The sequence below is a fragment of the Chenopodium album genome, chromosome 8 (assembly GCF_948465745.1).
Source record: "Chenopodium album chromosome 8, dcCheAlbu1.1, whole genome shotgun sequence".
In the NCBI taxonomy this organism is placed as follows: domain Eukaryota; kingdom Viridiplantae; phylum Streptophyta; class Magnoliopsida; order Caryophyllales; family Amaranthaceae; genus Chenopodium; species Chenopodium album.
Genome location: NC_137841.1, coordinates 41,608,219 through 41,680,307, shown reverse-complemented (window position 1 = coordinate 41,680,307; position 72,089 = coordinate 41,608,219). Strand labels below are relative to the sequence as shown.

Genomic DNA, 72,089 nt, shown 5'->3' with positions numbered 1-72,089 from the left:
CGATAAATGCTATTCTCAAAAAACAGGGACACTTTCCTGGAATGACTCTAGGAAAGAAAAAGGAGATAGCAAAACAAATGGAATTACCTAGCCTCCCTAAGTTAGATACTTTAGGACTTGTTTTCGAACCGACTCTAGAAGATCTAAAGCGAGCCTAGGAAAAGTCTAAGGCGCGTAGGAACGCTCGCACCCAAAAGAAAGCGATCACAATGGACCAATATCCTCTTACTCTCAATGGACAGTTCATAAGGGAAGAAGAGGACTATCCATGCTACAAATTTCTCGATCCCTTTGTTGTAAACGACATAAGGCAACCGGGGTTTGAAATCTTTCTGGATTGCTACTTTCTAGATAAGATCCCAACTCCTATCCACAAGGAGAAAGCACCCCCATGCTTTGACTTTAATGTCATGGGACTCCTCTTTGGGCGCGAGAAGGATGAGTCAAAGTATATAGAGGACAAATCCTCGCTCATTCAAATGGTACTACAAAGCAAGAATTTTGACCCTTCGATGCTTGTTACTCCAGCAGAGGGTTTAGTGCAAGGATGGCGCATGACGGTCAAGGTGACTACTCCGAGTGGAAGAAAAATCTCAATAACGACAGGACAAGGACCAATGTTTGAAGAGTCGTCATAGTCTTTCCCTGTAGAGTCTTCCAAGTCCTTAGATGTAGCACCCCCAATCTCTAATTCTTCAATTTTAGCATCTACTCCTAGGATAGTTAGCAATCAAGTCCCTGAGGACATTTCTTTATTCGATGTAATGATTTCCGAATTTAATAACATGTCTTCATCCTCTTACTCCTCGTGTTATACCTTAACCAAAGATGACGAGCATTGCTTAACTAACAATGAAAATGACAAAGAAATTATTAAAGCAATGGAAACACTTAAAAAGAAAAAACCAATAATTGAGGATACTGAAACGGTTGATATCTCTAACGATTCAACCATTAGAAGAGAATTTAAAATCGGACTAACGCTAAATAAAGAAAAAAGAACCGATTTAATTAATCTACTTAAAGAATTTATCGATTCATTTGATTGGTCATATGAAGATATGCCAGGCATTAATAGAGAAATAGCTCAACACACTATATCACTAATTCCAGGAATGAAACCTGTAAAACAGAAGTTGCGTCGAATGAAACCCGACGTAGCTTTTAAAATAAAAGAAGAAGTTCGAAAGCAAATAACTGCAGGTTTTATCAGGGTATCTAAATACCCCGAATAGGTAGAAAATGTGGTCCAAGTTCCAAAGAAGGATGGAAGGGTAAGAATGTCAGTCGACTATCGAGATTTAAATATGGCAAGTCCAAAGGACGACTTCCCTTTACCACACATCGAAATCTTAGTAGATAATACACCAAATCATGCGCTTCTCTTATTCATGGATGGATACGCAGGGTACAACCAGATTCTCATGGTGGAAGAAGACATGGAGAAAACGACATTCATAACACCTTGGGGTACTTACTGTTACACGGTAATGTCATTCGGGTTGAAAAACACGTGTACTACTTACCAACGAGCAGCAACTGCCCTACTCCATGATATGATGCACAAAGAGGTCGAAGTATATGTGGACGATATGACTGTGAAATCAAAAGATCTCCCAGGACATCAAGTAGCTTTAAGAAATTCTTCGAAAGGCTAAGAAAATACAACATGAGGTTGAATCCATCCAAGTGTGCTTTTGGAGTCACCTCAAGCAAGCTCTTGGGATAGGTCATAATCTCTAGAGGAGTAGCGATAGACCCAACCAAGATCAAGGTGATTATGTCGATGCCACAGCCCAAAACCGAGAAACAAATTTGAGGATTTATTGGCCGGTTGCAATATATAAGTAGGTTCATATCAAAGCTAAAAACGATATGTGAACCAATATTCAAGAAACTCAAAAAGAATGTGCTAGTAATATGGGACGATGAGTGTCAAAAAGCATTTGAAAAGATCAAAGCCTATCTCGCAAATCCTCCCGTATTAGCACCAGCACTTCTAGGGATTCCTTTTATGTTATACTTAACGATCACCAAGGAGACAATGGGGGCTATTCTTGCACAAGAAGTAGAAGGAAAAGAAAATGCAATCTACTATCTAAGCAAGAAAATGCTCGAGTATGAAGTACATTACACACCTCTTGAGAAATTGTGCCTCGCATTAGTATGGGCCACAACCAAGCTAAGACATTACATGCTCGTGCATACGGTCTTTGTAGTTTCTTGAATGGATCCACTTAAGTATTTATTCGAAAAGTCTACACTCAATGGGCGCATATCAAGGTGGATACTCAACTTAGCCCAATTCGATGTAAGATTCATGCCTTAAAAGGCTATCAAAGGATCTGTGGTCTCGGACTTTCTAGCGGATTTCCCTATAGAAGATTCGACGCCAGTACATGACAACGAATTTCCAGATGAAGACTTGATGGTCACAGAAGATGATACTTGGACTTTATATTTTGACGGAGCCTCAAACCAAAAAGGATGTGACGTTGGAGTACTTTTAGTATCACCTAAAGAAGAGCATGCTCCAATCTCGATAAAGTTATATTTCGACGTTACTAACAACGCTACTGAATACGAAGCATGCGTGGTAGGCCTCAAAAAAGCTTTTGCATTGAGAGTGAAGAAATTGCGAACATTTGGAGACTCTTCCTTGATCATCAACCAAATTTCCAAAAGATGGAATGTAAGGAGTGAAAGTTTAGCCCCTTACCAAACCTATCTAGAGACTCTCACCAACCAGTTAGAAAAGGTATAATAACCTATCTACCTAGAGAGGAAAACCAATTTACTGATGCCTTGGCAAAACTAGCTTTAATGGTTAGGATTCCCACGGAAATCGAGCAAATGCCGCTAACCATAGAAAAAAGGCATAAACCAGCCTACATTCAAGTCATAGAAGATGATGAAGTGGTCCAAGAAGAAGAAGAAGAACCATGGTATCCAGATATACTCGATTATGTCACAAAAGGATAATATCCTCCTCATGCTGAAAAAGAGCAAAACGAGCATTAAGACTATTGGCTTCCCAATATGTACTCATAGACAACGAGTTACACAAAAGGGTACCTAAGGGTCGAGCTATCTTATGTGTAGGAAAAAAGGAAGCCCAAAGAGCTATGAGAATAGTACACGAAGGCATTTGTGGAACTCATGTTAATTGCAAAATGCGAGTCCAAAAGATAATGTGAGAAGGATATTATTGGACTACTATGAATAGGGATTGTCATCAATATGTAAAAAGATGCCCTAAATGTCAAATATACGTTAACTTACAACATGTTCCTCCATCTCTACTCTACACCTATACTTCACTATGGTCATTCTCTACATGGGGAATTGATATTATTGGTAACCTGGGACAGGAGGTCACGAATACATTCTAGTAGCAATCAATTACTTCACAAAGTGGGTTGAGGCACAATCATATGTTAAACTCATTGCGAAACATGTAGCACTCTTTATCGAAAGGAATATTATTTGTCGATATGGAGTCCCACACGAAATGATAAGTGACAATGGAACTCACTTTCAAGCAGAATGTGAAGAATTGTTACAAAAATATGGTATTCAACACCATCACTCTTCCCCTTATAGACCTCAAGCAAATGAAGCATTTGAGGCGGCTAACAAAAATTTAAAGACTATTATCAAGAAAATGACATAAAATTACAAGGATTGGCCTGACAAAATCCATTTCGCACTTTGGGGTTATCGCACGTCAATTCGCACATCAACAGGAAATACACCATTCTCCTTGATTTATGGAATGGATGTCGTACAACCTGTAGAACTAGAGATACCGTCTCTACGCATTGCATTAGAAAGCAAACTCGATGAAGTCGAATGGACTAAGGCAAGATATGAAGAGCTAGTTCTACTCGATGAAAAACGACTAGAAGCTCTACATCACGCTCAATGCTATCAAACTCGTATGGCTAGGCACTTTAATAAGAAGGTCAAGACAAGAAACATCAAAGTAGGAGACTTGGTGTTAAAAGAATTAAGGAAAAATGTTTTGGATCCAAGAGGAAAATTTAGGCCTAATTGGTCCGGACCATATATCGTCAAAACCATTCTGTCAGGAGGTGCAGAAAAACTAACTGATATGGATGGCAATGATTTCTCAAACATGACAAACCTTGATCAACTTAAAAAGTACTACCCTTAATTACCTGAGTAGGACACTCAAGAGAGATACGTTTGGCCTGATTCCTTAGGAAAGGATACGTAGGCAACCCTTTACAGGGTGCAGCCACTTTAATTTTTGCAAACCTCGCATCCCAGCATCAATAACAATTCAACACAGTGACAGCACCACAGAAAGAAGTCTGTCGCCGAACGACAGACTGCAGCGCAAGGCGACAGAGCCTGTCCCCCGGCGACAGACGCAAAATAGCGGCACCGATTTTCTGGTAATATCTGGGAAAATTTCGATGTATTTCGGAAAATTTTCGACTTCCGTAATTGAGAAAATTTCTGGAAAATAATTTATGTTTTTTTCATTGCTTTAATAAATTAAATTTAAAAGTTGATTTAATTAAAAAGCTGAAATTGCATTAATAAAATAAAGTAAAAAAATTACATTATTGATGGAATTTAAATAAAAGCTTAATAAAATAAATTTACTTAAAATTTAAACTAGTCTAATAAATTGGAAGTTATGCAATAACTCAGTCCTTCTTCTCTTTCTTTGCCCTCTTCCAATTTTTATCTGCATCCTCTTCATCGTCCATGACTTGAGCTAGTAGGCATCCTTTAGAAGACCTACATTCAATTTTAGAGTAAATGGTTTCTCCCTTAGCTAGGACTCCATGTTTCTTTTTTACCCAAACCTTCTTTTCTAAAGTGTCAGCTTTTCTTTTCCCTTTACCCTTAGTAGTGTCTTTCTTTTTAGGCATCACAGGTGTTTTAAATTCAACTTTTTCACCCAAGCGTTCTTTAACAAGAATCACTTTGTCACCTAGACGGTTCTTCACATTGGTTGTACTCTGATTTTTCTTCATGTCCTTTATAGGCTTATTAAGAAGCCAATTCTTCACATCATTGGGCAAGGAAGGAGGAACCTTTTGGGTAATCACTTCCCATAAAGGCCTACCACACCAATATGTGTCAAACTTCTCTACATCTTGTGAAACAGGGAATTCATAGGGACGACGGAGATCCGCAGAAAGAATTGTTGGAAGTAGCCCGTACTGCCTTTTTACCCTGCAGGGATAATAAAAAGTCATCTTGGTTAAGCTTAGAAAACGGCAGAAGGGTTGCTTGTTGACACCAACCATCTTCTCAATTTTCCACCATGGGACAACCCACTTGATAACAAAGTTGCAAGAGGCAAAAAATTTACTCCACTCATGGCGACCCATCTTAGAGAAATGCTTCTTTCGCCTCACAAAGCAATTAGGAGTGTATTTTTTAATGTTGTCAGGAGGACTAATTAATTCTAGTCTCTCCATTAGTCATATCTACAAAAATAATTTCAATGCAAATAACTAGTATTACTATACAAAAATATATGTTTTTGAATTCCGTAATTAAAAATATTATTTTTCAACCTATAATAAAATTAAAGAGCCCCGGAAAGGTGCTTTTGGATTTTTCTTTAATTCATCTAGACTGAGCATAGTCTCTCCAGCAATTAATGGCATTGGATTCCTTCCAAATTCAATTTGATCCAAGACAATTAATATGATTGCTTGACCCTCATTAGTTCTACCACTAGTGATAAGATATTGGTTAAGCATACAAAAGAGAAAAGCCCTTCTTCTATAAACATGAAAAGACTCAGAATACGGTCTATCAAAGTAGTGGCGTGCAAATTCTTTTAGATTAACCACGCTACCATCTACAATATTTGTTAGATCTCTGTCTTTTAAATTAAAGAAGCGCTCAAAATCTTTATAATAATACTCATTCACTCTAGGAATTACCGCAAGATCTAATGAACGGAAGCCTAGGATGGCACCAAATTCTTTCGGTAAAGGGCTAATTTAATCACAACCTAGTCTAAAGCAATGTGTATCTGTATCCCAATGTTCTAAGGAAGTATGAATGAAATCTATGTCAAGATCTACCCCTTAACACCATAAATAACTCCCATGTGAAAAAAGTCGAGTTCTTTTCTCTCTTTAGCAGTCAAAGACCGACACCATTCACGAGTAAAATCGCTAAAATTCTTAGTGACTAAAGACATGATTATTTGTTGAGAAGCTAAGATTATAATTAATCTGATCGAATTATACAAAAAATCGGCAGATTAGGGGGCTATTTATGTGCAAAATTGATGCAGTTCAACTCCTGAAAGGATTCGGAGGCAGCGCACTACAGCGCCAGACGACAAGCCAGTCGCCTGGCGACAGAAGCAGCGCTCGGCGACCGCGTGATGCGTGTGGCGACAAGCGGCGTTGCGATGCCACCTCAGCGTGCTATGCAAACCGCGTTTTTCTACCTATGGCTCGAATTCGTACAATGACTTTACAATTTTTCCTTTTATTCAATTACCCCTTACATATTAATTTAATATATTTTCCTTCCTTTTTTTGGATTTATTCAAGCTTAATTAAATTTAGGTTTGTTTTAAGTCCGATTTATTTTTTATTTTTTCTTTTCGGGGGAGAAAGTCGGATACCCTCCATTAGTAATAAAAATGACGGAAATTTTTGCGCAAAATTAATTACAAATTTTGCACACACATATATGCACATAGAATGAAAAATAAATGCATGCAAAGATAAAACAGATAATAGTTTGTATATACAAATATGTCTAATAAATGAGTCAGTCGGCAAAGTCCTACAAAAGTCAAAATAAAATAAACACAGGAACAACTACGCTGCTGGAGGGCGCAGATGATGAGGGATGTTCATCATGTCGAAGAACATCGCAGACCGAGGAGTATGCTCCTCACCATCCCCGAATTTGCCAGGAGTTGGAAACCTCAACTCAGGACTAGTCCACCCAAGCTCACCCAGATGATGAATCAGCAAAGTTTTAGGCTGCGGAGGCTGCTGCGACGACGAGACAACCTTGTACGTCCCACCACCAGTCCGTGAACCCTTAGAGGAAGAACCCGAGTCCTCCACTACCTCGGTCCGAGCAGCGTCAGATCAGCCACCTCGGCCACCGGAAGTAGTGCGGCAACGCCTCGAGCTAGGCCTAGACGGCTCCCTCCTAGCCTCGGGTCTCGTCCGAGTACGTGAAGGGTTAGGTTGTCCCTGAAAAATTAAATCAAGTCAGATACAAAGGAAACAGAAAAGTAAACAATGCAGAATGAAGAGGAAAAAAGATACCTCCTAAGCAACGTCATCATGACGACAAGAAGCCACGTTCCTCATCCTAACCAGCTAACTTCGGAAGGCGTCTATGCACCTTGCCATCGCCGTCACCACCTCGCGCGAGAACTGTCAGAAAACAAAGTCAGTAACAGTGAATAGACGCTAGACAAGTATGAACAAATAGCAAGCAAGTAACTCACTCGAGTCTGGTGACAAGGGATGGATCGTTCTACAAAGCACTAATCCTCATAAGCTGGGGGGATCATCTCCTCAACGGGGTCGTATGTCCCCTGATAGTTGATGGACATCCGAGGAGGAATGAACTCAGCAAGCTCAGCCTAGCAAAAAAGCAAACCTAAGTGAAAAAACACCACTTGGGGGCTACCTAGAAAAGAACTAAAAGACAAAAAGCATATTGTCGCCTCCTCAGTCAAAATAGGGGCCGGAGCTAGCAATGGCAGCAAATCCTCCTTGTAACACCGTCCTGAGTTACCATGAGATCGCCAAGGAGTACCAGCAGGTGTAGACACCCATTTGTGTCTCCCCAAAACCAAACCCAATTATGAGTACCTTTCGCGTCAAATCATAATCGAGTGAAGTGAAAGTGTGGAAAGTCTAGTGTTGCGGTTAGTTTTAATTCTTTTCTTCTCCCTCTATTTTTAAAAACCTATTTTAAGAAAACATCCAATCCAATTTGGTTTGGTCCATGTAAAGGGCCCAATAATAGTGTAGTTGGGTCGGGTTTAAAAAGAGCTCTCCAACGATATATTATAAGCCCAATTTCGATGAATAATGAGGAAGTTATGGCCAAATTATTAAACTGGGCCCGGTTTGATCTTTATATGCGGCCCAATGATCTAGAGGAGGGCCTATTATGATTTATCATTCCTAATGCGATTAGGATTGATTATAATCTTCAAGAATCTTCTAGAAGGTTCTTTTCATTCCTAATGTGATTAGCATTGATAAATTGACTTTAATTGACTTTTTAGAGTTTTAATTGGAATAAAAGAAGTGTTTTTAAGGAAAATACAGTTTTACCCTCTCGTACGTTTAAATTTTATCAAAATAAGAAAATGCGTGGAAAAACTGATTGCAGCATCTAGCAACAGGCCTGGCGTCTGGCGCTGCGCTTGGCGTCTGTCGATACGCGCAGCGTCTGGCGACAGGCGCGTGTTTGGCGGTGCAGTTGTGTTTTATTCTTTTCGAAACTCTGATTCGTTTTTTATCATATCCGGCTGATTTTCTCTATAAATAGCCTCCTAAAATTCTATTTTCAATCATCAATAATTATCAACTCTTATCATCATCAATTTCCATCAACAACTATCAATTCTTCTCACCAACTCTCATCAAGAAATTCTTTTTTACTCTCTCTTTTCTGAACTAGCTTTTACATGCAAAATTCCGCATTCACAAGATCTAGACACACCTAGCCAAGTTCGAAGTTGCCTTCGCCCTAGACGTGAAAGGTTTTAATTTCTAAGGGTTTGGTCCTACTTTCTTTCTTAATATGCATGTTAGTATCATGTTAGGGCTAAAGCTTTGATCTTTAATGTTTAGTGACATGCTAGGGTTTGTTATTAATCTTGTTAGTATCATGCCTAGGATCTTCCTATTAATATTATGCTTTAACATGATCATGATTAATTTTATTATTATTATTATTATTATTATTATTATTATTATTATTATTATTATTATTATTATTATTATTATTATTATTATTATTATTATTATTATTATTATTATTATTGTGTTGCTTGATGATTATATTTATTGTTATTGCTTGATCACGCCTTTTATGCATGTTTAAAGGGATTTTGTACTTGTAATCACGCTTAATATGATAATTAATAATCTTGTTTTGGGTTAATATGATTATAATTCAAGTGATCGCCAATAATAGTTTTGTTGTGCATTAATATTCAACTAACATAGATTAAACAGGTTTTGGGTAAACCTATTGATTGTATGTTAGTCCGAAAGCGCACATGAATACGAGAAGAATAAAGTAGAGGCCTATTATTAGGGCAGGTTTTTTCTCTTTTAGATTGGATTTGTACCTTCATCCCCGAACACCAGTCATGGTTCCAAACCTATTGGAGTTAACGATCTCCTGGATCGTTAAGGGGTGTAACCTTCACCCTGTGAATGGTTTACAAGTTCCTAAAACTTGTTGGCGACTCTTTTACTCTAGCTTCCTTCCTTTTGGACGCCACCATGCTTAAGTGTATGATCATAGTGGGGTTCAAGTTTAGGGTAATGCTTGAAATATCCCCTACAGCAGGCGACCTCTCTGCCAAGTTGATCAGCATCGCATCATGGAACATGTGGCGAGGCGGAGGAGTAGGGATGACGAAGATCTCCAAAGAGTGCTGAATAGCGATTCTCTCACCAAGGTACACCGCCGCCTCATACGTCCCTTGAAAGTAGCGATGTACTACGCAGCCAGCGCAGGAATAACCAGACCGGCCCATGGCCGATATACCACGTCAGGCTCCTAAAAAATACGTTTGTAAGACAAAGCAATATCAAAAGGCAATACAAAGACGATAATTGTTCAAATGGAACATACCGAGAGAATCAGCTCTCGGACAAGGGCAGTGGCCGCCCGATCATTGATGCGAGCTCCCCAACAGGCGCCAATAGGGAGCTCGCGAGGAGATGGTCTCGCCAGCGCAAGCGACGAAAAGTGCTTGTAGAACCAGATCTACAAAGATAGAAGAAAATCAGCAAATGCCGCTAACTTTTAAAGAGATAAAGTATACCTCTACGACTCTCCAGAAGCTAGAGAGTGCGATGTTTCCTGTGAAAGCTCTGTGGTGTAGGCGTCTCTCGAAGTGCGCCTACGTTAAAGCATGTGTGAATATGCTTGGCACTCATAGGAAGTGGGAATTGACATATACGATTAGGGACAAGGAAAGTAGGGAGCCGCCAACAAGTTTTTATGAAACTTGTAAACCGTTCACGGATTAGAAAAGGCAACAACAACGAAGGCAACAACGATTGACCCATGAAGGTTACACCCCATTCATAATCCATGAGATTACTAACTCCATATGGTTCGGAACCACGAAAGGAGGATCGGGGATGATGGTACGAAGTCAGTCAGTCATGAGATTACTCGATTCTTATAGTGAAAAATGATTCCTGCGATCTCAAAGGCATACAAACAAAATATTCAATTCGCTCCAAACTATTATTAAGTTAAATTGGTTGAATATTAATGCAACATATAATTCTAAAATATTGTGATCACTTTATTAAACAATAAGATTAAAAAGGATCCTAAATCGGTTGTCCAAATTATCTTATTAGGCATGATTTTCAATTACATATTCCCTTTAACATGCAATATGGTGATCAATAAATATAATAAAATAAACATTAATATTAGAAGCAATTTAACAATAATAGCGTTAGTTAAATCGAATAATAAATAAACCTAATCATGATACTAGCAATATAAAAGTAATTAAATTAATTAATTACTCACATTTCGCGCGTTCCTTTAAATTGCTACATCATGAATAAATTGTTAGTAACTTTAATAAAAAAAATATAAATTAAATAGAAATTAAATTAAATTAAATTAAAAGTAGAGGTTATTTGGTCCAAACCCTCAGTTAAGTGTACCTTTCACGCCTTGGTTTAAGGACGGAACCTTAGGTTTAGTATAGACTCCTTGGAGTGCTTAGGGGAAGAATGATGTAATTAGGAAAATAGGTTTGAGGCTTAGAATATGAGAGAAAGAGAAGAGAATAATTTTTGGTGTAAAAGAGAGAAAAAAAGAAGGATTTGATGCCCCGATTTGTAGAAATGAGGGTCCTATTTATAGGGAAAATGAGCAGAGGAAACACACGGAACCCTAAAAAGATAAAAAAAACCCTAAAAAATAACACTGCGACACGGTAGAGAACACCGTGACACGTTGCCAGGCACCGTCAGATGGGGGAAAATCCCGTGACGCGGTGGACAACTGGAGTGACGCGGGAAATATTTGACCTACGGGAAGTAAAAACGCGTGAAGAGTTTACGCGAAAAAAGACACGTGACACGGCACACGTACCGTGACATGGAAGCGTCCACCGTGGCACGATACAGTACACCGTGTCACGGTATGGGAAAACGCGGAAATTACACGGAAAAAGCACCGTGACACGGTGAGGAATACCGTGTAACGACAGCAGGTACCGTGTCACGGCAACAGGTACCGTGCCACGGTGGAATTTGATGCGAAAAAGCTTCAATAATGGCACCGTGACAAAATGTACAATATCGTGTCACGGCACCAGGCACCGTCAGACGGAGGAAGGCACCGTCAGACGGGGCACACTCCCGTTACACGGTGCTTTTGCACTGTGCGTGGTGATTCAAGTTTTTTACCCGTTTTTAAAATCATCATAACTTTTGATCCGTAACTCGAAATAAGGCATATAATATATCATTGAAAATATTATCAAGTCTACTTTCCAACCAAATTGAAATCCGGTCAAAATAATTTGTATATTTTATGATATGGCCGTTTTAGTGGAAGGGCGTCGGTTTTGTGCCGAGTTTAGTGTTTTACTCATATCTTTTTCGTTATAGCTCGGAATTGGGCTTATGATATATGGTTGGAAAGCTTATTTCAAAGCCTACAAAAAAAAAATAATTGGATCAAATTATATAGCCATAAAATATTTTTTCTCGGTTTTGCGATGTGGACACGAAAAGTGAAAAATAGGTTATGGTTTAGGGAAATGAGCTAGAAATTGGATTGGTTCATGAAATATATTGGATAGAACATGGATTTTAACACTCTAAAGATTAAATACTCAACCCGGCCAATAATGGCGGTGAAAGATGTTCATCATCGGGTTTGGTTTTGGGGAGACATTTTTAGGTGTCTACATGTGGCGATAGGAATCTCGCAAGCCTTGCAAGAAATCAGCATAGGCCAAACTGGCTGTAACACTCCGATTTACTAACCATTAATAAATAAGAATTAAAGGAAAAATGAACAACCTTTGAATAAAATAGCTGAAGCATACATTTAAATCAGAGATATTACCACCACACTCGACAACTTGTCAAGTGTTAAGGCTTACAAAATCCCAATAATTACAACCCAATAAACTAGGTGAGCTATTTATACAACTTTATAAACTTGTTATAGCAAACTAATCGAAACACTTGAGCTCCTTTAGCTACAACTACATGATCAACCTGTTTAGACAAACTTGACTGCTCACTATTAAGGACAAATTCCAAAATAGATCGTCGCAGGGCCACCATAAGAAAAAGACATGGCCGCAAACACAAGTAGAAAAACAAAATAACACACATGTCAGCAAAAGCTGAGTAATCACCACATATCATAATATAGAGTATAATTGAATGATAGACAATACTAGCTCAATTAAACAATGTAGTTCGAAACTACATTACACATTGTACTCTAAAAATTAACCTTTATCAACTCAACCTCAAATAATAATACGAACTTTTACTCAATTAACTCATATAACCCATAAGTGTGCCATGCTCTTTGTTTTATACCTAGCCTTGGACATGGGTAATTAGAATAAAACCAACAAGTATAAAAACTTGAATACTCCCAATAACCAGAAAACACCTTGAACCAGACCACATGGTCTGTCGCGAGGCGACAACCTGACATTCGGCACCGTAGGCGATTTTTCCACACGCTTTCTATTTTTTGATAAAATTAAGTCGTAAAAGTCCGTACGAGGGGTAAAATCGTAATTTCATTTAAAACACTTCTTTTATTCCAAATAAAACTCATAAAACTTAATTATCAATCCTAATCACATTAGGATTCAAAAGAACCTTCCAAAAGATTCTAGAAGACTATAATCAATCCTAATTGCATTATATGAGAATTAAGGTTTTCTTTTTTCTTTTAAAAAAGAATTAAGGTTATGCCCTGTTCACTGATAATTTCAGTTCGGTAAAAATCAATGATTTTATAGAAAAAACATAATAGAGAATCAGTAATAACAATTCAATTCGACAAAAATTATTTTAGTTCATTAAAAATAATTCAAGTTCATTACAAATAAGGAAATATTGTAAGAAACCTCCTTTTATATATATATATATATATACATATATATATATATATATATATATGTATGTATGTTCGACTCCAGTGTTGACTACATTAGCTTCACCCTTGAAATCGCCAATTTGTTTTAATATGAAACCTCATTGGGCTTGTTTTTGGACAAACTATCTCCTCCTCTTCCTCGTTCGGAGTGACTAGACTCATTTCGTAGTTTTCAAAATTTAATTTAACATGGTATCAACGCTCGGGTTGCGAGTCTCTTCTAAATTTAGTAGGTACTTAATCGGATTTCTAAGTACTTTAATAAGCGAGGGGGGTTGTTGAAACCCATTGTAAACCTGCCTGTGAGCGTTTTATATTGAAGATTGAGGAGAGATATAGTTTCACATTATAAAATAAATCCTCAAAACCACCAAAACCATTTCCTTGAAACCCCAGCCATCCACACCACCACCTAGCCGCCACTAGAACCACCTCTGAGCCACTGACACCACCACCCATCAATCTAGCTGCTATCACCACCTACCAAAATCACTTTAAATCCACCCGAAAAATCCCCTTTCTTTCTTCTTTCCCCCTTTTTTTTATCCCTCTTCGATTAGACTTTCTCACTCCTCTAGTCTTCCTAGCAACCTTGAATTTCATGAATTGAAAGGGAAAACTCCATTGCTTTGCTCGAATTGGGGCAATATAATGATATGAACAACCTCAATTAATCTAGCTAGTTTTGAGGTAGGTAAGTTGTTAAAATAAATAAAATTGATTTATTGTTGTTAATTTTATAAGATTTATATTTACCATATATCTAGGGTTTTCGATTTGGGAAAAAAAGTAGGAGGGGAGAAAACTACTACATATCCTCTTCTTTCCTCTATTGGTTTTTAGGGGAGGGTACACTATTTCTGGGTGGATTTGGGTGGGACGTGGGTGAGGAAGGTAGTTTTAGTGGCAGATAGTTGGTGGTGTCGACTACTAGGGTTGGCTAGGCTATGGTTTTGGTGTTTTTGTAGAGGGTTGAACACGTGAATCTCTTATGAGGGTCAACGTCGAAAAAAAGGGTCAATGCTCTGAAACTAGCCTAAGGTGTTACAGAGTACCTTGCACAAAAAAAAAAAAAAAAAAAAAAAAAAAAAAACATGGTAAACAAGTACTCTCTCTGTTTTTAAATACTTGCTCTACTTTTCTTTTGCGTTTGTGTTATATACTTGCTCCATTTTCTAATTTGGAAACCTTTTACAATAATTAATCCATTTCTCTCAACTGGTGGACTCAAAAAAAATTATATTTTATTAATTACAAATTCTCTGTTCTCTAATTCTTTTAAGTACTTTTGTTAATTACAATTTTTAATTCTTTCACCTATCCCACTATTTTCATATTTTATTACTTTATAAAATTTCTCCTAAAACTCAATATATATTGAAATGAAGCAAATATTTAAAAATGGAGGGAGTAATAATATACTCCGTACAAGAGTATGAAAAAACCAATAGAGAACGGAAGGAGTAGCGCTTAGGGTCTGTTCTCTTCCGTTGAAATTCAATTCAGTTCAGTTTAGTTCAGATCAGTTCAGTTCAGTTCAGCTCAGTTCAGTTCAGTTCAGTTCAGTTCAGCTCAGCTCTTAATTTACGTCTAATGATATTGCTAATGATATAAAGCCAAATTTCATTCTTTTAAGCTCTTATTACAACGACGACGACGACGACGACAACAACAACAACAATAATAAGAATAATAATAATATTAACAATAATAATAATAATAATCAATAAATAATAATAATAATCAATAAATAATAATAATAATAATCATCAATAAATAATAATAATAATAATAATAATAATAATATTATTATTATTATTATTAATATGTACATTTGTATATACACATATGTATAGTAATAAATAATCAATAAATAATCAAAGATCACTAATCCGTAGTTAAAAATCACTAATTAATAAGTTCAGTTCAGGTCAGTTCAGATCAGTTCAGTTCAGCTCAGTTCAGTTCAGTTCACTTGAATTCAATCAATCGAAACAGACCCTTATTCGAGCTCACTCCATTTAAAAAATGTGGGGATATTACTAGTAACTTGTAGTACTATAGACGTCTGACAAACTTACAGCTTGCAATTTACTGTCATCCCTTATATCTTCCCACCTCTTCCTTTATACCTTATGTTGTCACTTGGATTCATCCATCACTCCACACACTTAACACTCTTAACTTCACTTTCTCCCAACTCCTTTGGAGTTGCCTTTGTTTTCTTCTACTGTTACTCTTTCTCTTTTTAGCTAAAATTATGGGAACTTCAAACCATGCTTATTGTTTCCTCCTCATCTCCCTCCTTGTAATTGCTACCTCAGTATGTCATTTTCTCTCTTATTCTCTCTTTATTTAGTGTTTGTATGTTCGTTTGATTTTTTTTTTTGCCTTTTTTTTTTTTTGGTGTATCTACTATTATGTAGTTACAAGAATCTAACTCCTAGATTATTGTCTTTTTGTTAGTTTAGTATGGAGTATACTTTAACCAAAAAAAAAAAAAAAAAGAAGTATGGAGCATTCTTCCTCGGTTCCTCCACTCTTTTTTATCACCGTGGTTAAAAAACATTCACATGTTTGGATTTATTGCCGCCTCCTTTTTTTTTTTTTTTTTTTTTTTTTTGCGTATATATGTAGTTACAAGAATCTAACTCCTAGATTATTGTCTTTTTTTGTTAGTTTAGTATGGAGTATACTTTAACCAAAAAAAAATAGAAGTATGGAGTATTCTTCCTCCACTCTTTTTTATCACCGTGGTTTAAACACATTTAGTCAATTACAAAGTATCTTTTGTGATTTATAAACTCCGATTAACATTGTCAGGTGAGATTTTGGTAAAATAGTCTTGACATACTCCATATATACTACTGACTCCGTTAATTGTTATGTGTAACTTTGGGGTATTATTTGTGAGATATAAAATATTCCAAAGTTGCACATAAATATTCGATGGAGGTACTATATTACAGTATTATAATGGTATAAATGTGCATTAACAAGTCTGAAATTGCAGTTGTTGTAATAAAAACGAACCGAAGTAGTGAAAAATAACTAAATAAGTTAGATCTACAAATTATCGTGGCCATTTTCATGTATAGTAGGTAGAAATAAATCAAAACTAAATGTTGCTTATTAGCATTTTTTTTTTTTTAGAAATGTGAGTTTAAGCTTTGATTAAGTGAAGTTAATCGGGGAATTAATTTGATAGAACCAAGTCGGTGATTTAAGTAGGAACATCGTCAAGCCAAACCTCGTTACAATAACTTTTTATTTATTGCTCATTAAACTAGTCGGTGAGCAACATTCCCTGATATAAGATGATAGTGCATCATCAAACTTTGTTGTGTCCTCCAAATATTACAACACATGTAAAGTCTTGGTGACATTTGGCTTAATTTTTATCAATTACTAATTGCTTATAGAGTTGTAGTTAGTTTAATTAATCAAATGAAACTTAAGACAACTTTATAAAGTACTAACATAGTAGACTAGTTAATACTTGTGTCACGAATGTAATAATAGGCTGATAAAAAAAAAAAAGAGAATGATGGTAAATAATCAAGTAATTATCGTTATGTACTTCACATGTTATCAAAAACAGAGCTTTTTCAGTGTAGCAGACCATATGGTGTGGCAGGGGTTACTTGTATTATGGGTTACTTGTTTCTGGAGTTACTTATAGCCTTGTAGGTGTTATTTGAATTATGGGGTTACTTGTATTTTGGGTTACTTGTAGAGGGTTAAGTAACACCTACAAGTGATCTGAGACCAAACCTCGTACCAAACCAGTAACACCTTACAAGTAACCCCTAACTAAAACCAGTAACACCCATACAAGTAATTCCATAATACAAGTAACACCTACAAGTAAACTAGTAATACTCGTACAAGTAACCCCAGAATACAAGTAACACCTACAAGTAACCCCTGTCAAAACCAGTAATACCCATATAAGTAACCACATAATACAAGTAACACCTACAAATAAACCCTGACAAAACCAGTAACATCATACAAGTAACCCCTGCCGCACCATGTGGCCAGCCGCATACAAAAATTTGTGTATCAAAAATTGAAAGTAACTTGTGTGTGCAATTATTCCATTTTCCTTTTGTATGAATGTATCTATAAGCTATGACTCTACTTATGTAAAGTACATTACTCCGTATTACATACTTTGTATATTCACTTTTTACTTTTTAGTTGCCTTATCTACAATTCATTAAGAATTCCTCAAGGGAGGAGGACCTTATCACCTTATGGTTATTTTTGTAGTTGTGCCTTTTATTCTGTCGAAGTAAAGTTTTACGAGTATTCTCATTACAAGACACAAAAAGTTAGAAAAATGGTACTTCATTGTAAGTTGACTTAGATTATGATTTAAATTATGAGACACGGTACTTGAGTAGTTGAGTTATGCATCGAACTCGTACAGAGAGTAGAAGACTTGTGCGGGGTAATTAGCTTCATGTATAATGTATAATGTATTCTTTTACATTTTGCTGTAATATTTATAATAAGATCGTATAAAACAGAATATCTTGTGCACCTACATAAGCTAATTTTTTAGTGTGTTTAAATTCAGTGTTTCGATACATAACTATGGTCTACGGAGTACTCTTCACGCAAAATGTTACTCCGTAATCAATGAAAAAGGCGTCTAGATTTATAAAATTTAAAAGGAATTTTTATTTTCTATTTCAAAGTTTAGGTAGTTACCAGACGAAAGATGCATAACATTTTTTTAGTAACGCAGAAATGGAATTAATTGGAGTTCTTTGGTACCACCTATCCAGACATTAGATTTGATAATGTACAAGTATATATTCACCTGTAATTAGTTTCATTTTTAGTGAAAATACAAGTACAATTATCTAATTTCACATTTTTTATTTTACATTGATTGCTATTGATCGCTTTAATACGGAGTAACAAGTTAACAACTCTATTACAGACTTTACAGTAACTTTTTAACAAGTGAGTTTGTGTGCAGAAATTAGAAATGAAATCATAAGTAATTGATTTCATATATTTTTCTGTAATTATAATTCAGAATGGAGCAACAGCAGGCTTATAATATAATGGCATGCCGAAATAGACGCAACTTTGTTTTTAAAGATGGAGTAACTTTTGTACTCCGTAGTACATTAGAAAAATAGAAACGTTAGAATTACTTTAGTAAATAAAAAGATAGTTTTGACTAATGCATGTACTAATTAATCTTTGATTTCTGAATGATTTATGTATGTGTCTTTGTTTGGTTTTGATTTTAGGATGCGGTATATGTTGCACCATTGCCGGGTTCAGCTACACCAACACCAGCTGCTGCCCCAAAGGCGTCGCCACCAGTAACGGTGGTTGCCCCATACCCATCTACAGTGCCTTCTCCGAAGGCACCAGTGGTAGCTCCATACCCACCTAAGACGCCCATCATTTCACCACCAAAGCCACCTGTGGTTGCTCCATACCCACCTAAGGCACCCGTCGTTGCACCATACCCACCTAAGGCACCAGTGGTTGCACCACCAAAGGCACCAGTGGTTGCTCCACCAAAGGCACCAGTGGTTGCTCCATACCCACCTAAGGCTCCCGTCGTTACACCACCAAAGGCACCAGTGGTCGCTCCATACCCACCTAAGGCACCTGTCGTTGCACCACCAAAGGCACCAGTGGTTGCTCCACCAAAGGCACCAGTGGTTGCTCCATACCCACCTAAGGCTCCCGTCGTTACACCACCAAAGGCACCAGTGGTCGCTCCATACCCACCTAAGGCACCCGTCGTTGCACCAAACCCACCTAAGGCACCCGTCGTTGCTCCGTACCCACCAAAGGCACCCGTTGTTGCTCCTACTCCCCCACTTGTCAAGCCACCTTCCCCTGCACCTTACTATGGCAGTCTGCCACCGGTTAAAAAAGAAGGTACTATTTCCCCATATTTTCTATTTCCCACGTCTTTACTATTGCATATTTTCTACTTGCTTAATTTGCACTAATGTTTTTGTTTAGTCATGAATATGATAATCCCATCTTAGACGTGTCCGAAATTGAACAACCTTTTTTTTTTTTTTTTTTTTTTCTTTTTTCTTCCATTCCCTCTTTTATACCAAGTAAAATCTGAAAAGATTTAAACTCTTTTATTTTGTTGGCTATCTTTAATATACATAATTATTTCTTTGGTATTCAATACTTTACGACAATACTAAATGTTTAGCTTTTTACCAATTAATCTCGTAACATTTACCACAAATTAATTAGCTTGAAGGTAAGTAGTACACAAACATTACGAAACGGACAGATCTGTGTAGATCTAGTATTGGGGTGTGGGTCATGTATAAATGTCTCCCTCAGGGCTCATTAATAATACATCTATAGCAAAGACCTAGTTCGAAACACGTTGGGGTACATTTATATACTTGTCACGTCATCAATCTCATCATATTCAAATACATGGCCCCCGAGATAAAGAAGATTTATCTAATAGCGGAGATAGATTCATCATTGCTTATTCTTAACATACTCCTTATCGTGTGTGGTCCAGATTGTGTACCCTTGTGCGAGAAAAGGTGTTCATTGCACTCGAGGAAGAGGCTATGTGTGAGGGCTTGCTCGACTTGTTGTTCAAGATGCAAATGTGTACCACCGGGCACGTACGGCAACAAAGAACAATGTGGTAGGTGTTATACAGATATGACCACCCATGGAGGCAAGCCTAAGTGCCCTTAAATGGAAAGCCAGTCGATGTTACATCTTCCCTTAAAAGTTGTGTCATATCATATTATATATAGTATAATAAGACATAAGTATTATATAGTAGTAATCTAGAAGGTTTAAATAATTTAATGTTAGCCATGATTTTCAAGGCATAATTGTGGGTTGGATTTTTATTTTGCTCTTACTATATAATAGCAGTATGGTCCATCTTACTGTAAAAGATGTGCTAGAAAATTATTCTTGTATGTCGGCTGTGTGAGCTTAGATTCGCATTGCGATGAAGATTTATTAGTTTTATTATTCAAGATGATAGATTTATGTTACTTTCTCTATTCTTTGATGATTGAATTCTCAGACGGGTGGGTTGGATGAAGATTGAACTTATGACCTATTTATTGCACTAGAGTTAATTTGATATTATTATGTAAAAAAAAATTGACGCAATTAAAAGTTGGAAAAATAATGTGTAGAACGGATTCACGTGAATTCGGTCATACAAATAGAAAAAAAATAAAATTTTTAATTGTTAAAAATTAGATAATAATGGAAAGATATTAAGTTATAAATGTAAAACCTTCTCTTAAAAGTTTAGTTTGATGGTTAATATCTAAGCTTAGTTTTACTTTAAAAAAATGTTCTAATAAGATTTCATATACCTTATTTTGCATTAAATATAAATCATTAGCTAGTTATCAAATGTCCAATTATTGTCAGTAGAAAATAATGAAGTACGAAATATATAACTTATATTTTCTCCGTCTCTTTATAGTTGCAATATACAATTCACAATTTGTCATGGTACTTAAGAAAAGTGAACTTTACATAATATAATACAAGTATAATGACATTAAGAGGTTGTTAGAAGTATAATCAAGTGTGCTATGAACTTAAAATAAAGGTAATAGTACAATTTTTACCATAAAAACCTTCCTTTTATAGTGTGTTGTAAATATTGCGACATTTTCATTTCAAGAAAGCGTTGCAACTAAAAAAACGAGAAAATTATTAGGGCATGTCACTTCAGCTTAAAGTCTGTTCTGTTCAGTTCAACTCCATCAGTTCAGTTTTGTTCAGCTCTTAATTTTCTTCTCTCATAAAATATTTATTTTAGCTCTATTAAGTTTAGTTCAGTTCATTTCAGCTCCAGTTCAATTCAGTTAAGTTTAGTAAATGTGAACAGACCCTTAATTATTACATTCTCGACTATATATAAAGTGTTTTTCCGTATTTTTTTTATTTGCAAGACATCATTTAGGCACACTATTTGAGGAATTGAAGTGAATGAACAAATTAATATAAAATTTTAATCGTAGTTAATTATTACTTTCTATTTATTGATGGTGAAATTTCTCAATTAACTTATTCATTTTACCTTGTCTTATACCTCCAATAAAATGCATGTTAAATGAAATTTTGCAAGTATGTACTACCTCCGGTCTAAATTACACGCAATTTTGGGATATTATTTGTGAAATAATATATGTGGGTAATACATTGAGTAGAAAGAGGTTCTAAGGGTCATGTTAACTAAATCGGAACTACCTCTTGTCAAAAAAAACTAAATCGGAACTACCTAAAACAAAAAATGAGGTAAAGTTTAAGGGATGAGTAGTATTTGGGAGGCAATGGAAAAAGAAAAAGTTAAGTAACAAAATATAATTTTTTGTTTATGTGATTTGTAAGCATAGACTTATTTATTTATTTATTTTTAAGCACTGTAAGCCAAAAAAAAAAAAAAAAAAAAAAAAAAAAAAAAAAAAAAAAGGTATAAAAAAAACATTTGGAGAGCAAAGTAACAAGGTGTGTTACGTATGGTACTTTCAATGTGAAAAGAAATAAGCGGATATTATAAATCCGATCGTATTCGGTCAACAAATAAATTGTAAAAATAATGAATAATTGATACAGAGTATTTTGGAAAAAAAAATATGTAGTTTTTGTATTAAGGCAGGCAGTTTAAACCAAAATTATTATTACTAGATAAAGTCCGTGCGGTGCACGGTTTGTTTGGATATATATATATAGGGGAGGGATCCGGTGAGAATAGGTTCTTATGTGAGAACATTTCTAATATATGAGAACAAATCTAAGCCTTAGGATCAAACGATCTCAACGGCTCTAATAAAACCAAACTTTTCATCAATATACTTGTTAATCAGAAAAACAGAGTGAAGAAACTACGAGCTTCAATTTCAATGAGATTCAAGGATTTCGAACACAATTCCGTTCGATTTTTGTCAGATTTCAGCAATAGCAAGAATCAACAAGCTTCATAGGTTATTCGGGTAAATAATCAACAAAAGTTCTGTTAGATTTTTCCTTAATTTTTGTCAGTAATTTTCGAATTTCATGGTTTGAATGTTGGATTTTTGTTATAATTTTAGTAATGAGTGATCTTAATTTAGTATTTTCGTTAAAATTTACAGATTTGATGTTCTAATTTTCGATTTTAGTGTTCTTATGCGATTTTTCGATTTTTTGCTTCAATTTTTTGCTGCGATTTTGTTTGATTATGTTTGCTGCGATTTTGTTCGATTTACTATATGATTTTGTTTAATTATGTTTGCTGCAATTTTAATTCTTATGATTTTGTTTGCTGCGATTTTGTTAGATTTTCGATTATGTTTGCTTTATGTTTGATTATGTTCCATTTTCATCAAGCATTTGTTTGCTTTATGTTTGATTATGTGGAGTGCTTTTTTCTTTGATGTGGAATTTATTAAACTTAATTGCTTGGATTGAATTTATTTTTGCAGGTTCATTATATTAGGTTGACAATTATGGATGAACAAGCAAATAATGAAGCAATTTTTTTTTTTTTTTAAACTTGGATGTTTTTATGTACAACATGTTCCAAAATCGTAGAACATGGTTGAAAATTTTAGAACATGTGTGTATAAAATTGGAACATGTGTGTATAAAATTAGAACATGTTGGTAGGAAAACAACAGAAAGTAATAAATGAGAATGTTGAAGAGTGAAATTTGATAAATAATTTGGATCATTTGATTTTAGAACAAATGAGTAAAATTTTGGAACATGTTTTGATTTTTCTAATGGGATGTCTAAAATCATGTGTTCTAAATATTTGATCATGTGTTCTAAAGTTTTAGTCTAATGTTCCAAATTATGCTGTAAATAATTAATTAAACTTTAGTCTTAAATCTATGCTCTAAATAATGTCTTCTGTTCTGATTTAATCATGTGTTCTAAATATTAAATCATATGTTCTAAAATTTTATTCATTTGTTCTAAATTTTTTTTAACTTGTTAAAATTACTTTTGTGCAGAAATAATTAACAACAACGAACAACTTGATAATGTTTCTAATGCCAATGCAAGTGTGCCAACTACTCCTACAGTAGTACCTATATTAACTCCCAGAGGAACAAAAGAATGGTTTCCTATGTGCCGCAATGAGTTAAAACCTGCAATAGGAATGAAATTTAATAGTGTTGATGAGGGTGTTGAATTTTATAAATCATATGCACTTGCTGCTGGTTTTAACACTAGGAAGTCTACCAGTAAAAGGCATACAGAGAAAAAATTGGCATTCCAATATGTCTTATGTAACAAACAGGGTTTCAAGTAGAAGAAAAAGCCTATTGTTGAGAGTATTCTAAATGATAAAGAAGGACAAAGCAAGGAAGGCAAGATTTCAATAACAAGAAAAAGATTAGTCACTCGTGTTGGGTGCAAAGCTTTTATGTTTGTAAAATTTATTTTTAATGTTATAAAGTTTTAGTCTAATGGTCCAAATTATGTTTTATAAACTCATTACCTTTATGCTCTAAATAATTAAGTAAACTTCAGCCTTAAATCTATTCTCTAAATAATGTCTTCTGTTCTGAGTTAATCACATGTTCTAAATATTAAATCATATGTTCTAAATATTTAATCACGTGTTCTAAATTTTTACTCATATGTTCTAAATATTTAATCACGTGTTCTAAATAGGTACTGCTATATTTCGTGTGTAATGAAATTTGATCTTCTTGTTCTAAACAAGTGCAACATGGCATTTACTCCATTTACAAGGGTTGATCATCACAAGAGTTGCATCACTTTTGCGGCTGGTTTCATAGCAAAGGAAGATATTGAATCATTTGAGTGGTTGTTCAAAACATGATTGTGTTAGTTTGGCAGAGGGCGATGATGAAGATATCAAAGACCTTGTGATTAATCTTCAATGATTGAGGCTGAATTTGGAAGCTAAGAGGAATGCAAGAAGTAATGTTGAAAATAATGCTACTAGCATATGTTGTGGGGAATTGAGTCACCATGATATTCAAAATTATCCAAAGAAAGTTAGATAATACTTAATGATTTTAGAACATTTTTTTGAATCTGTGTATTGAATAACACTTTTTTTTGTAGTATAAAAATGATTATAGTTTGAATTTAATACATATACTTCGTATGTATTGAAGTTTAGAACATATGACTAAAAATTTAGAACATATGAGTTATAATAAGTAATCATGTGTGTTGTATGTTTCCGATGCGATTTCAAAATTTTAATTTAGACCATATGATTAAAATTTATCACTTAAATTCTTAGTTCTTGAATACATAAGTACTATTTTTTAATTCATGATATGTGTTTTGTATGTTTTCGATGGGATTTCAAAATTAAAAATTTAGACCATAATGATTTAAATTGGTGGGAGGGTGTGCTGCATGACTTTAAATTTCATTCAGATGTATTTGGGTGGGAGGATATGAGTAAAAAAAATGGAATATATGAGTTTTAATGTAAAAAATATGAGTTATAATTTAAAACATATATATAGATATAATTTAGAACATAAGGCTAAAATTTTAGAACATATGAGTAATAATTTAGAACAAATTTATAAAAATTTAGAACTTATGGGCTTATGGGTAAAAAATTAGAACATATGACTAATATTTTACAATAACATGCTATATTTTTGTTCTAAGGGGATTTCTAAATAGCAATTTAGAACATAAAAATTTATATAACATTATATATTTTCACATTAATATTTATAGCATATGGATAAAAATTTGGAACATATGAGTATTAATATATAATAAATTGTATTTTTATATTCTTGCATGCATAACAATGAAGTAGATCACAAAAAAGACAAGACAAGCTTATATATTCGAACACAACCTTTTAGAAAAATAGTTTTAGTATAATTATACTATATAAAATTCTACATGCTATTTCTAAAATTTTATTACAAATTATTTTCTTTCGCCATTTCCGTGATCTTGAAGTAATCTCATGATGTAGCTCATTTTCCTTGTGTGATAATATTTTAGCACAAAAATCCACCCTCAATTTCTTCATTTGATCGATCTGCAATATAATAAGATAAAATCATTAGACTTTGGTATCCGCTATCCCATTTTTTAATTTACATCATTATAAAAAAAAAAAAAAAATAGATTTACACAACTTACATGATTCAATTAAATCTGCTACTTACATTATACAATTTGGAACTTATGAGTTTAAATTTAGAACATATGTATAAAAATTTAGAACATATGTACAAAAATTTAGAACATATGGGTAAAAAATTTAGACATATATAAAGTTGTAGCAAAAATTAACAATTGAACTAGAATGTATATATACTGCATACTCAACAAAATTCTAGTAGAAAACATAAAATGTGAGTAAAATAAGAATTAAAATTAGAATTGAATTAAATTTTAAACATACAAGTAAAGTTTTAGAACATATGAGTAAAATTTAATCTCAAAAAAAAAAAAAAAAACATATGAGTAAAATTTTAGAACACATCTAACATTTATAAAAAATTGAACAATATCCATGGATGATAACCAACCTTTGAATTTGATCATTGTTTATAGCTTCTAGTAAAGATGACTCCACAATTGGACTTCTAGACCACTGATCATCAATTTTTACAGCTTCATCATCACCATCACTTTTTTTCTTTTTGACAAGTGCTTCATCACCATCTCTATTTGAAAAAAAAAAGTATGTTAGAAGCTTAAAACAGAGATTAAAAACAAGGTTACACTTGCTAATCTAAGCTAAGATAGTCAAAACAACAATATTGATTTACATAATCATACACGCAACATGCAGTTAAATTTCAGCTTGACATTTTATCGAATAGGTTATGAGCATCTAAAAGTGATTTCTAAATTTGCAAAAAATCAAACATCAAGAATACTATTGCAGATTATAAACAATGATGATAATGAAGAAGAGAGAGAAATACATCATAATCATATTATTGATCCATTAAATCCAATAAGTAAACATCCCAAAATAAACAATCAATTTCCTATAAACTAACAGATTCAAGAGCATAGCTTTAGAGCACCAATATTATTATCCTTCAATTTAAATTGATACTACCAAAATTCACATAAAAACAAAGTAAAATGCCCAAAATCAATAAATTGATACTTACATCCGTCGTTCATAAGTAGTAATAGCTTAGATTGAATCCATTTGATGAAGAATTTGCGATTTCTAGGGTTTCAACAAAATCACAAAAACCTTATTCAATACAAAAATTTGAACATTGAAGCCAAATATCAAAGGAAAAATAGTTAAAACAGCAAATACCTAACAATATTTGTAGATTCAAGTCGAAATTCAAAGATATCTTAGCATTAAGATCGATCAAACCAGTGTTCGTTCAGAAATTTTTGGGGAAAGAAGAGAGAGAAAGGGAAGAGCTGGTTCAATTTCTTGAGAGAGAAAAAGCTGGACAATTTTTTTTAATTTTTCTTGTATACAATCTAAAATTTACAATATTGCCATTATTTTGACCAGGGTAGATGTGGAGCGTTGGATCTTGTTTGATCCAATGGTAATAAATTATTCTCACATATAAAGTGTTCTCATATAAGAGAGGTGTTCTCACATGAGCCTCTCCCTATATATATATATATATATATATATATATATGGCTGAAAACTGAAAACAAACAATCCAGACCGTTAGATTTAATCTACACTAACTCATCAAATCTCAGCCGTTGATATTTTTCCTCTCAATTTGCACACTCTCTCTTTCTCTAGTTTCTCTCTCCTACTTCATTTTCACGTTCTTCTTTCTTTTCTGATTTCCTCTACTTCCTCTCTCCAACTTTCTCTCTCTTACTTTCCCAATTCTTCTACCATGCTACTTTTTCAAATCTGGCTTCAATTACTTTGATTTTCAGCGATTTCTTAGCTCTACAATCTATTACCAAGTAAGTTATTTGTGTTAATTTCGCTATTTTTGCTTGATTTGAGGTACTTAGGTTCTACTTAGGTTTCTGTCATTTTGTTTACCTGAATTTCATTTGCATTTTTTTGTATATTCAGCTGGAAATTTAATATGTCCATTGTGTTTTTGTTTATGATTTTTGTTTAATTTTGTAATTTTGCAAGTTTTTTTTATTGATTCTTTCAATTTGATTTGAATTTTTGAGTTTCGTAGGAGTAGTTTTGAACGAATTTTGTTTAATTCTGCTTGATTTTAGTTAATTAGGTTTTTAAGTGTAATTTTTTGCTCGAAACTCTGCTCTAATTGTTGTGCTTCACCTTTTGGTAAAATGATTTTTGATTTAGTTAGTTGAATTTATAAGATTCTGTTCTTGATTGTATGTAATTTTTGTCTGGTTTAGGCCGGAAACTAATAATTTCTATGGATATGTATAAATATTGGGATTAATTATAGGAGGACTAATGTTATCTGGAATTATGTTGCTTTTGTTTCTGGGTTGTGAACGAATGCGCTGTTGGCGTGAGCTTATGGGTTATCTAATAGAATTTCTAGGTATAGTTAAAATTTTCAAAGAAAATTGTGCTTTTTAAAATTTATTCAATAGTTTGTCAAAGAAATTAAGCTGTTTTTCCTTACATAGTTGCATCAGTCATCCAATTTGATGGCTTGAGCTTTTTAGTTTCTTTTTTCTAATGTTTCATACTTATAATTCTTGGGGAGCAGTAGTATATTGGCATTTGTCGATACTATAGAATGGTTTTGTAAAAGGATTGAAAACGAAAAGTATCACTAAGAAAAAGAAACCTTCTATTGTTGAGAATACAAATGAAACAATGGATGGGAATGCAAAGGATGCTCAACCTGCTATAGCTTTGTCTCCTATCATGGAAGGAAAGAAGGGGAATGAGGCTTCTTCTTCACATTCTATTGTTTTGTCAGCTAAGAAGAGAAAATTGGATGAAAATGAAGGTCGTAAAGTGAAAAAAGTGAAGACAAACAAGGATAAGAACATTGTAATTCATAGGCAAGAGTCTGCAATCATAGATGGTGATGTACATATGTAATGTAAAAATAGTCTATATGAAGTTATGTTTTTATTAATAACATTGTTATATAGTAGATTTAAATATAATACTAGTGACATGCATTCATTTTTACTTCTTTTGTTATATTGTAATATTGATGTAGTTACCTTATTTTTATGTATAGTAACCTTTATTTTTGTATATAGTGACCTTTTATGTAAATGGAGTTAAAAACTCAAAGTCGATATAGTTACCTTATTTCTATACATAGTGATCTTTATGTAAATGGAGTCATAACCTCGAAGTCGATATAGTTTTCTTATTTCTGTACATAGTGACCTTTATGTAAATGGAGCCAAAACTCAAAGTCGATATAATTACCTTATTTCTGTACATAGTGACATTTATGTAAATGGAGTCCAAAACTCAATGTCGATATAGATACCTTATTTCTGTACATAGTAACATTTATGTAAATGGATTTAAAAACTCAAATTTGATATAGTTACCTTATTTTTTTATATAGTGACCTTTATATTAATGTTATCAAATTTGATATAGTTACCTTATTTTTGTATATAATGACCTTTGTGTAAATATCGTCAAAATTAATATAGTTACGTTATTTTTATATATAGTGACTCTATTTCAATATCGTCAATTTAGATAAAGTTACCTTATTTTAGTATGTAGTACCCTTTAAAAGGTTGAATTGGTTATATGTAAGGTTGGAAAGGTCTTAGAGCTTTTAAGCCGTCTGATCTTTTATGCTACTAATGAATGGTTGAGATTTGTTGTTTTCAGCATAAGCCTTGTTTTCAGCATAAGCCCTATTTTCAGCGGAACCACCCCGTATATATATATATATATATATATATATATATATATGTGTGTGTGTGTGTGTGTGCGCGCGCGCGCGCGCGCGCGCTAAAATTTGTTATATATTTAGATAAAATTCCTTATATCAAATAATAATATTTTATATTTAATTAATTTAAATTGGAAAATCTCTTTCGCCAATTTTGCTTACGTGTCATTTAAATTGTTTAATTCTAAAATAAACTAATAATCTCGTATTTAATTGGTTACCACTAAAATTTATTATCTTATGTGGCACGCTGGAAAAATTAAGTAAAAACTCGGGAAAATATATATATATATATATATATATATATATATATATATTATTATTATTATTATTATTATTATTATTATTATTATTATTATTATTATTATTATTATTATTATTATTATATCTCAAAAACAAAAGTCATACAACCTACAATAAATTAGTGGGAAGCCGAGATACAATCTAGGCCCCCACTCCTCTAGCTATAGCAAAGCCGACCCTAGTAAATATATGAGCTGCAATACGTGCTCCAATGTCTTGCGTCGTCGAGAACCTCTGAACTCGCTTCAACAACGCAACATTCTCCTGCTCTAATTCCCCAAGCGTAGAAAAAGAGAAGGGAATGAAACCATATCCAATCGCCTGACAACGAGCTTCATACTTAACCCGCTTCCGATGAGCTACATCAGCCACAACCCGACTAGGAATAAAGTCAAATATCCCTGACTGTGTCAAAGGAGAAGATCATGTCAAATCTACACAGACATCGCGACCACGATCCCAGGAATAAAGTAATGTTTCACTCAATGACACCAATTTAATGCGTATTGCAATAACTGATACAACCTTTTCTCTAAAATTAATTTGACACTAACTTGCTCATTAAAGACTATTAATGACATTTCGATGACCGAAGTGTGGTTTAGTCCCTATATATATAATCTATCTATACAAATATATTAAAAGGCGTTACTAAGAACGCCTTTGTGCCACGTAGACCACGTCACGTCACCTACTCCATTTCTCATTATGCCACATCATCGCTACTCAATCAACTAGAATATTTCTTCATATAAAAAAAATGATGATAAGGGGATTATAACATCCAACCTTTTATAAAAAAGATAGATACTTAACCATCTAAACCAATCATAAGTTATGTTATAAACATGAAAATAAATGTATATAATTAGCACTGTCAAAACGGTTTGACAGTTCGGGTTCGGTTCGGTTTGAAATCGGTTCGGTATTAAATCGGGTCGGTTTGAAATCGGTTTAAGTGTCTCGCGGGTCGGTTTTAGTTCGGTTTAAATAGTTATCGGTTCGATTCGGTTTCGGTTTATTCTTGAGCAATTTTAATGCGGTTAGGGTTGTAAACTGTCCGGGTAGTAAATGGTTCGGTGCAGACGGGTTGCAGTTTGTTAACGGTTCGGTGTTAACGGTTTTTATCCCGTTTCAAACAGTTTCGGGTTGGAAACGGTATCGGGTTACAAAAAGTTCGGTTCTTTTTCAGTTTAGTTTATAACTAGTTCGGTTTTTTTTTCGGTTCAATATATAATTGGTTCGATTCTTTTTCGGTTCAATTTATAACTGGTTCGGTTCTTTTTCGATTCAGTTTATGGCAAGAGGAATTTTAGTGGCAGGAAGATATTTTATACTATGATAATAATTTGGTAGTAAGAGTTTTTGTACTATGACAACTAAATTTCATTTAACACACCTTTTAACCTGATTTTAATATTCTCTTTATAGTAAGCAGTTTGTAGCCGATTTGTTTATAAGCGGTCCGGTTCATAAACGATTCGGTTTGCAAGCAGTTCGGTTTATATACAGTTCGGTGCAAACGGTTCGCGGGTTGTTAACGGTTCGGTGTAAACGGTTTTTATCCCGGTTTAAACGGTTTCGGGTTAGAAACAGTTCGGTTCTTTTTCGGTTCGGTTTGATTTCAGTTCGGTTAAGAACTGGTTCGGTTCATTAACGGGTTTGGTTCTTTTACGGTGTAACATTATTTGGATCGGTTTGGTTTCAGGTTTATTCACATACGGTTCGGGTCAGTTTTCGGTTTAAAAAAAACGGTTTTAATTTTAATCGGTTCGGTTCTCATTTGGGTCGGTTTGTTTCGGGCAGTTAAACGGTTTCGCTTTGAAATTTGACAGCACTATATATAATTGATAATCACAAGGTCTAATTAAAGTAGCAACCGGTGCAACGCCCGGGCTACACACTAGTTTAAGACAATAAATAAAAGAAATATTTCCTCTGTCCCTTATTTACGAGGCCTTCTAAAGGAAGGTTTAATAAGAACCTGGACATACATATCAAGAGGCATACAAGACATTTCGCATGAAATTTAACCATCTCTATCCTCCTTTGTCTCACCCCCATGTGCTGAATCTAAGTGTACAACTGGGTGATTAATAGTATCACTAGATGATCAAATAGTATCATTGAACATTCAGTGGTACTATATATTCATTCAATGGTACTGTATATTCATTCAATGGTACTAACTACGTGTAGAAATAGTATCACTACATAGTTAATGATATTATATAAGCTTTCAGTGGTACGTTTAAAACTGGTCCCACGTGCCCATCTCTTTCGTCCTTTTCTCTCACCCTCATGTGCTTTACAATACTTTTCAATATTTTAAGGTTTGATATGTATTTGCATATACATATCAAACCTACATTAGTACTTCCTTATTTACATTCTTGCTTTTCATTTTGTGTGTTTCAAAATTACATTCTTACCCTTTCTTTTTAATAAGTAATTTTTTTGTCAAAAATCCCAAAATTATTCCTAAATAGTTGTGATGTGACGTTACTTTATTATTTTACTGTTTTACAATTAATGGCACATAAACCATAATTTTAGTCCTCACCCTTTTAAGCATTCTGAATTCATGTGCAATACTATACTGAAATATGATTGGTCCTTTTATTTTTCACCAAAAATGTGATTGTTTTTTTTTTTTTTTTTTTAATTTTTTTAAAAATTTTTTATAAAGATGATTGATGACATGCGCTTCATTTAATATCATTCTATCTCTGTTTTATTCAAAGACAACAATAAATGTTTTGTAATTCCCACATTACTTTTCAATTATGGGTTTGTATCACTGAAAGACCAAAAGTCTGCCAAATGTGTTTTCTTTCTTAGTAAAATCTTTGTAACCCAGCTCTCTACTGTTTGGTAAAATCATCAGCAATATACAAAAAAAAAAAAAAAAAAAAAAAAAAAAAAAAAAAAAAAAAAACATATAATCATAACAAACAACTCCTCTGACCTAAACTGAGCATTGAAAATTACATCCTCCCCTTTTAGTTGATCATTGCAGTTCAAATGCTTGAACTCTCCTTGTTAATTTAGGCACAATTACTTTCAGTGATACAAAAGTAAGTATACTACTACTTCTGTTTTTTTATTAGTTGATACGTTTTGAATTTAACACTATTCACACGCCTTCCTTTGACCATGTTTTGTGATTTATATGTAAATAAAAATGTAGTCAAGTGGAACCTTGTTAGATTCGTCACAAGGTATATTTTCATTATATAGACTTTTTATAATTTTTGCTTATCGATAATTAAAGATATTAATAATTTAATTTGTACATTGACAAACGTAACTAAAGAAACGTGTCAACTAAAAAGAAACAGAGGGAGTATATTTCATTGACACATGACATTTATTGTTTATGTAATTGTCAATACTCCGTTTAGGTAAGAGTGAGTTGTTTGTATATATATATATATATATTTTGCTGATGATTTTACCAAAAAGTAGAGAGCTGGGCTACAAAGATTTTACTAAGAAAGAAAACACATTTGGCAGACTTTTGGTCTTCACTTTGTCAAACATAGGGTCGTATATATCCGATTAATCCAAGTATCCAACAACTCCACGATGTCTTTCTGTCATGTAACAGCTATATAATCCCCACATTTGCTATCATGATAGTGCATGTTTAGATCAAATGTTAGCCTTTGAATAATTAATTAATTATCAGCTTATAATAACTTTGGTTTTTAAAGACAATACTAACGTTGGTTTTTTTAAAGACAATACTAACTTTGGTTTTTAAAACAATAGCGATTCCAGGAATTGCTTGTTATGGGTTCGGACTCTCCAAGCAAATACCAGATATCAAATAGTATCATATAATTCAAAATAAAATTTACATTTGCTAATTCGGGTGTGCACAATATATGTCATGTACAACAACAATAAAAAAAACACAATAAAAAGTTTAACAAAATTACAATTAAACTCGACTTTCTACGATTTTTGCGATTTTGACACACGTTCTTTCCAAAAATACTCTAATCCTTTCATCTCCAAACTATGAAACACAATTCCAAAATATATACACATTAACATTCTACTTTCTACTTCACGAATTCTGATTTCACATTTTCACAATTCACACCATTTACCCAAATACCCATTTATTAATTAACAACTTTACAATTCCAATCAACACAACTTCAAATCTTCAATTAATAGTATAACTAAAAATATAATTATATAACAAATTTTGAATTCAATAACAATTTAAAACTTAAAAATAAAATTAAAAATTAAAAGCTAAACTTAAATTGAAGAACAGATACAAACTTTCAAGATATGAAAAGAAGTTCACGAATTGAAGGGTGTTAGACTGTGAGGGTGATGCTTCGTATAATTGGGATTTGGGGGGGATTGGAGATTTTGAGATAAGTTTTTTTTGTAAAAAAAAAAAAAAACAAAAAGGAAAAAAAAAACCGAGATTTGGGGTTTGTAGGTTTCGAACCCCTGACTTTTCTCCTTAAAAGTAATGCTCTAACCAGCAATCCACATGTTGTGTATTGTATTTATGTGCATAATTTAATATTTAACCCTTTATAAATTATTATTTTTTTACAAAAAATCTATTCATTTTTTTTCCAAATCTAGTATGGGTTCAGCTGAACCCACTGAGCCACTGACAATACTAAAAGTTTTTTTTTTAATCTACAAAACCACCATATTCTAGAAGTATTTTTAAAATGGAAAAGAAAAGTCACAAATGAAATACTAGTAAGTAAATTCTTTCCTTTGTTTTGAAATAATTGACATGTTCCGTTAAGTATGTTGTTTAAGAAAAATAAAAAGGTAGGGATCATTAATTAAGTTGTTTAATGTAAGTTACAAGTATACAGTTTGTGAATTTTTGTTTATATTATAGGGCAAAAGCTAACGAATGTCCCGGGGCGTTAAGAAAACTAAAATTAGAAATATTAAGTTGAAATAAACAATAATTACATTGATCAAGAGGACATATGATGCCTCAGAGTGCTTGCTAACAAGATCTATATTATAAAAAAGAGGACATATGACTGTGAGATAGAGTGGAAAAAGGTCGTGAGTCATAGTGAGTATATATGTTGAATATGGTTTAAGAATGATAGTCATTGCCATTTGTTAGAATTTCGAAATCGAAGACAAGCAAAAATAAACAACAATGTCAAAAAACAACAAAAAAAAAAAAAAAACAACACAAGCAATTTATTGTTAACTTTGTTACCCTTCTCAATCACAATTAACAATTGTATTTAAGCTTCTAAATCACATGCACAAACAGTCTTAATGAGCACACAAGCTCTCTAGTATTTGCACTCACAAGCTATACTAACTATAACTACTCAGGGCCTGTTCTGATTTACTGAAATGATTGGAGCTAAACTGAACTAAACTGAACTGAATAGAGCTGAAATGAATTTTTTATGAGAGAAGGAAATTAAGAATTGAACTGAACTGATTGGAGCTGAACTGCACTGAAATAAAGTTGAAGAGAACAGGCTCTCACTCTTTTATGTTTCACTCAAAATATTAGAGTAAGTTGTATATCTTCTCAATTCTACTTGTGCTATTTATACAAGTAGTATGCTATAACTTATATAACACACTACATATAGCTTTACTTCTTTTACACACCACATTGCTCTGCTTATTCCTCACACTAGCTATTACTTGCCTTATTCTACACACTGCCAACTACTTGTCTTATTCTAAAAGCTATCCTTCTAGTGTTGGTAGTGGGTTTTGAACACAACAAATCTCCCCCTCAAGACCATTACCCCTAACACCAAAACCACTCTTTTCTATGATTAATCATTCATTAATGTCACCCTCTTTGATGACTTATTCACTTCAACTTTTTGTTTGGACGAATGATAAGAGCAATCAATTGGAATCAAGAGTTATCTCCTAATTGTTAAGCTAGGGTTCACTATGAATAACAAACTAAGAGAATCACACTCCAAACCAATAATTGCATGTGTGTAATTCGATTAGGCCTTGAGAATTATACTAGATTGCATTGTAATTGCTAATGACACGACCAATTGATTGCATTGTAATTGCTAGGTACCTGATGATGTGGCACGATGCTATTTTCGAAGCTTTTTTGCGTCAAATTCCACCATCGCACGGTACCTGTTGCCGTGACACGGTAACTGCTGCCGTGACACGGTATTTCTCATCGTGTCACGGTGCATTTTCCGTGTAATTTCCGCGTTTTCCCATACCGTGACACAGTGTACTGTCCCGTGCCACGGTGGACACTGTTGTGTCACGGTACGTATGCCATATCACGAAATTTTCTCGTGTCTTTTTCGCGAAAACCCTTCATGCGTTTTCACTTCCCGTAGGTCAAATATGTCTCGCGTCACTCCAATTTTCCCCGCGTCACGGGATTTTCCCCCGTCTGACAGTGTCTTCCCCCGTCTGACGGTGCCTGGCACCGTGTCACGGTGTTCTCTGCCATGTCGCGGTGTTAATTTTTAGGGTTTTTTTTTATATTTTATTTTATTATCTTTTTAAGGGTTCCGTGTGTTCCCTCTACTCATTTTCCCTATAAATACCCCCCCTCCTTTCTGCAGTTCGGGGCATCAAATCCTTCTCTCTTTCTCTCTTTTACACCAAAAATCATTCTCTTCTCTTTCTCTCATATTCTAAGCCTCAAACCTATATTCCTAATTACATCATTCTTCCCCTAAGCACTCCAAGGAGTCCATACAACACCCGAGGTTCCGTCCTTAAACCAAGGCGTGAAAGGTAACAATAACTGAGGGTTTGGACCAAATCAAATATACATTTATTTAATTTAATTTCCATTTGATTTATATTTTTTATTGAAATTACTAACAATTTATTCATGATGTAGCAATTTAAAGGAACGCGCGGAATGTGAGTAATTAATTAATTTAATTACTCTTATTTTATTTTCTTATTGCTAGTATCATGATTAGGTTATTTTATATTTGATTTGACTAACGCTATTATTGTTGAATTGCTTCCAATATTGATGTTTATTTTATTATATTTATTGGTCACCATATTGCATGTTAAAAGGAATATGTAATTGAAAATCACGCTTAATAAGATAATTTGGACAACCGGCTTAGGATCCTTTTTAATCTTGTTGTTAAATCAAGTTATCACTAATATTTTAGAATTATGTGTTGCATTAATATTCAACCAATTTAGCTTAATAATAGATTGGAGCAAATTGAATTTTTGTTTGTATGCCTTTGAGATCGTATGAATCACTTTTCACTATAAGAATCGAGTAGAGGCCAATACAGGCGAATGTGACTCCATGACTCACTTCGTACCATCATCCCCGATCCTCCTTTCGTGGTTCCGAATCATATGGAGTTAGTAATCTCATGGATTATGAATGGGGGTGTAACCTTCACGGGTCAATCGTTGTTGCCTATCATTGTCCCTTAATCGTGGTTGCCTATTATGATCCGTGAACGGTTTACAAGTTCCTTAAAAACTTGTTGGCGGCTCCCTACTTTGCTTTGTCCCTAATAGTTGTCCCTAATCGTAATGTCAATTCCCACTTCCTATGAGTGCCAAGCATATTCACAGATGCTTTAACGTAGGCTCACTTCAAACGACGCCTACAATATGCAACGTGTTAGGATAGTCTTCTTTTTTCTTTTCAATTTGGTCTAGGTTCCCAATTACGAAGTTGTCTCTTCGTGATTTAGAGTCATATTCAAAGGATAGCATAAAAAAAATCAAATAAAAAAACGATGACAATAAAAAAACGCTCGAATTTAATAAAAAATCCTACGAGCAGGTGGCGTGCGCAACTCATCGAGTTGCGCGATCCCTCCCAGCGCAAGAGATTCCGTTGTGCGTGATAGCCGTGCGCAACTAAATCACTTGCGCGCTCCCACTGAACGATTCAACTGTGATTTCTCAAAAAACAAATTGACTCGTCCAAACGATATCTTCATCGAAGAATTGTGAAGGGTGATGTTATCCGTTTGAATATATTTTGCGTCTTTTCTTTTTTTTCTCCCTTTTTAATCAAGCATATCGATTTACTTATCCTTTCGTACTCCTTTTAGGGCCGGTTTCCAAGCTTGGGAAAGAAGACTCCCGGGCACTCGCATTTTACGTTTACCACCCATAGATCAACCCCTTTCAAACCACTTTTCTTCAACAACTAATCATAGTCCAACAACAATGCCAACCATTGAAAAACTTCAACAAGAGATTCTTCGTTTGAGAGAGAAAAAGGCTTATGAGGCCTAGGATAGAAGAATTAAGAAAACGGAAAAGGCTGAAAAGAAAAATGCTGAAACCTTAGCCTTACAAGAAAAGATGGAACAATTATCCATCAAAGAAAAGTCGTTGGAGAAGCTAGTTCTTTTTTCTACAATGGGGAACAAGTACTTCGATGCAGAAAAGTTTGCTCCTCCTGCAGGACTTGTTTTACCGAAAAAGTTCGTAGCTACGGACTTGCCAATATTTAAGGTGACCAATAATCCACAAAACCATTTAATGTGTTTTACTGGCACCATGGCATTAAAGGGAGTTGATCCTAAGCTTTATGCTTTGACTTTCCCTTTATCTCTAGAACCAACTGCGAGAGAGTGGTACTAAGGGCTAGATCCAAAATTCAAGGCAACGCGGGAAGATGTAGTTTCGGCTTTCATTACCCAATATGAAAGTAACGTAGAGTTTAAGTCAACTTTACGTGAACTCGAGATGCTTAAGCAAGGCGACGATGAAGGTTTCCTTGATTTCTATGGTAGATGGCGATAAAAGGCGGGTCACCTTACCTAAAGGCCGTCTGAACTTGAGTTAGTACAAAAGTTCATTGACAATTGTCATGAAAAGTACAACAAACATCTACGTTACCTTGGTTTAGACACTTTTCAAAAGATCTATTATGTGGCTACTGAGATTGAAGATGATCTTGCTAAAGTAAAAGCAAACAAACCTCATCATCATCATCAACCTAAGAATAACTACAAGAAGGGGAATGATAATGCACCATCCTTTATTGACGTATTTGCGACTACCACGCAATACAATAACACAAATCAATATGATGATCCTAGAAAGAGATGGACAAAAGAAAGAAAATTTACTCCATTTCCTGTAAGCTATAAAGAATTGTTAGAAAAATTAAATGAAAAAGGCTTACTTGCGCCAACAAGGCCGACACCACCCACTCCACCGGAAAGAAGATTTCCTCAATGGGATGGTAATGCTTATTGTGCTTATCATAGAGGCGTTGGACATGATACTGAACGTTGCTATGTCTTAAAGCACAAAATACAAGATTTAGTAGACGATGGGAGAATTCCCACGCCTAAACCTAACAATAATGTATCCCCCTTAGGGGTGTTTCACATCGATGAGGACCATATGGGAAGTGATATGTTCAATCCTTTGGACTATATCACACCTATAGGTGAACCTTTATCCACAATACTCATAGGGGCAACTAATTAACTATGTGGACTATGGGACGACGACTTTCAAGACTTATATGTCTCTAAGTATGCCGCCGTCCCACCTCCATCTTGTTTACAAAATGGAACAAATGGAGCGCTTGATTGGGATCATTTCTTGGGGAAGTCGCAAGATTTATCGAATCATTCCTTGGATGAACAATGACATCAAGCACAACTCATGGAACATCTTGAAATGGAGGAACATCCAAAGCCTCTAGAAGAAAGTTGGTTTGTGAGTCCTACAACTAACCCAAACGAGATAGATCATTTAATTTGTTCTGGGCGAGTCTACCAAACACCACCACCAAATGGATCTTCGACCACACAAAATCAAACTCAAGGTTAAGTACAAAATCCAATACCACCTCCACTTGAGGTGGAAGATCCATTGGTCAAACAACTTCGCCAATCCAAGGCGAATGTTAGCATTTGGGAACTCCTAAGTACTTCTAAAGAACATAGGGATTCTCTCATGAACGCTCTAACGGTTTTGTCTGTAAGCACAGACACAACCCCTCAGGATCTCGTTAGCTTGCTTACTAGCGAGAAATCCTACAAATCAATCATTTTCACTAATGATGATTTACCTTCAAAAGACACTACCCACAACAATGCATTATACTTAACCGTGGGGGTGCAAGGGATAAAATATCCCTTTAACTTTGGTAGACAATGCGTCAGCTGTAAACGTATGCCCATTGCAAACTGCAAAATATTTAGGCCTTAATCTAGAAAAAAAATTTCAATCAATAACACAAAGCATTAGGGCCTATGACAATTCGAGAAGATCGGTGTGTGGAACTGTTAAGCTACCAATTACCACAGGCCCAATTCAAAAGATGGTTGAATTCCATGTTATGGACATAAAACCTACATTCAACCTTCTACTTGGACGTCCTTGGATACATGAGCTTGGTGCAATACCATCCTCACTTCATCAAATGATTAGGTTGAACTATCAAGGGCTTCCTATGACTATACATTCTTCTCTACTCAAAATAGCAATAAATGATCAATCACTCCTGGAAATAAACCATGATAATGATGAAGAGGACATGTGGGGATTTGCCGCGGAGCCAATCTGCACAATTGAAATGGAAGAAGACTTTGAAGAACCATTCAAGCTTGATCAATATTCCACCTAGATAGTAAACAACATTTTACTTCTTATCCCAAAGAAAAGCTTCTCCTTTGGACTGGGATATAAACCAACCAAAGAAGAATTGGAGTCTCACGATGCGAAAAACAAAACACGTAGAGACAATAATAATAAAGGGATAATCACTTTACTCCCATCCAACCAACAAACCCTTAATGGAAAATTCATTAGGGAGGGTGAAGATTACCCATGCTACTTCTTGGATGACGATATTAGTATCCTTAGTTCTGGAAGGAATCAAGAAGCCTGGATTTCAAATATTTCATTATTGCTACTTCTTGGATGACGATCTTAGTATTGTTAAATCAAAACATCCAACTCAAGGGTGCTATGATGGGCAAGCATTTAACTTGCTATTTGGACTAGAGCAAAATCATGTCGCTACAATGACCAATCAAAACGCCATTCAAGATGAAGCTTTTGACCCAACCTCTTTGATCACCCCTTCAAATGAAACTTTTGAGCATGGATGGAGGAAATATTTCAAATGGACCAATCACAAAGGCGATAAACTGAAAATCGTCACAGGCAAAGGGAAGATATTTGATGAATCGGATGATGAATCTATTATAAACTCTAGGGAAGTTAAAAATCTAGGCCTTGTGGCCATTACTGAGTCTTTATTTTCTAGTTCTAAGGACGAAGATCCCAAAAAGGATTCTTCTCTTGATGTATTCTCTTTTGATTTTAATAATATGAGCTCTATTTCCGATTATATGCCTTCTCTTGAATCTTTCGAATGCTATAACAATCAATATAATGAAGATGATAACATTAATAAATTTGTTGAATTAATGAATGAATGAGAATAAAAGAACCCTATCGTTGAAGAAACTGAAATAGTTAATATAGGAACTAACGAAAATAAAAGAGAAGTCAAAATTGGCTTAACACTAAATCCGGAAGAGCGATCGACCCTCATCTTGACGCTCAAAGAATTCGAAGACGTGTTTGCTTGGTCATACAAGGACATGCCTGGAATATATAGGGAAATTGCGGAACATACCATTCCCTTGAACCCTACCTCTTGACCAGTAAAACAAAAACTTCGACGAATGAAACCTGATGTCGCATTAAAAATAAAAGAAGAAGTACAAAAACAGTTGGACGCAGGTTTTATTCGCGTATGTAATTACCCAGAATGGGTAGCGAATATTGTCCCAGTCCCTAAAAAGGATGGACGAGTTCGCATGTGTGTCGAATTTAGGGACCTTAATAAAGCTAGCCCTAAAGACGATTTTCCTCTACCACATATTGATATATTGGTAGATAACACGACTGAACATGCGATGTTATCCTTTATGGATGGATACGCAGGTTACATCCAAATTTTAATGGCAAAAGAAGACGAAGAAAAGACATGCTTTATTACTTCTCTGGGTACGTATTGCTACACAATCATGCCATTTGGTTAAAAAATGCAGGAGCTACGTACCAAAGAACGACTACGACTCTCTTGCATGATATGATGCATAAAGAAATAGAAGTGTATGTGGATGATATGATCGTAAAGTCCAAAGATAGAATGGGATATATAAAAGCTTTACGCAAATTTTTCACTCGCATAAAAAGAATACAAAATGCGATTGAATCCACAAAAATGCGCCTTTGGGGTAACTTCTGGCAAGTTACTCAGATACGTAGTAAGCACACGTGGCATCGAGATCGATCCCTCTAAAATAAAGACAATTATTGACATGCCTCCCCCTCAAACAAAAAAAGAAATTAGGGGATTCCTTGGCAAACTACAATACATTAGTCGATTTATCAACAAATTGACTATGACTTGTGAGCCAATATTTAAAAAATTGAAAAAAGAGGAGAAACATGAATGGGACGATCAAATGCCAAAAGACCTTTGAGAAAATCAAAGATTATCTCAAAAGTCCACCAATTTTAGCACCACCAGTACCCAAACTACTTCTTAGGCTATACATTACAGTTACAGACACAGCCACAGGCGCCATGTTAGCACAAGAGGTAGAAAAAGTTGAGCGTGCAATGTATTACATAAGTAAAAAATTCATTCAATATGAAACAAAATATAGCACCTTGGAAAAGACAAGCCTAACATTAGTGTGGGAAATTACAAAATTACGACATAATATGTTACCACACACTACTCATGTGATTTTTCAACAAAACCTAATAAAGTATTTGTTTGAACAACCACCTATACAAGGAAGAATATCTAAGTGGTTGGTGATGTTGGCCGAATTTAAGTTAAAATATATTCCTGAAAAATCAATGAAAGGAAAAGTAATTTCCGACTTTCTGGCCCAACATCCAATTCAAACAAGTCGTGCAGAAACTACTCATCTTCCGGATGAAGAGATTCTCATGACACAAGATGACAAATGGGTAATGTACTTCGACGGTGTGTACAATAAAAAAGGATGTGGCGTAGGAGTGTTAATCATAAGTCCAGAGGGAGCACATACTCCAATCTCTGTTAAACTAGACTTTGAGGTTACCAATAATGCTGCAGAATGTGAAGCATGCATTATTGGATTAGAAGCAGCAGCTACCATAGGTGTGCAAAATTAGAGGTATATGGAGATTCCAATTTGATTATAAATTATATACTAAAAAATGGAAAATTAGGAACTCCACAATGATATTATACCAAGCACACCTAGAGCAACTCATCGAGCATTTTGAACATATTGATTTTAAATATCTCCCAAGGGATGACAATCAATTTGCCGATGCGTTAGCAAAATTAGCCTCAATGACCAACATTCCAGATCACTTAAATATGATGCCATTATACGTTGATAGAAGAGAAGAACCAACATATTGCAACATAATAGAGGAAATAAATGTCATCGAAGGAGACAGTCCTTGGTATGATCATATCCTCCAATATATTACCCATGGCACGTATCCTGAAAATACTTCATCGAAAGACCAACGAGCCTTACGAACACTTGCGGCCCAATATGGTCTATTAAATGGTCAATTATGCAAAAAAGGACCTAATGGTCAAAGTTTATTGTGTATAGACCAACCTGAAGCCACATGCATTATGGAAAATACTCACAAAGGTGTTTGTGGACCTCACATGAATGGTAAAATGCTTTCAAAAATAATTTCACAGCAAGGGTACTATAGGTCCACTATGGAACATGATTGCATACAATATGTTAAAAATGTCCAGAGTGCCAAATGTTCGCTAATTTGCAACACCTTCCACCATCCGAACTATACAATCTCACTTCCCCTTGGCCTTTTTCAACTTGGGGAATTGACATAATTGGAAAAATCTCTCCAACAAGAGCAGGAGGGCACGAGTATGTATTAGTAGCCATTGATTACTTCACCAAGTGAATTGAGGCTGCTTCTTACGTGAATATCACTTCTAAACATGTCGCAAAGTTTCTTGAACGAAACATATTTTGTAGATATGGAGTTCCACATGAACTAATTAGTGATCAGGGATCTCAATTCAAAGCTGAAGTCGAGACCCTCTTAATTCGTTATAAAGTAAAACATCATCATTCATCCCCATACAAACCTCAAATGAATGGAGCTGTAGAGTCGACAAATAAAAATATAACGGTTATCATTAAGAAAATGGCAGAAAATTATAAAGACTGGCCGAATAAACTACACTTCGCATCATGGGGTTATTGAATGTCTATACGGACATCAATAGGAGTAACTCCATACTCCTTAGTTTTCGGAATGGACGCAGTTCAACCAGTCAAACTGGAAATACCATCCCTACGCATCGTACTTGAAAGTAAGATACCAGAAGCTGAATGGGTAAGATTGAGGTATGAAGAGCTTTTATTCCTCGATGAACGACGATTAAGAGCTTTGCATCATGTACAAGTCTACCAAAGGCGCATTACGCGTCATTTCAATAAAAGAGTAAAACCCAGAAATATAAAAGAAGGTGACTTTGTACTAAAGGAGGTTAGTGGTCCACCCACCGATCCAAGAGGGAAATTCAAACCTAATTGAATAGGTCCCTACCGCGTAATTGAAATCCTATCAGGAGGAGCCGTCAAATTAATGGATATCGGAGGCGAAGAAATTCGCCAATTAATAAACATTGATCGACTTAAGAAATCCGGATAAACTCATTCACTCATACAACCAATTTTAATTAGCATTCAATTGAAACATGCTAAGTGTTATTCATTTTACCGAATAACACGGTAAGATACATAACACTTAGGGGGGTAATTTAGAAATAATAATCCGTTCTAAGTCTTTAGATTTTTCTCGAACATCACGAAAAAATCTTCACACTTGGGGGGGGGGTAATAATACAGAATTAATTTTTTTTTCGAGACATTCGTAGCACAGGTGTCCAGTTGCGCGCGGATGTCACGCGTAACAAATTTCGTTGCGCGCGACAGGCTCGCGCAACTACAGATGTTGCGCGCGCCACTTGATGACGAACCACTAGTAGAAAAACTCAAATGCGCACCGAGTTATTGGCACCGGTTCTTGAAAACCGGTGGGAAAAAATTTGGCGGAATTTTTTATAATAGAAATGGCACCGGTTCAAACTAAACTGGTGCTAAAAAAGTGAAATGGTACCGGTTTAAACCGGTGGGAATAAACTGTTAAAAAAACCGGTCCTCTTATTTTTCCTTCTTTCCCCTCTTCTTTCTTTCTGATCGCTCTCTCTCTCTCTCCTCTTTCTCCTCTGTCCTCTGTCCTCTCCTTTTCTCCCTTTCATTTCACCATACGCGGCGGCGATGTTTACGAAAATCCAACCTCCTAGTTTAGATCTTTTGAATTTTCAAATGTTATTTGCTCGAATTAAGGGTATTTTTGCTCGATTTTCTACGGTTTTTGTAGTTCAATTTTGTGGGGGTTTGGGGTCAATTTTTTTGCTCGAAAACAGAGGGCTGTGGCTCAGATTTGTTCGAATTTAGGGGGTTTTGGCTCGGATTTTCTAGGATTTTCGAGTAGTGGTCGAATTTTGTGGGGGTTTTGGGTCGATTTTTTGCTCGAAAACAGAGGGCTGTGGCTCGGATTTGTTCGAATTTAGGGGGTTTTGGCTCGGATTATCTAGGGTTTTCGATTAGTGGTCGACTTTGTAGGTTTTGGGGTCGAAATTCTCGAGGTTTTAGGGTCAAATTTCTGGGGTTTTGCTGGTCGATTTTTTGGGGGTATTGTTGTTGAATTTCTGTAAATTTTGCGGTTGAATTTGTCATCACTTTCTAGAACCTCTCGCCAGAAATGTCCTCAATGTGACGAAGTCCAGGTTGTTCGTGGTATTCATGGTCGAAAATGCTTCTTGGGAGCTCGGAGTTTTGGTATTTCTTGCTTTCTCTTTCGAATCTATCGTTTTTTCTTTCATTTTTGCAATTTCTTGTTTTTATGAGAAATTTGGTGTCAAACCTAAAATTTTCGATTATTATTTTTTATTATAATTGTGATTGTTTCATGATTAACTTAGATTGATGTTATGGTAAACCAACAATTTGTACTTAGGGACTTTGTGTAGTCAGTGTTTCTTTGGGACTTACTTATCTGTTTTCTGTTGGGCTGTTGACTTAGACTGATGTTATGGTAAGTGTTTGGCCGTAAATGTGTACCAGCAGACTATTTGCAACAATAAAGTAGTGATTGTATTCTAGTCAAGTGGTAGCTCATTATTTTGTGCAATTGATATATTATGTCATTGAATACGGAGATTGCTATTATGTTATGATTGCTGATTAATATGCTTTAGTTGAGTTTAATTGGTTGTTGAGTAGTGAAAAAAGTTATGTTTGAAACTATATTAGACTCTGCTCTAGGAACAATTAGAGCACGTTTACTTTAAAAATCTTTAGATTTTGTTAAGAAGTGGAAAGGTAATTGGTTAAAGGGAAGGAAAGAAAATTAAAGGAAGATTTTGAATTAAACCATTCCCATCAAAAATGGTCTTTGGTTAGAGAATAGAAAAGGAATAGGGTGGTGATAATGCTAACGAGTTAAGGGTTTCCCTTTATGATGGTGTTTGTTGATGCTCAAGTGAGAGCAGTGTCAGATTGGGGGAGTCTTATTGAGTAAGTTCACGGGTTTCCGTTTTTGCTGTAAATATATTAGGCAAAAATGCATGAAAAAGGTTGCAGTACAATTTTCTTGAAGGTTTTTTTTTTTTTTTTTTTTTTTTTTTTTTTTGTTTTTGTTGTTTGTTTTTGTTGTTTTTTTTGTGTTAATTGATAATTGATAGAGCTAAACATGATTTAGATTGTTGAATTTTATTTAATTATAAATTATATGATGAAGGTAAGTGTTGTAGTCAGCTGGAGGTTGAGTACAACGTTGGCCGGAACGTTTGGCGGGATTGTAGACTTTAGGTTGTCTTCCCTCCAAGTTATTTTTGACATTGGAAGTTTGGAACCTATTCTGTTCGAACTTGTGAGGGTATGTTTTGAACGTATGGAATTTGTTATATTTGAGGATAAGATACTTATTTTGGTTGAAGCAAGTTTAAGTAAATTGAGAAGAACATTGCCTTAATGTATGCTATCTGACCAGTGAACACCCAATGAACTATGTTGCGATTACTTTTTTTCTTATTATTATATTGGGCTGACAACTATAGAATTTGTTTTCTATAACTAATCCTCTCTGCAGTAGCTTTCTAGCTGAATATATATCTCGGCTTCTTTGGATTTGTAAAATGTAAGATAGATTTGTCCATAGCATTGTCATATACCTTGTAAATATTGAGTCTTGGAAGATTTACACTGTGCCGACATTTATGTCTTTTAATTAAGATGATTTGATGAATTGAAATCAGGCTGAAATATTATAGTATCGTTTTTAGCTCTTCAATGTCAGTTGGACAGCAGTTTCTTTATTATCATCCATTACAGGAGACGAAGCTCTTTAGAGGGAGCACTTTGAGGAGAGGCCCTCTTTTTTTTTTTTTTTTTTTTTTTTTTTTTTTTTTTTTTTTATGAAACTCGTGCTAATTAAAGTGTAGTGACTAGAGAACAAAAAAAAAAAAAAAACGTCAGAAAAAAAGTGTAGTGACTCGACAGACAGTATCACAGTAAGGTTGAGGGATTTGATTTGTGAAGTATTGTGGAAGGAACTAGGCTGATATTTTAGGAAAACTTTGACTTGGGAGTTAAGATGTTAGTGTTGAAGAGAGGATTGCGAGTTTGTTTATAAATCCTTTCAATTTTATTTTATCTATTTTTTGACATGATATCCTTGTCAATTCTTCATTGTGGTTTGTCATGAAGTTTGGTGTGCAGTTCTCAGCTTCTGCTATCTGAATGTCGGTATTCCTTTCTGCTTCTGGCAGATCTATACACTTCTTTTGTACTAGTATCATATTAACTTGGTGGGAATTATTTTCATAGATTGTGTCCATGCTGCTGTATCTTTTGGCTTGTTTCCATATTTTCGTTTGCTAACCTTTGTCATTGTTATTGTTGTAATATTCTTGACAGAAATCATGTTTCTTGGAGCTCTTGTGAACCCGATTTCTTACATATTCAAACTTTTTAAGGTATTACTGATTGTCTTTAGTACTTCTTAAGGTGTTTATTCAAACTTCTAAGGTTGTACTTTGTTCAGCTAAGATTAGTAGGTTAGTTGTTTTAAGTTGGCTGCTCAGAAACTTGTCGAGTTCTCAATTATTTTAACATGGTACTGCTTTTAGGTGCAAGGCATGCACTCGGATGTAGGGAGTGGATTGGAAAGGCATTGGCTACCATCTTATTTTGGGCAGCCTATGAAATGCTACGAGCAAGGCAGCGGTTGATTGGAGACAAGTATAATGAGGTGGTGGTGTGTACTGTTTCAGACCAGACAACAATGGAGAGCATTTATATAAGGACTGAGAACTGCCTTTTTTAAAAAAAAAAAAAATTATTTTAACTTCTATTTTATTTCAGCCTTTGTGTGTAAATTGTATTTTATTTTTTTGGACCAAAATTGTAATATTACAGCTTTTTTTTAATGAAAATATGTAAGTTTATATATATGTTAGTGCTTATATATCAATTTAAGTGAAAAAAATGCAATTTTTTTTTTTAATTTTTTTGGGCCATTTTTGGCACCGGTTTTGAACTGAACCGGTGCCAAAAACCCTTTTTTTGCCACCGGTTTTGAACCGGTGCCAAAAATCCCACTTTTTGGCATCCCTCAAATACTCACCGGTTCAAAACCGGTGCCATATGGGGGTTTTCAACCGGTGCCATTACACATTTTTCTACTAGTGAACTGCAAACCTGAATTTTTATATTTCAACGAAGTTACGACTTCTACATGCAGCAAAAAGAGGGTGTTTCTTAAATATAACCTATACTCGAAAAATAAAATTAAACTTTGATTTAATTCTTTTTAAACAAGGTTTGATTAATTTTTCATTTAATTTCTACCTAAGAGATTAGAACTACGTAAAGACCTGATTTCGTAATGCAAATACGTAGGCAATCTTTATGATTTGGTCATATCAAAATATAAAAATATAAAGCTCATTTTATTTCATTCAAATTTCAAAGAAAAGAGAGACACTGTTGAACTAGATTGTAAACGAAAAAAAAAAACATAGTAGTGATTACACTTTATTCAATTTAAAACTAATAGCGAAACTATGTAACACTCTAAGGTTTTACTATGTCCTCAATTGTCACAGACGATGGAGGAGTAGTTTCCATCAAAGTATTTTCAGAAACCTTAGAGCTTTCTCCTACGCTCTTCTTCTTAACCCATACATTGTTCTTCAATTTGGGAATTTGGGTCTTTTCAACCTTTTTTCCCTTTTTCGAAACTTTTGTTAGAGTCTTTTTTCGAGTTTGTTGCGATGGTTCCTTGATTATCACACCTTGTTGTGCGGGTTTGTTAGGAGCTTTCCTTTTTGTTTCCTTCGAACACGCCTTAGGAGATGAGAAATCTAATTTTCTTCTCACTCCTTTGTTTTGGCCACTAGGAGGAGTAGTGGTGGCCGAATGAGTCAAAGGCTTAGGTGGATTGCGAGCCGTGGCGGCTTGATATTGAGATCGAGCCTTGTTTAATTCGCCCTTATCCGCCGCATCCATCTAAGCTTTGTAAAAGGAATATAATTCAATACTCGCAGTAGGATTTTGTACTACCCATCTAGGAAGACTTGACCAATACTCCATCCAACGAAAAACTCGCTCGGGTTTAAAAATCACATCTTTAGGGGCATCACAATCTTGCGGGGGAATAATTTATTTCATCCCGTATTATCTCATTACCCTGCAAGGAAAAATATAAGTAGTACTAGATAGGCCTAAAAGCCTAATGTAAGGGCAATTGAGACTATTCCCAACCATACTATTTATGTTCCACAAAGGAATCACAAAGCGTATGTTAGGAACCCCATGACAGAAAAACGACGTCCATTCCTCTTTATTCTTGTGCTTATAAAGGATTCGACGTCCATGGAATGTCCTTACTCCATTAGCCTAAAGGTTTTGTGGCTGATCAACAATTCGCAAACGCTCTATGAGCTAAATCTAAAAAAAAAAATCAGTTTGCGTTTCTACACAAGCAGGTGGCGCGCGCATAAAAACCAGTTGCGCACGCCATCTGCGCTGCATAACTTGCACTGATAAACGCCAAAAAAAATGTACGTGTAATAGGAGTGGACTTCCCGTGAAACCGTTTTCGTTAGGGTCTCTTATAAGGCGATTCAAACATAGAACGGTTTCCGCCAAAGCCAAAGAAGCGGGTGAATGACATCCCTCTATTTGCTCTACTATGGACACCATGGAATAATCTCCATATTCTTTGCCTGTCCTAAGTAAACAATTAACAACAAGACAATAACATAAAGCACGAATTTTAAAGCGTTGTTTAGTCATGTTTTCACGAGGGGCGACGAAATATTCAATAAAATTAAATCAAGTTCATGCCTTCTTCATTTCCAATATTGGTCATATCATTGTCGGACAAGCCGAAAAATATTTGGAATATAGGTTTGGGATCCGACAAGGTAGGCGAATAAGTCACAGGGAGAGTATTTGTAGGGAAGCCTAGCAAGGCCTCGAACTCACCAGGTAGGGGGACAATTTCGTCCCCTTTAAACAAGAAAAGATGGTGGTTAGAGTCCCAACGGTTGACTGCAGCATGAAGAAAGTCAAAATTAATCACTAGTTGCATATAATTCAATAGAGGGTCTAGGTGGTAAATTTTGAAAGCTTGTTTGTCCTTGGTTGAAAGGGAAGTGACCCATTGCTTCAAACATTGTTCAAAGGTCTTCAGCATTGTTAAAAAAAAAAAAGAGAGTGAGAATTTAGAGAGATTAATTATTTTTAGTTTCTTATGATATTACTAAGCGAATGAATGCGAGATGATCAAAAGCCTACAAGAAACCACGTTTAAATAGACCCAAGAGGGGCAAATTTTCGGCAAATTTGGCTCAAAGGAAAGTTCACCAACAGGTGGCGCGCGCAACTCATGAGTTGCGCGCGACATCCGTGCGCAACCAATTCACATGCGCACGACAGCCGCGCGCAACTCATTCAGTTGTGCGTGTCTCCCCTGTCGCAGTATGTGAATTAGATTTATTTCCTTATTTTGGCTCACATAATGATGGAATCTTCAAGAAATCTTAAGACAAATCATACACTTGCCTTTTAACCCTTTGTGTCCCTTTTCTTTCCTACTTTCTTATTTTTTTTTCTTATTTTCTTATTTTTTCTTTTTCTTCCTTTTTGCTTTCTTTTCTCCTTCCTTTTTCAAGTTTTGGTTATTTTTTTTCGAGGGGGATAAGTCAGGAACCCTTTCCCTCCCTCGAAATTTTTTTGCTTTTTTTTTTTAAAAATAAAATAATAATAAATACGTACACATGGAAACAAAAAAATAATAATAATGATGACATATATTCAAATGTGTCATATGTACAACAATGTAAAAAAAAAAATATGTACATCTGTTTCCTAAAATAAATAATAATATGTGTACAAAAGGAATCAGGGTGCTCGGCGACTACTAGACGGTTGCTGCACATCCTGCAAAATCCAAAACGAAGATAAATACATGAAATGTAATAACTTCGTTGAAAAGAAAAAGAAATAAAACTTACCGCGATCAACCAATGATCATGGCATGACAAAGTCACGAGGGCTCTCCAATAAGCAGCTCGGAAAGCACGTATAGTCCTCACCATGCCGTTCACGATTTCCTGCGGAACCTGTTCCAAGAATACAAGGACAGTGAGTAAAAAAATGTATAAGAAACAAAAAATAAATAGAAATGTTTAAGTACATATACAAAAAAGACATACCGACTCAACCGTCTCAGGTACAAACGGGATCCCCTCATCATCCTCCGCTGCTGGAAGGATCTCACGAATTATTGATCCAACAGCATCGGTATACGTGATCTCCGCTCTCGAACCTCCTCTCAAGGACGGGTCACCCTCTTTCGAAGGCGAACCGCCTCGTCAGGACCCCCTAGAAATTCCTCAGCATCGACAAATGGAGGCGAGTGTAATCCCCCGTATTTTTAAATATTTTATTAATGAAATTATATTTTATTTATAATATTTATTTGTATTTTTCCGAGATTTAATTTCAAAATTTTCAAATTATTTTTGGGGTGGATAAACGATTTTATTACAAAGAACTTTTTTATGAACCTTCCTTCTATAATTCATGTCCAAACAATCAAAGCCAATCTAACTTTACATACTTAATTGGCCCATTAATTTTATGAGGTCCAATCTTACAACTTGCCCTACACCACTCTCTCTCCTATAAATACCCCATACACCCCAAAATTTTCCCCACACAAAAAGGTTAGTAAATTCTCTTCTCTTTATTTTATTTCTTTATTTTTCCTTTATTTTTCCTTTTCTTTTTCTTTTTTTTTTCCCCTTTTACGTGAGTTTTCACTCACCACCACCGCTACCTCCCTTATGCCGCCAGCCACCACTGACTCCGGCGCCGCCCCCTAGTCGCCGGCGAACCACCTGGCTGGCCACCGTGGCCGCCTCCCTCACCTTCTTTCTCCATTTATTTTGTTTTATTCTCTTGTGTTTTATTAAATTGTTTTGTGTTTTGATTTTAGTATAAAAATTATATTTTTAGTATCAAATTATATTTTGATGGTATAAAGATTAAAAATTTCAGATTATATTTATGTTATAAATTTTCAGATTTTATGAATTATAAACCTAGGGTTTCAATTTAATGAAATTGGGATTTTAGGGTTCTAATGAGCACTTAAATTGGGGCTTTTGTTCCTATTGCATTTCTAATGATTAATTAAGCATAAAAACAAGTTGTTAATTAAGTTTTAAGGATTTTTAATCAAATTTATATTGCTGGAAATTTGTTTAAGTATTAATTTGTGATTATTGGTTGTTTTCTAGGAAGTGATTATTCTTTAGGAGACTTTTAAGTTATTAAAAGTGGCACAAAGGATTGTTTACACGAGGTACATACATGTCTACTTCGTTGTAAGTAGTATCATATTTAGGTACAAAAGAAAAGAACTTAGTTTCATGTTTAGAGAACACTTGGATGGAAATTGTTTGGTTATACATTTGATTTATGCATGTGCTTATATTTATGAGACATGTTTTGGTGAATTGATTATGTTTGTATGGAATTATGGATGTTGAATTATATTGGATTAATTGTTTGTATGGAATGTTGATACCAACATATTGGATTGGTTTGTTAACCACATTTGGATTATTAAAGGATTGGAATTGAATGGTTTAAGTGGAATGAATTTATTAATTATTCCAGAAGGTTATTATTTATTTATTTATTACTCAATCATGACTTGTTAGTATGTTGAGTAAAGGTGGATTGTTAAGCCGAAATGGCTAGGTGGGTTGACTATGTTCAACAATTTGGATAATTTGGAAGTTTAATGGAATTAAAGGTCAATTTGTGACGTGATCACCATTGTCCTAAATAAGATTAAAAGTGAATTGATGTATGATTGTTATGTATGGTCTTCTTGAATGAGTCGGCTATTAATTAAAATTGTAATCACGTAAAGTGAAACATGGATGAGAAATAAAACTCTGGAAAGCGTGCACTTCTAGAGTATTGACAATTATGGGTTGGGGTACACGGTGGTAGCCTGTGGCTTTTCGAGGCTTGTTTGATCAACATGTCCTCTTTTCTTTTGGTATTTATATTTTATTTTATAAAGAAAGTTAGATGGGATCCTAGACCAACTTTGTGAGAATGGAGTCGCGCCCATTCTTGCATTGCGCTAAACTTTTATTTTAAATGGTCATTTGGGACCAAAATGATTTGGTGGATTGGACAACCTCGTCTATTGCTTACTCCAAATTAAATATAAAGAGTCAAGTGTTTGGAATTTGTTAGTAAGTATGTTGAGTCAATTAAATTGTTAAAGTGTAGAGTCTTGATTAATGAATTCGTGTGGTATGTTTATTTACTTTAATTAGTTGAGCATTCTAGGTTTTGTACGTTGTAGCTTGTATGTACTCAGCTTTGCTGATTGCGTGCTTTTGTGTGTGTTTTCTTTTGGTCATGGCCTTCGCCTTTCAATGACCCTGTGATGATCTAATTATTACACTTGTATTATTGGGGAGCAGTATTGCACAGGTTAGCTTGATGATGTGAAGTTCGGGGATTTGACATACGCATTGTCAAGGGATTGGTGTGATTAAGAGTATTCGTTCTCTGTGTTGAACTTATTTATGTTTTACTATTTTTGTTATATTTTGGGATTTTGAATATTGGTTTAATTTAATAAGGGCTTTTATGGTTCCAATTTGTAAGCTTTGACTTATTGGTATCCTAAATTATATTATTTTAAGATTTAAGTTGGATTTCCGCTGCAATACTTTGATAAAGCCTTAACGTTTTAACACGTGGGGGTAACATGCCAATGGTTCTCATCTATTTTTATTTGAATTAAGTGGTTTGGAAAAAGGGGAATTATTGGGGTGTCATAGCGAGTCCATGCTATAGATAGAGTTTCCTTGACTACTTTAATCATCATCTATTCTAGACTCGATCAAAGTGGGGGCTAACTGTAGACATCTACTTTTGGCATCCAGTCTCGACAGGAAGTGCAATGACGATAAATAAAACCATCTTCGTGTTGGATCGAAGTGAAGAATACTTATGGAGAAATGGTTAAGCCACAAAACACAAAAGACTAGCCCGAATTAAAGAATAAAGCCAAAACAAAGGTCCAATTAACTAAACCGATCATAATTAGGCTTAAGCCCGTGCTTAAAACCCAATAATGACGGATTTAGGAGCGCCTAGGTTAAATTTTAATGCTGCCGCAGAAAAAGCCGCGCGCATCTCAAACAGTCGCGCTGGGCTGCCGCGCGCAACTAATTTAGTTCCACGCGACACCTAGCGCAACCTCCAGAGTTGCATTGCGGAAGATTCAGAATTATACAAAAAATATAAAATCGAATCTTACCATAAAGCCGCGCGCAAGACAATTAGTTGCACTGCCCGTAGCAGCGCAACCTAATAACTTGTGCTGGGGTGCTGCGCGCAACTCACCTGTTGCGTGCGACACCTGCTGCGGCAGCCAGCAGAATGTTCATAACCCTAACCTTATCATTCCCTATAAATAAGAGCTTAAACAGAGGCTTAAAGACATAGAAAAATAACCGAAAACTCTGGCGAAATACTTGTGAACTTGTGCAACTTAGCCCCTCTTGTCCTAAACACTCACCCCTTTTGATATTTTGTTACTACGGTGGAGGTTCCCCAACAAGAAGGAGTCCATAAGTGTTCTAAACAAAGATCTAGCAAAGAGAAGTGGTAAATTCCCGAGCACTTAGTTAAATCACATTTATTTTCTTATTTAAAAGAACCCTAATTAATTAATTAGTGTTGTTTGATCACCTTTAAAATAATTAATTAATCAATTCCACATAGTATCTTGCGTTAAATAAAGATTAGAATTGAAAATAATTGTTGGTTGATCACTTAAGCCAAGGCGAATATTGTTTATTTTCTTGTCCTTTTCACGAATTTGATTAAATAAAGAATAACGACATTACGATGTAATTCCTACGTGAATTGGTATGTGTAAATAAAATAAACTAACATAGTTTTAGGTATCGCGTTGCATATATTGTTTGGTGATGAAATCGTAAAAAAGGAAGAGCTAGTAGAGGCCGCACTAGGGTTAGGATAACGATTCCCCTCTAAAGGGAACGTTATTTTAGTACCCCCGCTCCCAAACTTATTTCTGGTTTATAGACCAATTTGGGCATGGGTAAACTTATGATTTGTGCTAATTATTCCATAAACTCCACATGGAAGAAAAACGAGGTTTATGAGTTTTCCTATGATGGGAACACCCTCCTTAAAGTGGGTCGGACTCACCGAAACCCAACAGCGGTATCGGAGCCTTGCTCATTTATTTTTATAATCAATTTTTCAAGGTGTTTTTATGGCTTAATTTTTTAGGTTTTAAGTTGCTAATTAGATTAGTATCTCGGTTTTATTAATTTTAATCCCGTATTAGTGTTGACTTCAGCTCCCAACCTAGATTTTCGCCCAAAAATAGTGAATTTTTGGGTGGAAAAGGCGTTTTGGAAATGATTTTACTCTTTAAGGACTGTGTGTTTAGCCAAAAAAGACTTGAAATGCACGTTTCGAGGGATTTTTCGTTTTGACGAATTTTTTTTAAGTATTTCTAACCTTGAAAATTCGTTGCATATTTATGGTGGTTATGTAATTGGTTCATTCCTTAATTTATATACAATTTTAAACCCTTTTAGGCATGATTATTTTGTGGTAATTTGTGTTTGAAAGTTTGGTTTTATTTTTCACATAATTGCAAATTAATTGCATTAAGTGTGAAATGTTTGTACTTTGTTTCTTCCAAGTATTAAAGATTCAATCTTTAATTGTTTTAAGTGATTGAAACTTTAAGTTACTAAATTCCATGAATTTTTGTTCAACTTTTAATTTAATCATGTATTAAGTTGACTGGAATTGAAAGTTTGAAACTTGTGATAGAAATTTGTGTTATCTTCATATTGGAAGATATAATTTTTCAAGGATTCACAATTATTAAAGTTGGAATTTTTATTGAACTTGTGTTCATTTTTCAAAATCCCTTTTATTTTGTAAAAATCTCATGTTTAATTTAAATTAATTAATTTAATAGTGAGTGATTGCCCTTATTATTTTATTGCACCAAGTTAAACCAATTTTATTAAAGAATGGTTCTTGGAAATAATGTTGGTTCTGTGCATTTTTTGTGAAATTTTAATTAAAGTTGGACTTGCTTAATTTTTCATTTTTGCTCACTAAATTAGTTCTAAAAATTAATTTAGAATTTATAAATTAGTCACGCAAAAACTCAGATTTTAATCCCGAGAGTGTGGCACGTAAAACCAAGCAAAACCACTCGGCTAGCCGAGGTGGTCTGCTTGGTGCTCGCCACACATGGCAGCGCGGCCGTGTGTGTGCGTAGCCACGACAGCCCCACAACAGCACAAGCCGAGTAGCAGCGTGCTGTGGCTGTGTGTGCGTGCGAGCTCCTTTGATGCGTAGGTCGTGGGCTAGTGCATACTTGATGCTTGATGCTTTAGTGCGAAGGGGCAAGCAGTAATGGGGCATGTGCCTAGCACTAGGTAACCCATAGTAAACGCTACTAGGGTTGACCTAGCTAGTGCTACGTGGGGTGGTGGAGGCACATGCACCAAGTAGCATTGCATATGGCACACATGTAGTGCGTGAGCCACTTGAGTGCGGTTGGCTTTGTGTTGGCTTATTTTTCCATTTTAATTATTTTATTAATTTAATTTGGTTTTAATTATTTTAATAAATATTGGTGTCTAGGCCTCGGTTTTTGAGCGCGTTGTAGGGAATATTTCAAGCATCCCACACTTGAGCCCCATTGTGATCATACACTTAAGCATGGCGGCGTCTAAAAGGAAGGAAGCTAGAGTAAAAGAGTTGCCAAAAAGTTTTAGGAATTTGTAAACCGTTCACAGGGTGAAGGTTACACCCCTTAACGATCCAGGAGATCGTTAATTCCAATAGGTCTGGAACCATGACTGGAAGTTTGGGGATGAAGGTACAAATCCAATCTAAAAGTGATTGAATCAGCCCTAAAAACAGGACTCTATTTTATTCTTCTCATATTCATGTGCGCTTTCTAACTAATATGCAATCAATAGGTTTACCCTAGACCTGTTTAACTTGTGTTGGTTGATATTAATGCACAAATAAATCTATTATTGGCGATCACTTGAATTATAATCATATTAGCCTAAACAAGATTATGAATTATCTTATTAAGCGTGATTACAACTACAAATATAATTCCCTTTAAACATGCATAAAAGGAGTGATCAAGCAATAACAATAAATAATATAATATCAAGCAACAATATATTAATCATCATCGTAATAATCTCAATCTCAAAGCATAATAATTATAGCAAGATCCTAGGCATGATACTAACATGATTAATAAAAACCCTAACATATCACTAAACATTAAAGATCAAAGCTTTATCCCTTACATGATACTAACATGATATTAAGAAAGAAATAGGAAGCATCATAATAATATCAGAAATATTAGTTAACCCTAAACATAATACTAGGAAGCAATAAAACATCCTAACATGATACTAAGAATCAACAAAATAATCTAAGCATGATTTCTAAATCAAAAGAATAACAGTTAAAGTAAGGAAAAATTGTCCGCAATAATCCGACCTTTGGGGCGTCCGCTAAAAATAATCCCATCTGTGGGTTATTTTTAAATAATCCGACCTTTATACTCAACCTACTCACAACGGTCCCAAGTGACTTGAAACCGGTTAAACAGGTTACCATTTATGATTTGGGATTGTTTATACACATGTCACTACGTGATTGGTCAAAAATTAAAAAAATAATAAATAAAAAAATAAGAAAAATTGAAAAAAAAAAGAACTAAGCTACCCTCTTCGGCAGACCCACCACCGGAACCACCTCCCCTACCCATCCCACCCACCGAAACCACCTCGTTGACCCATCCTACCCATCGAAATCGTCCCCCTTCCCTAGTCCACCACCAAAAACCCTTCCCTTCCTAGCACCGAATGATACCCCGGGAGAACCGAAACACCGCCATTGAAGGTTCAAGGCTGAAACACCGCCAAAACACCACCATTCCAGCACTGAAACCCCACCTCCCTTGAGGGTTTGAGGCTGGAAAAGGAAAGGTGGTGAAATTTCGGGACTTAAGAAGAGTAGGTGGTGGGATTTTCACGATTAAATAGGTAGGAGAGGTGGTTTTGGTGGTGGGCTAGGGAAGGGGGTGGCCGAAATTGGGGAGGAAAATGGCTGGGATGGCTGAAAAAGGAAGGGGAATGGAGGGTATGGCCGGGATCAGGGAGAGGAAGGGAGTTGATGTCTGGAATAGGGGACGTAGATTGTGGCTAGGTAGGAGGGAGGTCGGTGGCAGGGGCTGCCGGAATCTGGGTTGGGGTTTTTTTTAATTTTTTTTCTGTTTTTTTTTTTAAAATTTATTTATTGCGATTTTATTTTAATTTTATTTAATTTTTATATTTTTGGCAAATTATTAGCTGACACATGTCAAGTAACTTGTAATAACAAGTTTGATGACCGGTTAGGACCATTTAAAGCAGAAGAGGTATAATGGCCAGATTATTTAAAAATAACCCAAAGGTGGGATTATTTTTAGCGGACGCCCCAAAGGTCGGATTAATTTGGACAATTTTTCTTTTAAGTAATTAAATCACTTACTTCGATGCAACATATCTCTTTCTAATAACAATATACATGCGTTAGTAACTTCAAGGAAAATATTAAATTGAAAAATTAAGTTAATTAATTGAAATAGAGATTTGGGACCAAAGCCTCATAAATTATCAACCTTTCACGTCTAGGGCGAAGGCAACTTCAAACTTGGATAGGTGTGTCTAGAACTAGTGTATGAGGAATTTTGTTGGAGGGAAGGTTTAGAAAAAGAACAGAGAGAGAGAAAGCTTCTAGCTTTTAGAGAGAGAATAGAGAGAGATGAAGGTTGTGAATGATGAAAAACGGGAAGATACGACCTTTATTTATAGAAAAAATAGCTCAGAATCAAATCAAGTCATATTCGGAATAAAATACCTCCTGTCACCAACGACAGGAGTTAGCGCCAGATGACAGGAGTAACGCCATGCAACAGCTGTCAGTGCCAGGTGATATAGGTGATATTTGTTAAACTCAGTTTTTGGCGGGAATTTCTGTTATTGCTTATTTTGTCCTTTTTCTGTTTGTTATTTGAGGGAATCTTTTCTGTTTTAAGCTTGTGGCTGTAATGAGTTGATTTTTCTACTTAAGGAAATTATTAGCTATAATTGTTTTTATGAAGAAACTAATTACCATCCTTATCATATCTCTCTCTCTCTTTCTCTTTCTATATCTCTCTCACTCTTCTTCTTCCTCTGCTATTCTCATCTTCTTTACTCTTTTTTGAAAAAAATTCAAGTCCCTCAATATTTCATCCTTATCAGTGGTATTAGAGCAAACCATTGCCCTTACTCCATTCTGGCACTTTCCTTGACTACTCGGGTATCTAGGATGGAAGCTCAGCTTGCTGCATTTGAGAAAAGGTTTTCTGCAGTCGAAACCCAGTCGTCTGCTTCTGTTCAGCAATATCAGGAGATCATGACGATGATGCAGAAGTTACAAGACAGTATGGCAGCTAATCATGACAACATATTCTCTGCTTCTGATGATCGAGTTAGGACACCTAAACTGGGGTATACACCTAAACTTGATTTCCCTAAATTTGATGGTAGCAATACTATAATTTGGATTAAGAAATGTTGTAAGTATATTGTGTTGTGTAAAATACCTGATGATCAGAAAGTTGATCTGGCTTCATTGAATATGATTGATAAGGCAGAGAATAGGGTGTCTAGCTATCTAGCTAATCGAACTGTTGTGGATTGGAACAATTTTGTGATTGATGTGAATAGTAGGTTTAAGGATGAAAAGGGTCTAAATGTGGTAGAAGAGTTTAATAAATTGCAACAAAATGACAGCATTAAATCATATGTTGATGAGTTTGAAAATTTGAGATCCATTATGCTGCAGAATAGCTATGTATTACCTGAGAAGTATGTGTTAGATAACTTCATAGGTGGTTTGAAACCTGGATTAAGACCCTTTGTAAAGGCATTCAAACCCTAGACTATTGCTTTTGCAATTGAGTATTCCTGTTTACAAGATGAAACCATTACTAAAAAAACCCAGAAAACACACTGATCACCTTTGCTCCACAAAACAAACTCAGCCCCTTCTTTTACCCAAAATTTACAACCATTGCTGCCTACCCCATCTTTGAAACCTTCCCATCCCCACAAACCAGCCACCAAACCTCTCTAAGCCCACAAATATGTTCCTGCAAATGTCAGAGCTGAAAAAATTGCAAAAGGGTTGTGTTATTTTTGTGATGCACCTTATGATAGAAATCATAAGTGCCAGTTCAAGGAACCACAATTATTCACAGTTGAGGTTCCAGGGTTAGATGAGGTTGATGCAGTAGTAGTAGAGTTGGAGGATCAGCTGGAGGAGCTGACTATGGATCCTAGGATATCTTGGTGTGCTCTCTCAGGAAGCCAAAACTATAATACTATGAGGATTCAGGCAACTGTGGGAGGTGTCATTTTGCATAATCCGGTAGTTCTGGCAGCACACACAATTTCTTGGATGTGCATGTGGCCAAGAAGTTGGGGTGTAAGGTGGAAAATATTTCAGGCCAGTCAATCTTAGTTGCAGATGAAAATCACTTGATGTGTCAGTCTGTCTGTAAGGATTTCACTTGGAAAATTGGAAAACATTCTTTCACCTCAGATGTCATACTTATTCCTTTGGGAAGTTGTGACATGGTTTTAGGTGTTCAATGGTGTAGCACTTTGGGTTCAATCTCTTGGAATTTCAAACAATTGATTATGAAATTTGAAACTGGCCAAGGTGAGATGGAAATTAAGGGGATGCCTCCCCAAAAACTTAAGGTGGTTAAGGATGGTCCTGCACTGAAAATGTTAACTGGTGCTGCTCAAATTTGTATGTTACAGATCACCGAGTTAGGTTTTAAACATGTCCCTTCCTATTTGGTTCAACTGACAAAGAATGAACAAGAGTTTGAGGAGTTGAAGGCACTTAAGGAACAATTTGCTGTGCTCTTTAAGGAACCTACTGGTTTACCTCCAAGTAGGGGCATCTTTGACCTCAGGATCACTCTTGAAGGTGGCAGTACAACAGTGAATATCAGGCCTTATAGATATCCACTCAAGAAAAAGGTTATAATGGAGCAACTGGTGCAGGAAATGTTAGACAGAGGCATAGTCCAAAATAGTACCAGTCCTTTTGCTTCTCTAGTTGTCTTGGTGGGCAAGAAAGATGGCACTTGGAGGCTATGTGTGGACTACAGGGAGATGAATAAAAAGACAATAAAGAACAAGTTTCCTATTCCTGTCTTGGAGGAGCTTATAGATGAACTTGCAAGTGCAACTGTGTTCAGTAAGCTTGACTTGAGAGCTTTACCATCAACTCAGAATCCACCTCAATGATGTGTTCAAAACTGCATTTAAAGCTCATCATGGGCATTATGAATTCTTTGTCATGCCTTTTGGACTGACTAATGCTCCTTCTTCCTTTCAAAGTTGGATGAATGCTGTGTTCCAACCTCTTTTAAGAAAATGTGTGCTGGTATTTTTTGATGATATACTAATTTACAGCAAATCCTTATATGATCATTGGCAGCATCTTGCTGCAGTTTTCACCATTTTGACTCAACACTCTCTTTATGTCAAGTTAAGTAAGTGTTCTTTTGTCACTAGAAAGGTGGAGTACTTGGGACATTTTATTTCTGGTAAAGGGGTGGAAACTGACCCTAATAAAATCAGTGCAGTAAGTTCTTGGCCTAGCCCTGCTTCTGTCAAAGATCTCAGAGGTTTTCTTGGGTTGGCAGGTTACTATAGAAAATTTGTAAAGGGATATGCTGTTATTAGCAAACCTCTTACTAATCTCCTTAAAAAGGGATCCTTTGAGTGTACCGAGTTACTCATAGAGCCTTTGAACAACTGAAGTTTGCTTTGGTGAGTGCACCTGTCCTATCTCTCCCAGAATTTTCTAAGCAGTTTGTGGTGGAGACTGATGCTTCTAAGACTGGAATTGGGGCAGTTTTGATGCAAGAAGACCATCCCATTGCATTCATTAGTAGAGCTTTGGGTTCTAAGTGGCAAAAACTCTCAGTCTATGAGAAGGAGTTGCTTGCCATGGTGTTTGCAGTGCAGAAATGGGAACAATATCTAATGGGATCCCATTTTGTTGTCAGAACGGATTAGAAAATCTTAAAATAGCTTTTGCAATAAAAGATTTCAACCCTTTTTCAGCAGTTCTGGTTGTCTAAGCTGATAGGATTTAATTATGAGATACAATATAAGACTGGAAAGGAAAATACAACTGCTAATGCTTTGTCTAGGGTTCATTGCTATGAGATTCTGTTGCTGGCTCTTACTCTAATTGAATCTAATCTAGCTCAACAGATTGGTGCTAGTTATGCACTTGATGAAAATACTACAACTTTGGTTTAGAAGCTGAGCACCAATGAAGTAGTCCAAGGTTTCAGTCTGCAAGATGGGATTTTGAGGATACATTGCAGAATTGTGGTGGGTCTAGATGATAATCTAAGAAAGAAACTGCTCAATTGGCAACATGTTTCCCTAGAAGCTGGTCATTCAGGGAGGGATCAAACAGGAAAAAGGATGCAAGGCATCTTTTATTGGAGAGGAATGATGAAAGATGTAAGCTAATTTGTAAGAAAGTGTGTTGTTTGCCAAGCTTCTAAATATGATACCTTAGCCAAACCTGGAGCTTTACAACCCTTACCTATACGTAAGACTGTTTGGACTGACATTTCTATGAACTTTATCTTAGGTTTACCTATGTTTATGGGCAAGAATGTCATTTTTGTGGTTGTGGATAGATTGAGTAAGTATGCACACTTGTGGACAGTAGTATGCAAAAAAGGGAAGAAATGTTGACTGTCTTGAAAGCAAACTTGGCTAGGGCTCAGCAGAGAATGAAAGCACAGGCTGACAAGAAAAGATCTGAAAGAGGTTTTGTTGTAGGGGATTAGGTGTGGCTAAAATTGCAGCATTACAGACAACAATAAGTTCATTACAGGTCCAACAGCAAGCTAGCTGCTCGTTACTTTGGACTTTTTTCCTTGAAGTTACTAACGTGTGTATTTTGTTATTAGAAAGAGGTACGAGGCATCCAAGTAAGTGCTTTAATTGATTTATAGATTTTATGATATAGAAATCATGCTTAGATTGTTATTTTGATTCCTAGTATCATGTTAGGATGTTTTATTGATTCCTAGTATCATGTTTAGGATGTTCCTAGTATCATGTTAGGATGCTTTCTTTAGTATGATATTTAGGGTGATTTGCTTATATCAATTATGATTTCTATGATGCTTCCTATTTTCTTTCCTAATAGCATGTTAGTATCATGTTAGGGCTAAAGCATTGATATTTGATGTTTAGTGACATGCTAGGGTTTGTTATTAATCAAGTTAGTATCATGCCTAGGATCTTGCTATTATGCTTTAATATGATTATTCTATGGTGATTATTATTAAAATTATTTTTATGATTATTGTTATTATTATGTTGCTAGATATTTTATTGTTATTGCTTGATCACACCTTTTATGCATGTTTAAAGGGAATTGGTACTTGTAAACACGCTTAATAAGATAATTAATAATTTTGTTTAGGGTTAATTTGATTATAATTCAAGTGATCGTCAATAATAGATTTGTTTGTGCATTAATATTCAACCAACATAGATAAACAGGTTTAGGGTTAAACCTAATGACTACATGTTAGTCAGAAAACGCACATGAATACGATCAGAATAAAGTAGAGGCCTATTATTAGGGCAGGTTCAATCTCTTTTAGGTTGGATTTGTACCTTCATCCCCGAACTACCAGTCATGGTTCCAGACCTATTGGAGTTGACGATCTCTTGGATCGTTAAGGGGTGTAACCTTCACCTCGTGAATGGTTTACAAGTTCCTAAAACTTGTTGGCGACTTTTTGCTCTATCTTCTTTCCCTTTGGACGCCACCGTGCTTGAGTGTATGATCACAGTGGGGTTCAAGTTAGGGATAATGCTTGAAATATTCCCTACAGTTTTTGGCGACTCCACTGGGGAGGATTTCTATTTTAATTCTTGAAATTTATTTCGGCAATGATTTAGAATGAGTGGATGAGACTCGAAAAGTTCTAAGTATTTCATATGCGTAATTTTGATTACCATCTGTAATGAGTTAAAAACATAGGATTTTTACACGTAAGTAATTTGAGGAATATCTTTTACAACTAGAATCGAAATAATGCTGCGCGAAACTAGAAAATTTTATCAAGCACAGAAAGCTGCTGAGGCATGTAGGAACTAGCGTCAGAAAACAGAGTCTAGTGCCGTGCCAAGTGACAGCTTTTGTCGCCAGGCGCCAGAGCCAAATATCGGCGCCAGCCTCTGTTTGCTGGCGCCATGTTCTTCCAATATCGAGCCAGAAATATGCGTTCTAATTTCGACCAATTTTTAGCACTGTTTGCTCGATCCTACTTCCTGATTGAGTTTTTCTCACTTTTCTGAAACCCATATGTGTTCTACATATGGACATAACCCTCTGGGAATTCATGCTCCATCCACCTAATTGAAAGCTCTGTGCAACAAAGGGTATGGTACTTCCGAGAATGTTGAATTCACCAAACCATGGAAGCGAGTTTTTGTTTAAATTCGCGGTGACCCATCCACTCGCGCCAACCCTGCACGGTTAGACTTCCGCGCGGTGCATCCGGACAATTAACCATGGACTCTCTTTGACTAACTTATATCTTGAACTTTAGACTACTTGTGCATCTCTTACTTGTGCATCATGTTGTGACTACTTGACTACTTGTGCGGTGCGCGGTTAGGTTGGAAACTCATTGCATCATGTTGTGACTACTTGTGCATCTCTTACTTGTGCATACTTATTATGTGACTAAACTAACCTTTTGATTTGACTTGTGTTTGTAAATAAGTCTTAATAAACTAATTAATGAATAAAAGACTTTGTTTAATTAATTAATTAATTAGAGTTAAAAAATATACCTAAAATCGAGTCATAGTTCCTTTAAGTCAACCCGGATTTTTATTTCCGTATACTGCACAAGCGTCAACTTGTTTTGGTCATAGACGGAGTTTTAGGAAGAACTACGAGTTGTACAACCAATGGATCTGCAGCCCCTAGTTTTATCTTTAATTTGGCGTTGGTTTCATCCCAATCAGATTCACAGATCAAAAGTTATAACTAAAATACCAAAGCCTGTCCAGTTTAATGCATATACATGAAGTCTTAACTTAGTCTTTGCTTGAGTTTAGTCACATAGTCTAGCCACATGGTCATGACACGAGTCTTAACATGTCACCTACACTCACTAGTTTAGCACACACTTTGTATATGTCACCATGACCATATCTTAGGTTCATGCATGAGTCGGTTTTTTCCGTCATTTGAGTTAGGGGTACATTCTATTTCTAGTTTTTTCATATCTCCCCATCTACATGCTTTCTCCATATCACAACCTTCATTCTTCCTACCTTCTTCCAATCATGCATGTTGAGTTGAGTTTGAGTCATGTGATTGACAAACAAAAAAAATGAGGGTAATGATGAAACAAATGCACAAGGCAAGTTTCTCACCAAGATTTCATGCATTCTTCTTTTTTTTTTTTCAAACCCTTTCCCCAATAATTCTAGCATAGGCACCCTTCGTCCTTCTTGAATTTATTTCTTAGAGCTTGATTTTTACCATTCACTTTTTAAATAAAATGAGCATTTATTTCCTTACATATAATCATTGCATTGCACAAAAAAAAAAAAAAAAAAAATCCATGTCGAACAAAGCACAAGGTATACCAATGATTTGAGGCACCCCTTGTAGCCACATCATATCACCTTTCACCCTTCAAATATGCAATCCTTTCTTGATATACAACTTTGAGCCTCGTCTAATGATAGACCTTTCTTTTTTCAACCCATATCTACCTAACTTTGGGATGGGATTGTGTGCAACTTATGCAATTTTCAATTTCATAAAAAGCTTGAGTGACTTCAAAATATTAAAATAGCAAAAAATAAGCAATAATAATAATAATAATAATAATAATAATAATAATAATAATAATAATAATAATAATAATAAAAATAAAAGTGTACAAAAGGGCAAGTGTTCCAATATCTTTGATATGAAAATGTCTTCGATATGAACACGTCTCAGATTGCGTCTCTTATCGAGTGCTCGGTACCGTGCCTGAGAAACATGAATGCCAAGTGAGTGATAGACCGCATGATTGGGATTGCCCATACTTATAAAAAAAAATGCAAAAGCAAAAAAAAAAAAAAAAAAAAAAAAAAAAAAAAAGAGAGCAAAAATAAATAAAGCAAAAAAAAAAAAAAAAAAAAAAGAGAGCTGAAAAAGAGTAGAAAGCCTCAAGCATAAAATATAAAGATTCAAAAGCAAGGTTGCACACCTTGGGGGCTTATCTAGGGTCTTGAGCCTTTATCCCTTTCTTCTATAAACTTTAGCCTAACCACGTTACAACCCTTAAAAAGACCTTTTTGAGATATACACACACACTTGTGCGAGGTTCGGCTAGAGCTACGTTCGGCCTGATTCCTAACGGATTCATTGGCAACCTCACATCGAGGTGCGGCCGTAATAAAAATGCATTCATATTCACATTCACACATTTACACTATGATAAAATCTAGGAATTTCCAATGCTCATCCCATTTCATTTAGAGCTACACTTGGGGGCTTGATCCTTACATCATTAGCTTACCTAGCCTAAAGAGTCACCATCATTTGACTCTTCTTGAAATAATATTTTTCCACACACTTAGCTCTTGTGGCCTAACTACAGTATCACTTTCACACACCGCACAGATACATGACCAAATATACTTTCCCTTAGGAATCCTTTGTCATGAAATCTTAACACAACGCTGAAGCATGCCTTGTTATGTCAAAATCGCTCATCAATCATCACTGCATCACAAAGTATGAAGTGCTTAGCCTCCGCGCCTAAGTTACCTAAATACTTTCATTACCGAGTCAACTAGGATAGTCTAAGATGTTACAATCCTTGTAGTGTGAGAGACAACATTTGATTAAGCTCATTCAACATGCACCTTCAAACACTTCAATTCTTTTTTCGCGTCTTTCTTTTTCGGGAGAAAGTCGGTACCCTCCATAAAAATGACGATTTTTTTTTTGCTTTTTTGCATTTTCGAGTCGCACGATCACATTACAATGAACACACGAATCATGGACATCGTGTCATATCACCTTGATTTGAGTCTAACACATGTATCAAACGCTTTGAGTCGAGTCAACCTTGAGTCAATCACAGTGAGTCAAGTTTATACCTTGAGTCATGTCAAGTCAATGAGTCAAGCAACACTAAACATTAGGGCAACCCTAAGATAAATAAAGAGATTGGAAAAGTCCTATAGTCAAAGATAAATACAGGTGCGTCCCAGCGGCAGCAAGAGCAGAATAGGGAAGACCCTACACCAGCGCCAGACGACAACATCTAGCATCTGGAAATAGATTTCAGCGCCTGACGCTAGATCCCAGCGTCTAGCGACAGAGCAAAATCGAGACGCCAGAGATATTTCAGCAGCGACAGAGCTCAAAGCCTCTCAGAACAGCAATTTTGGGTTCCTTTGTACGCCAGTTAGCCCCTATAAGCAATTTGACATGATTTAGTAATCGGCTCAGTTATAGTCGCCATAAGTGATCGACCTGATGAATGATCGTCTCACTTAGCTTAAACCGCCTAAGCATTGGCTCAGCAAAGGCACAGACGTAATGGTTCATACAATTCAAAACACCGACATACTGGTTCAGAAGCACCGACATACATGTTCACAATCCAAGACACCGACATACTGGTTTACAAGTAGCAGAAGCACCGACGCACCGGCTAAAGCAAAGTTTAAGCGAGCTTTAAGGATCGACAAGCGTTGGTCTTCGGTAGTTTTCTTCGGAATATTATCGCAACAACTGAGGATGACTTCAAGAGAGGTTATTTTAGACAGCATTCACTAAGATTGTGGAGGTTGTCACCAAGATTTGAGAAGATAGCACGAGATGGACGGTCTTCGACGACATTCGCTAAGATTGTGGAGGTTGTCACCAAGATTTGAGAAGATAGCACGAGATGGGCGGTCTTCGACGGCATTCACTAAGATTGTGGAGGTTGTCACCGAGATTTGAGAAAGGTGGTTCGTGATGAGGCGGTCTTCGGCGACTTTTGCTATGATTAGGAAGGTTGTCACTATAATTCAAGAAAAGAAGCTCTTTGTTCATAGACGCGTGGACATATCATTTCAAGCTATTTTGTTCAGAGAAGCGTGGACATTTCTTTCAAAGCTCTTTTACTCAGAGACGCATGGGCATATAATTTAGAAGCTCTTGGTTCAGAGACGAGTGAATAATCCTAAAAAAAGAAGCTCTTTTTTAGAGGCGCGTGGACATATCAAAAAAGCTCCATTGTTCAGAGACGAGTGAACATCAAAACAACAAGATGGCATTCCATAGATTGTGGAAGGTTGTCACAAAAGCAATACAACAGCAAATCGATTACTTCTAGAGACGTGTGCTCGACGGTGCAAGATACGCGTTTCTTAACTCTTTTATCTGTTAAACTAACGCTAGTTTGCAGGTATCGGCGTTACAAGAATGATTTAGAATCGTAGAACGTTATGAATCAGTCTCCGTCCCTATCGCTACTTTGACTTCTGTTTTTGAAACTCGCGTTTCTCCAAACTCAGTCAAAGTGGGGGCTTCTGTAGACACCCAAATGTGTCTCCCCAAAACCAAACTCTGTGATGAATACCTTTCACGTCATATGATTATCGAATAAAGCGAAAGTGTGAAAATTCTAGTGATGAGGATGTTTTTATTAAAATATCTCTTCTTTCTGTTTTTGAAAATATTTCTTTTCTTACCCTATTTTTGAAAAACGTACATTAAAATTTAGTTTGGTCCATGATATGGGTCCAATAATGGTGTAGTTGTATGGGGCTTGAAAAAACCTTTCCAACGATATATTATAAGCCCAATTCCGATGAATAATGAGGAAGTTATGGCCAAAATACTAAACTGGGCTCGAATCGGATCTTACCTACGGCCCAATGATCATGTGGAGGGTCCAAAGGTCTAATCCTATTCCTAAACTAATTAGGATTAATTGGAAGCTTCTATAAGTTTCTAAAAGATCTTAATTATCCTTTTTGAAAAGGTAAGATTAAAGAATTTGAGTTAAATAAAAACTATCCTTTTTTTAAAACTTTCCTTTTCTTAAATCTTAATTCTATTCGAATTTAAAGATGTTCAAAAACAGTCAGATATTATTTTTGTGCCTCATAATCTTTATCCAAATTTTATATGGTTGGATGGATCTTGATATTATCTTTCCAATGATATATTATAATATTAATTCCGAGCTATAATGAAAAAGATATGAATGAGATACAAAACTCTATCCAAAACTGACACCGTCCTACTATTTCGGCCATATCTTTTCATCTACAAAATATTTTAATTTTATTCCAATTAGGTTGGAAAGTAGACTTCAATATATTTCGAACGACATTATATGCCTTATTTGGACTTATGGATCAAAAGATATGAAAAAACAAAATCCGCAAAAACTGCTGTCCATCGAGTTTTATTTCGATTCGAATTCGGATTCTTTTCTTATTCTTCGACCCTCTTTTTTTCTCTATAAATAGAGGTCATATCTTCCATTTTTCAATCACCAACTCTCATCAATAAATTCTTGATTCTCTCTTTCTTTCTAAGCCTAGCTTTTTACAAACACAATTCTTCATACATTAGCACTAGACACACCTAGCATAATTCGAAGTTGCCTTCGCCCTAGACGTGAAAGGTTTGATATTTCTGAGGGTTTGGTCCCAAATCTCTATTTCAATTATTTAATTTAATTGTTTTATTATTTTCCTTGAAGTTACTGACGTGTGAATTTGTTATTAGAAAGAGGTACGAGGCATCCAAGTAAGTGCTTTAATTGATTTATTGATTTTATGATATAGAAATCATGCTTAGATTGTTATTTTGATTCCTAGTATCATGTTAGGATGTTTTATTGATTCCTAGTATCATGTTTAGGATGTTCCTAGTATCATGTTAGGATGCTTTCTTTAGTATGATATTTAGGGTGATTTTCTTATATCAATTATGCTTCCTATTTTCTTTCCTAATAGCATGTTAGTATCATGTTAGAGCTAAAGAATTGATCTTTGATGTTTAGTGACATGATAGAGTTTGTTATTAATCTTGTTAGTATCATGCCTAGGATCTTGCTATTTTTCTTTAATATGATTATTCTATGGTGATTATTATTATAATTATTTTTATGATTATTATTATTATGTTGCTTGATATTTTATTGTTATTGCTTGATCACACCTTTTATGCATGTTTAAAGGGAATTGGTACTTGTAAACACGCTTAATAAGATAATTAATAATCTTGTTTATGGTTAATTTGATTATAATTCAAGTGATCGCCAATAATAGATTTTTTTGTGCACTAATATTCAACCAAAATAGATAAACAGGTTTAGGATTAAACCTAATGATTGCATGTTAGTCAGAAAGCACACATGAATACGATCAGAATAAAGCAGAGGCATATTATTAGGGCAGGTTCAATCTCTTTTAGGTTGGATTTGTACCTTCATCCCCGAACTACCAGTCATGGTTCCAGACCTATTGGAGTTGACGATCTCTTGGATCGTTAAGGGGTGTAACCTTCACCTCGTGAACGGTTTACAAGTTCCTAAAACTTGTTGTCGACTCTTTTGCTCTATCTTTTTTCCCTTTGGACGCCACCATGCTTAAGTGTATGATCACAGTGGGGTTCAAGTTAGGGATAATGATTGAAATATTCCCTACAGTGGGCCGCGCAAAAATTAAGACATTACATACAGTGCATGTCGTGTCCAAAATGGATCTTCTCAAGTACTTGTTCGAAAAAGCAACACTCAATGGCAGATTATCAAGGTGGATAGTCAACCATGCTCAGTTTGACTTGAAATTTGTACAACAAAAAGCCATCAAAGGTTCTGCGGTTTCTTACTTATTAGCAGATTTTCCACTAGAAGAAGTTGAGAAAGAAGAAGATGAGTATGATTTCCCTGACGAAGATCTACTCATGACCGAAGATGATAGCTGGACGCTCTATTTCGACGGAGCTTCAAACCAAAAGGGTTGTGGTGTAGTGGTCTTGCTCGTATCACTCAATGAAGAGCACATCCCAATTTCCATGAAGCTCGACTTTGATGTCACCAACAATGCCGCTGAGTACAAGGCATGCATCTTGGGATTAGAAACAGCTGTAGCCTTGGGAATTAAGAAGCTCATAATCTACGGTGATTCCTCACTAATCATTAATCAGATCTCCAAGAGATGGAAGGTGAGAAGTGAAAGTCTCGCTACGTATCAAGCTCATCTGGAAACTCTCATTGAACAACTAGATGAAGTGGAATATACGTACTTGCCTAGAGAAGAAAACCAGTTTGCCGATGCACTGGCTAAATTAGCATCAATGGTGTGAATCCAACAAACACAATCAGAATGCCGTTGACCATAGAAAGAAGATATGAGCCGGCTTATGTGCATGCACTTGATGACGAACGAGAAGCACAAGAAGAAGATGAAGAGCAATGGTATACGGACATCCTTAACTACGTGACCAAGGGAGGATACCCTCCTAACACTGATAAAAGGGCACGCCGTGTTTTGAGGCTCCTAGCCTCACAGTATGTGTTCATCAGGAGAGAACTCCACAAAAGGACTGCACTAGGGAGAAATCTCTTATGCATAGCTAAGAAAGAAGCACACAAAACCATG

General features: G+C 35.3%; 1 protein-coding gene and 2 long non-coding RNA genes across 3 annotated transcripts; all 3 read left to right on the top strand.

The window, feature by feature from the left end:
• The first annotated feature begins 15,545 nt into the window (after positions 1–15,545).
• On the top strand, positions 15,546–20,429 carry LOC145556058 (uncharacterized). The gene is made up of 3 exons (XM_081617737.1): positions 15,546–15,718; positions 18,669–19,314; positions 19,934–20,429. The coding sequence occupies exons 1-3, from the start codon at positions 15,656–15,658 to the stop codon at positions 20,116–20,118; spliced, it is 894 nt and encodes a 297-aa protein (XP_081473863.1). The 5' UTR covers positions 15,546–15,655; the 3' UTR covers positions 20,119–20,429.
• Positions 20,430–27,049: 6,620 nt separating this feature from the next.
• LOC145556057 (uncharacterized) lies at positions 27,050–28,494 on the top strand. The gene is made up of 2 exons (XR_014091700.1): positions 27,050–27,320; positions 28,061–28,494. It is a non-coding gene; the product is annotated as an uncharacterized LOC145556057 (long non-coding RNA).
• A 16,293-nt stretch (positions 28,495–44,787) lies between these two features.
• LOC145641834 (uncharacterized) lies at positions 44,788–48,111 on the top strand. Its single transcript, XR_014115559.1, has 3 exons — positions 44,788–45,438; positions 47,578–47,636; positions 47,790–48,111. It is a non-coding gene; the product is annotated as an uncharacterized LOC145641834 (long non-coding RNA).
• Positions 48,112–72,089: the final 23,978 nt, after the last annotated feature.

Bases quoted from the DNA above. Each gene is read 5' to 3' on its own strand.
- LOC145556058 (XM_081617737.1), top strand. From the start codon at position 15,656: ATGGGAACTTCAAACCATGCTTATTGTTTCCTCCTCATCTCCCTCCTT. The intron at 15,719-18,668 runs GTATGTCATTTT...TTTTGATTTTAG, and splicing joins TCCTTGTAATTGCTACCTCA to GATGCGGTATATGTTGCACC. The intron at 19,315-19,933 runs GTACTATTTCCC...TGTGTGGTCCAG, and splicing joins GCCACCGGTTAAAAAAGAAG to ATTGTGTACCCTTGTGCGAG.